Raw genomic sequence first — 72,089 nt, forward strand, 5'->3', positions numbered from 1 at the left:
CCCGCTCATCTAATTAGAATTAATATTCATTGATATTTTGAAATTTATAGTATATTCTCTTCTTTTTATCCTAATTGATTTTTAGTTGCTTGGGGACAAGCAACAATTTAAGTTTGGTGTTGTGATGAGCGGATAATTTATACGCTTTTTGGCATTGTTTTTAGGTAGTTTTTAGTAAGTTCAAGCTACTTTTAGGGATGTTTTCATTAGTTTTTATGTTAAATTCACATTTTTGGACTTTACTATGAGTTTGTGTGTTTTTCTGTGATTTCAGGTAATTTCTGGTTGAAATTGAGGGACTTGAGCAAAACTCTGAAAAAAGGCTGACAAAAGGACTGCTGATGCTGTTGGAATCTGACCTCCCTGCACTCGAAATGGATTTTCTGGAGCTACAGAACTTCGATTGGTACGCTCTCAACGGCGTTGGAAAGTAGACATCCAGAGCTTTCCCGCAATATATAATAGTTCATACTTTATTCGGAAATTGACGACGTAACTAGGTGCTAAACGCCAAGTACATGCTGCTGTCTGGAGTTAAACGCCAGAAACACGTCATGATCCGGAGTTGAACGCCCAAAACATGCTATAACTTGGAGTTCAACTCCAATAAAAGCCTCAGCTCGTGGATAGATCAAGCTCAGCCCAAACATACACCAAGTGGGCCCCGGAAGTGGATTTATGCATCAATTACTTACTCATGTAAACCCTAGTAGCTAGTTTAGTATAAATAAGACTTTTTACTAGTGTATTAGTCGTCTTTTGAACATGTTTCATCTCTGGTCTCAGTTTTGTTTTATTCTTCATCTTAAGAGGCCATTGAGCACGTTTTAGGGGGCTGGCCATTCGGCCATGCCTGAACCTTTCACTTATGTATTTTCAACAGTGGAGTTTCTGCACACCATAGATTAAGGGTGTGGAGCTCTGCTGTACCTCAAGTTTCAATACAATTACTATTACTTTTTATTCAATTCTCTTTTATTCTTATTCCAAGATATACATTGCACTTCAACTTGATGAATGTGATGATCCGTGACACTCATCATCATTCTCACCTATGAACGCGCGTGACTGACAACCACTTCCGTTCTACTTTAGGCCGGGCGCATATCTCTTAGATTCCCCAACAGAATCTTCGTGGTATAAGCTAGATAGATGGCGGCATTCATGAGGATCCAGAAAGTCTAACCTTGTCTGTGGTATTTCGAGTAGGATCCTGGAAATCTGGAAAGTCTAACCTTGTCTGTGGTATTCCGAGTAGGATTCCGGTATTGAATGATTGTGACGAGCTTCAAACTCCTGAAGGCTGGGCGTGATGACAAACGCAAAAGAATAAATGGATTCTACTCCAACCTGATTGAGAACCGACAGATGATTAGTCGTGCTGTGACAGAGCATTTGGACCATTTTCACTGAGAGGATGGGATGTAGCTATCAACAAGGGTGATGCCTCCAGACGATTAGCCGTGCAGTGACAGCGCATAGGACCATTTTCCCGAGAGGATTAAAAGTAGCCATTGATGATGGTGATGCCCTACATACAGCTTGCCATGGAAAGGAGTAAGAAGAATTGGATGAAAGCAATAAGAAAGTAGAGATTCAAGAGGAGCACAGCACCTCCACATGCCTATCTGAAATTCCCACTATTGATCTACATAAGTATTTCTATCCCTTTTTATTTTCTATTTATTATTAATTTTTGAAACCCAAAACCATTTAATCTGCCTAACTGAGATTTACAAGGTGACCATAGCTTGCTTCATACCAACAATCTCTGTGGGATCGACCCTTACTCACGTAACTTATTACTTGGATGACCCAGTACACTTGCTGGTTAAGTTGAACGGAGTTGTGTTCACACATGGTTGAAAAAGCAATGAATTTTACAAAATGCAATAACAAAGGAATCACAATTTCGTCCACCAAGGGGAGTTCTTGAAATTGATGCTCTGAATGCCATATTGGCTCAGAACAAAATATTGACTCAACAAGTCAACATGATTTCTCAAAGTCTGAATGGATGGCAAAATGCATCCAACAGTACTAAAGAGGCATCTTCTGAAGAAGAAGCTTATGATCCTGAGAACCCTGCAATGGCAGAGGTAAATTACATGGGTGAACCTTATAGAAACACCTATAATTCCTCATGGAGAAATCATCCAAATTTCTCATGGAAGGATCAACAAAAGCCTCAACAAGGCTTTAATAATGGTGGAAGAAACAGGCTTAGCAATAGCAAGCCTTTTCCATCATCTTCTCAACAACAGACAGAGAATTCTAAGCAGCGCCCCTCTCGCTTAGCAAACATAGTCTCTGATCTATCTAAGGCCACTTTAAGTTTCATGAGTGAAACAAGGTCATCCATCAGAAATTTGGAGGCACAAGTGGGCCAGCTGAGTAAGAAATCACTGAAACTCCTCCTAGTACTCTCCCAAGCAATACTGAAGAGAATCCAAAAAGAGAGTGCAAGGCCATTGACATAATCAAAATGGCCGAACCTAGAGAGGAAGGGGAGGACATGAATCCCAATGAGGAAGACCTTATGGGACGTCTCCCAGTCAAGAAGGAGTTCCCTATTGAGTACCTAAAGGAATCTGAGGCTCATATAGAGACCATAGAGATTCCATTAAACCTCCTTCTACCATTCATGAGCTCTGAGATCTATTCTTCCTCTGAAGAGGATGAAGATGTAACTGGAGAGCAAGTTGCTCAATATCTAGGAGCCATCATGAAGCTGAATGCCAAGTTGTTTGGTAATGAGACTTAGGAAGGTGAACCTCCCTTGCTCATTAGTGAACTAGATACATGTGTTTAGCAAACTCTACCTCAAAAGAAACAAGATCTTGGTAAATTCTTAAAACCCTATACCGTAGGCACCATGACCTTTGAGAAGGCTCTGTGTGACCTGGGGTCAGGTATAAATCTTATGCCACTCTCTGTAATGGAAAAACTGGGGATCTTTGAGGTACAAGCGGCCACATTCTCATTAGAGATGGCAGACAAGTCAATAAGACAAGCTTATGGATTGGTAGAAGACGTGTTAGTAAAGGTTATACATCCCTGCTGATTTCATAATCCTAGACACTAGTAATGAGGAGGATGAATGCATCATCCTTGGAATACCCTTTCTAGCCACAGCAGGAGCTGTGATTGATGTTAACAGAGGAGAATTAGTCCTTCAATTGAATGGGGACTACCTTGTGTTTAAGGCCCAAGGGTATTCCTCTGTAAACATGAAAAAGAGGCACGATAAGCTTCTCTCAATACAGAGTCAAACAAAGCCTCCACAATCAAACTCTAAGTTTGGTGTTGGGAGGCCACAACCAAACTCTAAGTTTGGTGTTGAACCCCCACATTCAAACTCTAAGTTTGGTGTTGGGAGGTCCCAACAATGCTCTGATGATTTGTGAGGCTCCATGAGAGCTCACTATCAAGCTATTGACATTAAAGAAGCACTTATTGGGAGGCAACTCAATTTTTATTTATCTATATTTTATTGTTCTTTTATGTTTTATTAGGTTCATGATCATGTGGAGTCACAAAACAATTACTAAAATTAAAAACAGAATAAAAAACAGCAGAAAAAATAGCACACCCATGAGGAAGAGCTTACTGGCATTTAAACGCCAGTAAGGAGCATCTGGCTAGCGTTCAACGCCAGAACAGAGCATGAATCTGGCGTTGAATGCCAGAAACAAGCAGCAGTCTGGCGTTCAAACGCCAAGATTGCACCCTGAGGAAAGCTGGCGTTAAACACCAGAAACAAGCATGAAACTGGCGTTTAACGCCAGAAACATACTGCAGATTGGCGTTGAACACCAGAAACAAGCATCAATCTAGCGTTGAATGCCAAGATTGCATGCAAAAGGGCATTTTACACACCCCATTAGTGCAGGGATGAAAAATCCTTGACACCTCAGGATTTGTGGATCCCACAGGATCATCTCAGGATCTGTGGACCCCACAGGATCCCTACCTACCTCAACTCACCTTCTCTCTTCTTCACACAATCCAATAACACTCTTCCCCAAAAACCCTTCACCAATCACCTCAATCTCTCTTCCCCATCACCTCTTCACTATTCACATCCATCCACTCTTCCCCATAAACCCCACCTACCTTCAAATTCAAAATCCCTTTCCCACATAAACCCTCCCTAATGACCGAACCTACTATCCTCTCCCTTCACTATATAAACCCCTCTATCCTTCTTCATTTTCACACAACACAACCCTCTCTTCCTCCCTTGGCCGAATACACATCCATCTCCCTCTCCTTCATATCTTCTTCTTCTCCTTCTATTATTTCTCTTCTTTTGCTCGAGGACGAGCAACATTCTAAGTTTGGTGTGGTAAAAGCATAGCTTTTTTTGTTTTTTCATAACCATCTATGGCACCTAAGGTCGGAGAAACCTCTAGAAAGAGGAAAGGGAAGACAAAAGCTTCCACCTCCGAGCCATGGGAGATGGAGAGATTCATCTCAAAAGCCCATCAAGACCACTTCTATGAAGTTGTGGCTAAGAAGAAGTGATCCCTGAGGTCCCTTTCATGCTCAAGAAAAATGAGTATCCGGAGATCCGACATGAGATCCAAAGAAGAGGTTGGAAAGTTCTTACCAACCCCATTCAACAAGTTGGAATCTTAATGGTTTAAGAGTTCTATGCCAATGCATGGATCACTAGGAACCATGATCAAAGTATGAACCCGAATCCAAAGAATTATCTTACAATGGTTCGGGGGAAATGCTTAGATTTCAGTCCGAAAAATATAAGGTTGGCATTCAACTTGCCTATGATGCAAGAAGATGCACGCCCCTACACTAGAAGGGTCAACTTTGATCAAAGGTTAGACCAAGTCCTTATGGACATATGTGTGGAAGAAGCGCAATGGAAAAGAGACTCAAAAGGCAAGCCGGTTCAATTGAGAAGACTGGACCTTAATCCTGTGGCTAGAGGATGGTTGGAATTCATCCAACGCTCCATCATCCCCACTAGCAACCGATCCGAAGTTACTGGGGATCGGGCCATCATGATCCATAGCATCATGAGTGGAGAGAAAGTAGAAGTTCATGAAGTCATCTCTCTAGAACTCTACAAAGTAGCCGAAAAGCCCTCCACCTTGGCAAGGCTAGCTTTTTCTCATCTTATTTGCCATCTATGCTACTCAGCTGGAGTTGTCATAGAAGGAGACATCCTCATTGAAGAGAACAAGCCCATCACCAAGAAGAGGATAGAGCAAACAAGAGAGGCCATCCATGGATCTCAAGAGACGCATGAGGAAGCTCATCATCAAGAAATCCCTGAGATGCCTCAAGGGATGCATTTTCCTCCAAACAACTATTGGGAACAACTCAATACTTCTCTAGAAGAATTGAGTCATGATATGAATTAATTAAGGGTGGAACACCAAGAGCACTCCATCATTCTCCATGAAATTAGAGAAGATCAAAGAGCAATGAGGGAGGAGCAACAAAGGCAAGGAAGAGACATAGAAGAGCTTAAGGACATCATTGGTCCTTCAAGAAGAAGACTCCACTATCACTAAGGTGGACTCATTCCTTGTTCCTATTTCTCTGTTTTTCGGTTTTTAAGGTTCATGTTTATCTATGTTTGTGTCTTTACTACATAATCATTAGTATTTAGTAACTATGTCTTAAGGCTATGAATAATTCCATGAATCCATCACCTTTCTTAAATGAAAAAATGTTTAATTTAAAAGAACAAGAAGTACATGAGTTTTGAATTTACCCTTGAAATTAGTTTAATTATATTGATGTGGTAACAATACTTTTTGTTCTCTGAATGAATGCTTGAACAGTGCATATTTTTTATCTTGTTGTTTATGAATGTTAAAATTGTTGGCTTTTGAAAGAATGATGAACAAGAGAAATGTTATTGATGATCTGAAAAATCATAAAATTGTTTCTTGATGCAAGAAAAAGCAGTGAAGAACAAAGCTTGCGAAAAAAAAGTGGCAAAAAAAAATATAAAAGAAAAAGAAAAAGCAAGCAGAAAAAACCAATAGCCCTTAAAACCAAAAGGCAAGGGTAAAAAGGATCCAAGGCTTTAAGCATCAATGGATAGGAGGGCCCAAGGAAATAAATCCCGGCCTAAGCGGCTAAATCAAGCTGTCCCTAACCATGTGCTTGTGGCATGCAGTTCCAAGTGAAAAGCTTGAGATTGAGTGGTTAAAGTCGTGATCCAAAGCAAAAAGAGTGTGCTTAAGAGCTTTGGACACCTCTAACTGAGGACTTCAGCAAAGCTGAGTCACAATCTGAAAAGGTTCACCAATCATGTGTCCGTGGCATTTATGTATCCGGTGGTAATACTGGAAACCAAAGTGCTTAGGGCCACGGCCAAGACTCATAAAAGTAGCTGTATTCAAGAATCAACATACTTAACTAGGAGAATCAATAACACTATCTGAACTCTGAGTTCCTATAGATGCCAATCATTCTAAACTTCAAAGGAAAAAGTGATATGCCAAAACTGTTCAGAAGCAAAAAGCTACTAGTTCCGCTCATCTAATTAGAACTAATATTCATTGGTGTTTTGAAATTTATAGTATATTCTCTTCTTTTTATCCTAATTGATTTTCAGTTGCTTGGGGACAAGCAACAATTTAAGTTTGGTGTTGTGATGAGCGGATAATTTATACGCTTTTTGGCATTGTTTTTAGGTAGTTTCTAGTAGGATATAGCTACTTTTAGGAATGTTTTCATTAGTTTTTATGCAAAATTCACATTTCTGGACTTTACTATGAGTTTGTGTGTTTTCTGTGATTTCAGGTATTTTCTGGCTGAAATTGAGGAACCTGAGCAAAAATCTGATACAGGCTGAAAAAGGACTGCTGATGCTGTTGGATTCTGACCTCCCTGCACTCGAAATGAATTTTCTGGAGCTACAGAACTTCAAATGACGTGCTCTCAACAGCGTTGGAAAGTAGACATCCAGAGCTTTCCAGCAATATATAATAGTTCAAACTTTATTCGAATCAAGATGATGCAAACTGGCGTTCAATGCCAGTTCCATGTTGCATTCTGGAGTAAAACGCCAGAAACACGTTACAAACCAGAGTTAAACGCCAAAATCACATTACAACTTGGCGTTTAACTCCAAAAGAAGCCTCTGCATGTGTAAAGCTCAAGCTCAGCCCATGAACACACCAAAGTGGGCCCCAGAAGTGGATTTCTGCATTTAGACTTATTTCTGTAAACCCTAGTAACTAGTCTAGTATAAATAGGACATTTTATTATTGTATTAGACATCTTTGGATTATTTTTGGATTACCTTATCATCCTTTGATCACGTTTATGGGGGCTGGCCATTCGGCCATGCCTGGACCATCACTTATGTATTTTCAACGGTAGAGTTTCTACACACCATAGATTAAGGGTGTGGAGCTCTGATGTACCTCGAGTTTTAATGCAATTACAACTATTTTCTATTCAATTCAGCTTATTCTTGTTCTAAGATATTTGTTGCACTTCAACATGATGAATGTGATGATTCGTGACACTCATCATCATTCTCACCTATGAACGCGTGACTGACAACCACTTCTGTTCTACCTTAGAACGAGCGAGTATCTCTTGGATTCCTTGATCAGAATCTTCGTGGTATAAGCTAGAACCTTTTGGCGGCCATTCTTGAGAATCCGGAAAGTCTAAACCTTGTCTGTGGTATTCCGAGTAGGATTCAGGAATTGAATGAATGTGACGAGCTTCAAACTCACGATTGTTGGGCATGGTGACAAATGCAAAAGAGTCAATGGATTCTATTCCGACATGATCAAGAACCGACAGATGATTAACCGTGCTGTGATAGAGCATTTGGACCATTTTCACTGAGAGGATGGGATATAGCCATTGACAAAAATGATGCCCTACATATAGCTTGCCATGGAAAGGAGTATGAAGGATTGAAGAACGGTAGTAGGAAAGCAGAGATTCAACAGGGACAAAGCATCTCCATACACTTATCTGAAATTCCCACCAATGATTTACATAAGTATCTCTATCTTTATCTTATGTTTTATTTATTATTATTTTTGAAAACCATTTATAACCATTATAATCTGCCTAACTGAGACTTACAAGATGACCATAGCTTGCTTCATACCAACAATCTCCGTGGGATCGACCCTTACTCACATAAGGTTTATTACTTGGATGACCCAGTGCACTTGCTGGTTAGTTGTGCGAAGTTGTGAAGAATGTGAGTGAACCATAGTAGTGTGCACCAAGTTCTTGGAGCCATTGCTAAAAATTGTTCAAGTTATGAAAAGAGTAAATCACAATTTTGCACTATCAAGTTTTTGGTGCCGTTGCCGGGGATTATTCGAGTTTGGGCAACTGACGGTTCATCTTGTTGCTCACATTTGAGCGACTAGAACGGATACACATCCGGTGAGGGTTCGATTGCTCAATTACATGTTTTCACCGATAATAATCTCTTTTCTTGCAAGTTTGTAAAATCTTTTCAATAACTCAATTCAATCGTAGATTTGATTTGATTGCTATTGCCTTAGCCCTTATGTTCATATATGTTTTCTTGGTAATTGATTTATTTTGACCAAGTAGTGCATTCATTTAGATAGATTTCATTTAGATAGAGTGCATATAGATAGTTTACATTGAAAAAATGTTGATACCCTTTATCTCTTTCTTGAGTTTAGCATGAGGACATGCTTAGTTTAAGTGTGGAGAGATTTGATAAATCCCAATTTTTTGGTTTATCTTCTGCTGAATTTAGTGGATTTTATCAACTTATCTCACATTTATTCAATGAAATAGTATGTTTTTGTAATTCTCCTTAATTTTGTTCTTAAGAGTGAAAATATGCTTTTTAGGCCTTAAAATAGCTAAATTTAATTCACTTTAATTCCATTCGAGGCCTTGATATGTTTTTTGAGTGATTTCAGGTTCATAAGGCAAGGATTGGATGGAAGAAGTGAAGAGAAAAGCATGAAAAGTGGAGAATTCATGAAGAAATGAGCATTTGGAGGATCCATGGCCACGTGCACGCGTCATCCACGTGAATGCGTGAGGAGGAAATCTGTCAGCCACGTGCACGTGTCACCCATGCGTACGCGTGAGAAGAAAATTTTCCAGCGACGCGCACGCGTCATCCACGCGCACGCGTGACGCTGGTCAAGTGACCTCATTAAAGTGAAAATACTGGGGCAATTTCTGAGACTATTTGATGCAGAATTCAAGATTGGACAAAGGGAGGAGCAATTAGGTAGTGTAGGAAGCATGCCTTAGGTTAGTTCTTGAGAGAGAAGCTCCTTCTTCTCTCTAGAAATTAGGGTTCTTAGTTTATTTTTATCTTAGATTTAGGTTTAATTACTTGTTTTGATTTAGTTTCTGGTGGACGAAATTGTGATCACTATTCTTTGTGCTTGTATGGATTTATTCAATAATTGTCTTTATTTGAATGCACAACTCCGTTCAACTAACCAGCAAGTGTACTGGGTCGTCCAAGTAATAAACCTTACGTGAGTAAGGGTCGATCCCACAGAGATTGTTGGTATGAAGCAAGCTATGGTCACCTTGCAAATCTCAGTTAGGCAGATTAAATTGGTTTATGGGTTTCGAAAATAGAAATAAGAAAATAAATAATAAAAGGGATAGAATACTTATGCAGACTCATTGGTGGGAATTTCAGATAAGCGAATGGAGATGCTACATGGCTCAAGGACGCCTGCTCTCCTACTGCTTCTACTCAATCCTTCTTACTCCTTTCCATGGCAAGCTTTGTATAGGGGTTCACCATCAGCGGTGGCTACTTTCAATCCTCTCGGGAAAATGATCCTATGCGGCTGTCACTCGCACGGCTAATCGTCTGGAGGCATCACCCATGGTTGATGGCTACATCCCATCCTCGCAGTGAAAACTAATGCTCACGCACTCTGTCACAGTACGGCTAATCACTGGTTGGTTCCCGCTCCTACTGGAATAGAATCCCTTGATTCTTTTGCGTCTGTCACTAACGCCCAGCACTTGCAAGTTTGAAGCACGTCACAGTCATTCATTACCGGAATCCTACTCGGAATACCACAGACAAGGTTAGACTTTCCAGATTCCCAGGATCCTACTCGGAATACCACAGACAAGGTGAGACTTTTCGGATCCTCATAAATGCCGCCATCTATCTAGCTTATACCACGAAGATTCTGTTGGAGAATCTAAGAGATACGCATTCAAGCTCTGTTGCATGTAGAACGGAAGTGGTTGTCAATCACGCGCGTTCGTAAGTGAGAATGATAATGATCGTCACTTTCATCATTACATTCATCATGTTCTTAGGTACGAATGAATATCTTGGAATAAGAATAAGAGAGATTTGAATAAAAGATAATAGAATTGCATTAATACTTGAGGTACAGCAGAGCTCCACACCCTTAATCTATGGTGTGCAGAAACTCCACCGTTGAAAATACATAAGCAAAGGGTTCAGGCATGGCCGAATGGCCAGCCCCCCTGAAACGTGATCAATAGCCTCTTAGGATGAAGAATAAAACAAAACTGAGACCAAAGATGTCTAATACAATAGTAAATTATCCTATTTATACTAGACTAGCTACTAGGGTTTACATGAGTAAGTAATTGATGCATAAATCCACTTCCGGGGCCCACTTGGTGTATGCTTGGGCTGAGCTTGATCAATCCACGAGCTGAGGCTTCTCTTGGAGTTGAACTCCGAGTTATGACGTGTTTTGGGCGTTCAACTCCGGATCATGACGTTTTTCTGGCGTTTAACTCCAGACAGCAGCATGAACTTGGCGTTCAACGCCAAGTTACGTCGTCATTCTTCGAATAAAGTATGAACTATTATATATTGCTGGAAAGCTCTGGATGTCTACTTTCCAACGCCGTTGATAGCGCGCCAATTGGAGTTCTGTAGCTCCAAAAAATCCATTTCGAGTGCAGGGAGGTCAGATTCCAACAGCATCAGCAGTCCTTTTGTCAGCCTTCTTCAGAGTTTTGCTCAAGTCCCTCAATTTCAGCCAGAATTTACCTGAAATCACAGAAAAACACACAAACTCATAGTAAAGTCCAGAAATGTAAATTTAACATAAAAACTAATGAAAACATCCCTAAAAGTAGCTCAAACTTACTAAAAACTACCTAAAAATAATGCCAAAAAGCGTATAAATTATCCGCTCATCAGTTTCCTTTACTTTTCCTTGTTGTTTTGCTTTAATTCCCTTAGTTCCTCTTGTTAATTTCTCTTTTATGCCTATTTTTATGTTATGAACACTTTTGTCAATTTCAATTTCCTTTAATGCAATTTGAGGTATTTCATGTTAATGTTGCTTTCCTTAGTTGTTATTGTTGATTTTTTGCATTGGGTAGTAGTAGATTTTATTATTATTGCAATTTTATGATGCTTTCCTTTATGCCTTCCAAGTGTTTGATAAAATGCTTGGTTGGATGTTAGAGTAGTTTTTTAGTATTCTTGTCTTGGAAAGAGAAATTGAGCAAGTTTGAGTCATTAATACCCAATTTATGTTGGTGATATAGAGTGATTAGTTAGTCTTGTGTCCATTAACATCACTTATGGATTGGGATTAACTAGTTCTATTTGACTTTCTCTCAATATAAAGATAACATTATACCTTCTTCCTATGTTGGAGATGACGAAATAAGATTAGCTCTTGTTAACTATTGTATGATAATTAACAATTAGGATAGAAAGCCTTGATTCTCAATCCTTGCCATGAATATCTCTTTTTAGTATTTGTTATCTTTACTTGTTTGATTTTTTTCTTGTCATTTAATTTCTTGTTTTATCAACCCAACCCCTTGAAACTCATAACCAATAATTGAGCACTCGATTGTGATTCCTAGGGAGAACGACTTGGGACTAATACTCTCGGTTACTTTTATTGGGTTGGACTTGTGACAACCAAAAATTAAAGTTTGATGAAGGATTATTTGTTGGTTGGGAACGATACTATCAACGAGATTATTTGTGTGAAATTCCTAAGTTTGTTGATGTGAGGATTATTGTTGGTTAGGAATTTCACACAAATAATCTCGTTAATAGTACAGTTCCCAACCAACAAACAATCCTTCCTCTATAGTAAGGTATCTTAAGATACAAACTGGAGATGTATTTAAATCCCGGTTTGCGGATTGTCATTTTGATTAATCAAAATTTTCAACATTAAGGGGAGATAATAAGCTTCCTGAAAAGGAACTTAATTGGAATGCATCATTCTTGATGCATTTAGATCATCGATTAGGACATTGTGAACTAGAAGTTTAAAAGATTATACATTTGCAAAGAATAGCAAATGAATTACCTGATGCATTTTTCGATACAAAGAGGATAACCAAATCTTATATATCAGCGAAAAATGTTCCAATTCAAATTGATGTCCCAGTCGAACAAATAGCCACTGAAACAAATTCACGCCAGAAGCATGGCAGGCCTATCGATTCCAAAGAAAATAATCCTCGAAAAAAAAGAAGTAAATACTATTCCTGTTGAAAAAGGCATAGTAAAGACACCTACAGTTGTCCAAAATTCTGATATAGTTTTAACACCAGAAGATGTTCAGGTACCTAAAAATTGTAAAAATGATGAGATCTCGATAAATTATGTCTTTACAGGAGAGAAATGGGACAGAAACAAGACAATTGCCAATGAAATATTTGCATATAATGTGGCATTAAATATCATGCATGAAAGTAAGGATCTTGAGCCAAGATTAGTCGAAGAATATCGACAAAGAAATGATTGGCCAAAATGGGAAGAAGCCATGAAGGCTGAGTTGGACTCACTTGCAAAACGTGAAACCTTTGGACCTGTAGTCTGTACACCAGAAGATATAAAACCTGTTGGATACCGATGGGTATTTGTGAGAAAACGAAATGAGAAAAAAGAAGTTGTACACTACAAAGCTCGACTTATAGCACAAGGTTTTTCACAGAGGTCCGATATATATTATGAATAAACGTATTCCCCTATAGTGGATGCGATAATATTGCGTTATTTGGTCAGTTTATCTGCATATCATAAACTGCATATGCATTTAATGGATGTGGTAACAACCTACTTATACGGCTCATTAGATCGTGATATCTATATGAAAGTCCCTAAAGGATTAAAGATATCTAAACCATCCAATGAATATTCACAAGGATTATACTCAGTCAAGTTGCAAAGATCTTTATATGGTCTAAAGCAATCTGGACGAATGTGGTATAATCGTCTTACTGAGTATCTTGCCAAAAATGAATTCAAGAATGATGATATCTGCCCGTGTGTTTTCATAAAGAAATCTGCATCTGGATTCATTATAATTGCTGTGTACGTTGATGATTTAAATATCATTGGAACTCCTGAAGAGATTCCAAAAAATATAAAAACTCTAAAAGAAGAGTTTGAGATGAAAGATCTTGAAAAGACTAAATTTTGTCTCGGCCTGCAGATCAAGCATACAAAAAATAGGATCTTTATTCATCAAACAATATACACAAAAAAGATCTTGAAGAGATTTTATATGGATAAGTCACATCCATTAAGTACCCCAATGATCGTAAGATTTTTAGATGTGAAAAATGAACAATTCTGTCCTAAAGAAGAGAATGAAGAAATCCTTGGTCCTGAAGTACTATATCTTTATGCCATTGGAGCGCTAATGTATCTTGCTAATAATACACGACCTGACATATCATTCGCGGTGAATTTACTAGCAAGGTATAGTTCTTCTCCAACCAGAAGACATTGAAGTGGAATCAAGCAAATCTTTTGATATCTTCATGGAACAGTTGATATCGGATTGTTTTATCCCTATGGATCCAAGTCACAACTAGTTGGCTATGCAGATGCAGGATATTTGTCTGATCCACATAAAGGGATATCTCAAACAGGATACCTATTCACATATGGTGGAACAGCTATATCATGGAGTTCCACAAAATAGACAATTACAGCAACATCCTCTAATCATGCTGAAATACTATCGATTCATGAAGCAAGTCATGAGTGTTTTTGGCTCAGGAGTTTGATTCAATATATTCTGTCATCATGTGGACTAATTGATCTAAGATAGCTCCAACTGTCCTGTTTGAAGATAATACCGCATGTATTGCTCAACTTAAAGGCAGATACATCAAAGGTGATAGAACAAAGTATATTTTTCGCAAATTCTTCTTCACTCATGATCTTCAAAATCATTGGATAATTGATGTCCAACAGATCCTCTCAAGTGACAATCTGAAAGATTTTTTTTATAAAGTCACTCCTAAAATCCTCCTTTGAAAGATTGGTACATGAGATTAGGATGCGCCGATTTCGAGACATTAAATGATGTCGACAAGAGGGGGATACTGTACTCTTTTTTCTTTGGTCAGGTTTCTTCCCGTTGGGTTTTTCTTGACAAGGTTTTTAATGAGGCAGTCTCCGTCACAAGGATATTGTACTCTTTTTCCTTCACTAAAGTTTTTTTTTCATTGGATTTTTCTTTAGTAAAGTTTTAACGAGACATATTTCTAAATGGACATCCAAGGGGAGTGTTGCAATAAGAATGGGATGTGGATGTCCATTTCCTATGTGTGGCTCATATTCTCAAGGATGAAGTACATTAAAAGAGCATTAAAGAAAGTTGAAAATGTAAAACATGTTATACATATATAAATAGGAGGCTACAACCTCAGGAGAGAAATAGCAATAATAAAAACAAGGGTAAATACCCTTTCCGGCCTCTGAACATTTTAAAGTGGGACATATCGCACCTTTATCATCCAGAAAACTCAACCGGATCCTCAACCAATGACATAAGTGTACGAATCAACCCCTGTGACCGGTTGCTAACAGGTTGCCTGGATGACGTGTCAGGTGGAGGTTGAGTTGTCAACTGCATTTGCCACGTGTGAGTAGAAGTTGTTGCAGGGACTCAAAGCCCCCTCCCTGCAACTGAAACGGCGTTGCATTGGGTTAATATTCCCCTTCACTTTCGAAGTACATTTACTGTAATCTCCCTCTTCTTTTCATTCATTCACTAAAAAGCCATAACACTTCATTTTCCACCATTGTTTCCCTCCAGAACCTTTGCACGACGCTAGAACAGAAGTCTGGTATATTTGAATCTGCGACGAACGTGTGCAGGGCATAGACGTTGACTGTGTGAGACGGCAGTGAAAGGTTAGTTCAGTTTTTCAATTTTCACATTGTCTTAGTTGAGAATGTAATTGTTTTCCATGCTATGTCTATGCAGGGTAGGATGTGAGGAACTTTACGTTCGACATGATTAGTATGATTAATGGATAAAGCGTTTAAGAATAAACACTATTTTTAATTAGGGTTTGATAATGCTAGGGGTTGATAAACGGAGTGAGTATTTCGGGTAATGAAATTTGTATGTAGTGGTATTAGTGATGATAATGTTGGTGGCATTGTTGTGCATTACAGTGAAATTGTTTTTAAATGTTGCAGATGTCTGTATTTGTGATCCCTGTATTTAACCATGGCGGAAAGCTAGTTAGAGCTAATGGTATGCTACATTACTTAGACGGGAAGGTAGAGAAGTTTCCTCCTATGGATATTGAATTCGTAAACAAGAAGGACTTGGAGGAACTTTTCAAGGGTTTGGGGTATGATGAGCGGATAATTTGTACGCTTTTTGGCATTGTTTTTAGTATGTTTTTAGTATGATCTAGTTAGTTTTTAGTATATTTTTATTAGTTTTTAGTTAAAATTCACTTTTTTGGACTTTACTATGAGTTTGTGTGTTTTTCTGTGATTTCAGGTACTTTCTGGCTGAAATTGAGGGACCTGAGCAAAAATCTGATTCAGAGACTAAAAAGGACTGCAGATGCTGTTGGATTCTGACCTCCCTGCACTCGAAGTGGATTTTCTGGAGCTACAGAAGCCCAATTGGTGCGCTCTCAACGGCGTTGGAAAGTAGACATCCTGGGCTTTCCAGCAATATATGATAGTCCATACTTTGCCCAAGATTTGATGGCCCAAACCGGCGTTCAAAGTCACCCTCAGAATTCCCAGCGTTAAACGCCGGAACTGGCACCAAAATGGGAGTTAAACGCCCAAACTGGCACTAAAGCTGGCGTTTAACTCCAGAAGGAGTCTCCACACGAAAATGCTTCATTGCTCAGCCCAAGCACACACCAAGTGGGCCCGGAAGTGGATTTTTATGTCATTTACTCATCTCTGTAAACCTTAGGCTACTAGTTCTCTATAAGTAGGACCTTTTACTATTGTATTGAGATATCGGGGGTAGTTATCTTTGTTCTGATGCTATCTTAGATCATTGGGAGGCTGGCCATTCGGCCATGCCTAGACCTTGTTCTTATGTATTTTCAACGGTGGAGTTTCTACACACCATAGATTAAGGTGTGGAGCTCTGCTGTACCTCGAGTATTAATGCAATTACTATTGTTCTTCTATTCAATTCCGCTTGTTCTTGTTCTAAGATATCACTTGTTCTTCAACTTGATGAATGTGATGATCCGTGACACTCATCATCATTCTCACCTATGAACGTGTGACTGACAACCACCTCCGTTCTACCTTCGATTGGGTGAATATCTCTTGGATTCCTGATACACGATGCATGGTTGATCGCCTGACAACCGAGTGCTCGCCTGACAACCGAGCCAGCCATTCCGTGAGATCAGAGTCTTCGTGGTATAGGCTAGAACTGATGGCGGCATTCAAGAGAATCCGGAAGGTCTAACCTTGTCTGTGGTATTCTGAGTAGGATTCAATGATTGAATGACTGTGACGTGCTTCAAACTCCTGAGGGCGGGGCGTTAGTGACAGACGCAAAAGAATCACTGGATTCTATTCCGGCCTGATCGAGAATCGACAGATGGATAGCCGTGCCGTGACAGGGTGCGTTGAACATTTCCACTGAGAGGATGGGAGGTAGCCACTGACAACGGTGAAACCCTTGCTTAAGCTTGCCATGGAAAGGAGTAAGAAGGATTGGATGAAAACAGTAGGAAAGCAGAGAGACGGAAGGGAAGGCATCTTCATATGCTTATCTGAAATTCCTACCAATGAATTACATAAGTATCTCTATCTTTATCTTTATGTTTTATTCGCATATCACCATACCCATTTGAGTTTGCCTGACTAAGATTTACAAGGTGACCATAGCTTGCTTCACACCAACAATCTCTGTGGGATTGACCCTTACTCGCGTAAGGTTTATTACTTGGACGACCCAGTACACTTGCTGGTTAGTTGTGCGAAATTGTGTTTATGCCATGGTATTGAACACCAAGTTTTTGGATTCATTACCGGGGATTATTTGATTTGTGAAAAGTATTGATCACAATTTCGTGCACCAAGTTTTTGGCGCCGTTGCCGGGGATTGTTCGAGTATGGACAACTGACGGTTCATCTTGTTACTTAGATTAGGTATTTTTTTTTCGGAGTTCTTAAAGATGAATTCTAGAGTTTCATGATGATTTGTTGAAATCTGGCTGGCTGTGAAGCCATGTCTAATTCCATTGGACCGAGGTTTCAACTTATCATCACAAGAGCTTGTTGATTTCTATCAATCTTGCTTTTGGAGCAGTGATCTGCTAAGGCTTGGCTGGCCATTGGCCATGTCTAGTGTTTTGGACCGAAGCTTTCCTTGAAAGCTTGGCTGGCTGTGAAGCCATGTCTAATTCCTGGACCGGAGTCTTAGACTAGCATTGCACTGATTCCTAGAATTCTCATTAAGAACTTTGATATCTTTTTCCACTTAATTTTCGAAAAGCACAAAAAAATTTACAAAATCATAAAAACAAAAAAAAAACATATTCTATGTTTCTTGTTGAGACACTAGTTTCATGTTAAGTTTGGTGTCAATTGCATGCATTCATTCATGTGTCTTAGTGATCTTCAAGAGGTTCTTGATGATTTCTTACTCTAATCTTTAAATTCTCTTGACTTGAGTGTTTTGTGTGTCTCATATGCAGTCTCATTAGTGTTAGTAGTATACAAACTGTTAAGTTTGGTGTCTTGCATGCATTGTTATTTGATTCTTGTTGCATTTTGATTTTTCCTTATTATTAAAAATCCAAAAATATTTTTAATTTGTGTCTTCTCAAGTCAATAATACAGAGAATTGAAGATTCAGAACATACAGCAGAGGAATTACACAGAAAAAGCTGGGAGTTCAAAACTCCCAGTGAAGAAGGACAGACTGGCGTTTAAACGCCAGCCAGGGTACCTGGTTGGGCGTTTAACGCCCAAAAGGGTATAGTTTTGGGCGTTAAACGCTAGAATGTGCACCATTCTGGGCGTTTAACGCCAGGATGGCACAAGGGGGAAGATTTTGTTTTCAATGCAAATTTTTTTCAAGTTTTCAAAATCTTTTCAAAATCAAATCTTTTTCAAATCATATCTTTTCAATCATATGTTTTCAAAATCAATTTCTTTCTATTTTTAAAAATACTTGCTATCAATCAATGATTTGATTCAACATTTCAAGTATGTTGCCTTTTCTGTTGAGAAAGGTTTAATGTTTGAATCATATCTTCTCTTGTTAGCCAAGTTTTTAATTTTCAAAATCAAATCTTTTTAAAATGTTTTTCAAATCATATCTTCTCAATCACACCTTTTTAAAACTAATCATATCTTCTTAACCGCATCTTTTTCAAAATAGTTTTCAATCAAATCTTTTTGATTTCTAATTTCAAAATCTTTTTCAAAAATCACTTAATTTCTTTTCCACTTTCATTTTCGAAAATCAATTAGTATTTTTCAAAAATGTTTTCAAAATCTTTTACTTAATTTTCGAAAATTACTTCCCTTCTTCTCACATCCTTCTATTTATGGACTAACACTATTCTTTAATGCAAAATTCGAACTCCATCTCCTTTGATAAGTTCGAATTTTCTACTTCTGTCTTCTACTTTTCTTTTCCTCTGACACCTAAAGGAATCTATATACTGTGACATAGAGGATTCCACATTTTCTTGTTCCCTTCTCTTTCTTATGAGTAGGAGCAAAGACAAAAGCATTCTTGTTGAGGCTTATCCTGAACCTGAAAGGACCTTGAAGAGAAAGCTAAGAGAAGCCAAAGCACAACTCTCTGTAGAGGACCTAACAGAAATCTTCAAAGAAGAAGAACCCGTGGCAGCCGAAAACAACAACAATGCCAACAATGCAAGGAAGGTGCTGGGTGACTTTACTGCACCTACTCCCGACTTTTATGGGAGAAGCATCTCTATCCCTGCCATTGGAGCAAACAACTTTGAGCTTAAGCCTCAATTAGTTTCTCTAATGCAACAGAATTGCAAGTTCCATGGACTTCCATTGGAAGATCCTCATCAGTTTTTAGCTGAGTTCTTGCAAATCTGTGACACTGTCAAGACTAATGGGGTTGACCCTGAGGTCTACAGACTGATGCTATTCCCTTTTGCTGTAAGAGACAGAGCTAGGACATGGTTGGACTCTCAACCTAAAGAAAGCCTGGACTCTTGGGAAAAGCTAGTCAATGCCTTCTTGGCAAGGTTCTTTCCACCTCAAAAATTGAGTAAGCTTAGAGTGGAAGTCCAAACCTTCAGACAGAAGGAAGGAGAATCCCTCTATGAAGCTTGGGAAAGATACAAACAATTAATCAGAAAGTGTCCTTCTGATATGCTTTCTGAATGGAGCATCATAGGTATTTTCTATGATGGTCTCTCTGAACTGTCCAAAATGTCTTTGGATAGCTCTGTTGGAGGATCTCTTCATCTGAAGAAGACGCCTACAGAAGCTCAAGAGCTGATTGAAATGGTTGCAAATAACCAATTCATGTACACTTCTGAAAGAAATCCTGTGAACAATGGGACTAGTCAGAAGAAAGGAGTTCTTGAGATTGACACTCTGAATGCCATATTGGCTCAGAACAAAATATTGACTCAACAAGTCAATATGATTTCTCAAAGTCTGTATGGAATGCAAAATGCACCAAGCAGTACTAAGGAAGCTTCATCTGAGGAAGAAGCTTATGATCCTGAGAACCCTTCAATGGAAGAGGTGAATTACATGGGAGAACCCTATGGAAACACCTATAATCCTTCATGGAGAAATCATCCAAATTTCTCATGGAAGGATCAACAGAGACCTCAACAAGGTTTCAACAATAATAATGGTGGAAGAAACAGGTTTAGCAATGGAAAGCCTTTTCCATCATCCTCTCAGCAACAGACAGAGAGTTCTAAGCAGAATACCTCTGACTTAGCAACCATGGTCTCTGATCTAATCAAAACCACTCAAAGTTTCATGACTGAGACAAGGTCCTCCATTAGAAACTTGGAGGCACAAGTGGGTCAGCTGAGCAAGAAAATTACTGAACTCCCTCCTAGTACTCTTCCAAGCAACACAGAAGAAAATCCAAAAGGAGAGTGCAAGGCCATCAACATGGCCGAATTTTGGGAGGAAGGAGAGGCAGTGAACGCCACTGAGGAAGACCTCAATGGACGTCCACTGGCCTCCACTGAGTTCCCCAATGAGGAACCATGGGAATCTGAGGCTCAAAATGAGACCATAGAGATTCCATTGGACTTACTTCTGCCATTCATGAGATCTGATGAGTATTCTTCCTCTGAAGAGGATGAGTATGTCACTGAAGAGCAAGTTGCTAAATACCTTGGAGCAATCATGAAGCTAAATGACAAGTTATTTGGAAATGAGACTTGGGAGGATGAATCCCCTTTGCTCACCAAAGAACTGGATGACTTCTCTAGGCAGAAACTGCCTCAAAAGAGACAGGATCCTGGGAAGTTTTCAATACCTTGTACCATAGGCACCATGACCTTCAAGAAGGCCTTGTGTGACTTAGGGTCAAGTGTAAACCTCATGCCTCTCTCTGTAATGGAGAAGTTAGGAATCTTTGAGGTGCAAGCTGCAAAAATCTCACTAGAGATGGCAGACAATTCAAGAAAATAAGCCTCTGGACTTGTAGAGGATGTTCTGGTAAAAGTTGAAGACCATTACATCCCTACTGATTTCATAATCCTAGAGACTGGGAAGTGCATGGATGAATCCATCATCCTTGGCAGACCCTTCCTAGCCACAGCAAAGGCTGTGATTGATGTTGATAGAGGAGAGTTGATCATTCAAGTGAATGAAGAATCCTTTGTGTTTGAGGCTCAAGGATATCCCTCTGTCACCATGGAGAGGAAGCATGAAGAGCTTCTCTCAAAACAGAGCCAAACAGAGCCCCTACAGTCAAACTCTAAGTTTGGTGTTGGGAGGCCACAACCAAACTCTAAGTTTGGTGTTGAACCCCCACATTCAAACTCTAAGTTTGGTGTTGGGAGGTTCTAACATGGCTCTGAGCATTTCTGAGGCTCCATGAGAGTCCTCTGTCAAGCTACTGACATTAAAGAAGCGCTTGTTGGGAGACAACCCAATGTTATATTTTATCTATTTTCTTTTGTTATTTTATATTTTTTGTAGGTTGATGATCATGAGAAGTCACAAAATCAATGAAAAAAGCAAAAACAGAATGAAAAACAGAAAGAAAAACAGCACACCCTGGAGGAAGAGCGTGCTGGCGTTTAAACGCCAGTGAGGCTAGCTGTTGGGCGTTTAACGCCCAGTCTGGCACCATTCTGGGCGTTTAACGCCAGAAAGGGGCACCAGACTGGCGTTAAACGCCAAAAAAGGGCAAGAAGCTGGCGTTAAACGCCAAAAATGGGCACCAGCCTGGCGTTTAACGCCAGAATTGGCAAAAAAACGCAATTTTGCTTGCCATTTGGTGCAGGGATGACTTTTCCTTGACACCTCAGGATCTGTGGACCCCACAGGATCCCCACCTACCCTACCACTCTCTCTCTCTTCTTCACCCATTCACCAATCACCTCAACACCTCTTCCCCAAAAACCCTTCACCTATCCAATCCCATCTTTCTCTTCACCACTCACATCCATCCTTCATAAAACCCCACCTACCTAACCATTCAAATTCAAAACACTTTCCCTCCCAAACCCACCCTCACATAGCCGAACCATCACCACCCCCCACTCCTATATAAACCCATCTTCACTCCTTCATTTTCACACAACCTAAACACCACTTCTCCCCCTTTTGGCCGAACACAAAGCCATTCCCTTCTTCCTCATTTCTTCTTCTTCTACTCTCTTCTTTCTTCTTTTGCTCGAGGACGAGCAAACCTTTTAAGTTTGGTGTGGTAAAAGCATTGCTTTTTGTTTTTTCATAACCATTTATGGCATCCAAGGCCGAAGAAACCTCTAGAAAGAGGAAAGGGAAGGCAAAAGCTTCCAACTCCGAGTCATGGGAGATGAAAAGATTCATCAAAAGGGTGCATCAAGACCACTTCTATGAAGTTGTGGCCTTGAAGAAGGTGATCCCCGAGGTCCCTTTCTCACTCAAAAAGAGTGAATATCCGGAGATCCGACATGAGATCCGAAGAAGAGGTTGGGAAGTTCTTACCAACCCCATTCAACAAGTCGGAATCTTAATGGTTCAAAAGTTCTATGCCAATGCATGGATCACCAAGAACCATGATCAAAGTATGAACCCGGATCCAAAGAATTATCTTACTATGGTTCGGGGGAAATACTTGGATTTTAGTCCGGAAAGTGTAAGGTTGGCATTCAATTTGCCCATGATGCAAGGAGATGAACATCCTTACACTAGAAGGGTCAACTTTGATCAAAGGTTGGACCAAGTCCTCACAGTCATATATGAAGAGGGCACCCAATGGAAGAAAGATTCAAGAGGGAAGCCAGTTCAATTGAGAAGGCATGACCTCAAACCCATGGCTAGAGGATGGTTGGAGTTTATCCAACGCTCAATCATTCCCACTAGCAACCGGTCCGAAGTTACTATAGACCGGGCTATCATGATTCATAGCATCATGATGGGAGAAGAAATAGAAGTTCATGAGGTTATATCTCAAGAACTTTATAAGGTGGCGGACAAGTCTTCTACCTTGGCAAGGTTAGCCTTCCCTCATCTCATTTGTCACCTCTGTTATTCGGTTGGAGTTGACATAGAGGGAGACATCCCTATTGATGAGGACAAGCCCATCACTAAGAAGAGGATGGAGCACACAAGAGACCCCACTCATCATGAGATCCCTGAGATACCTCAAAGGATGCACTTTCCTCCACAAAACTATTGGGAGCAACTAAACACCTCCCTAGGAGAATTGAGTTCCAACATGGGACAACTAAGGGTGGAGCATCAAGAACACTCCATCATCCTCCATGAAATTAGAGAAGATCAAAGAATCATGAGAGAGGAGCAACAAAGACAAGGAAGAGACATTGAGGAGCTCAAGCACTCCATAGGATCTTCAAGAGGAAGAAAGAGCCGCCATCACTAAGGTGGACCCGTTCCTTAATTTCCTTGTTCTTTATTTTCCTGTTTTTCGAAATTTTAGTGCTTATGTTTGTCTATGTTTGTGTCTTGTGATCATTAGTGTCTTAGTGTCTATGCCTTAAAGTTATGAATGTCCTATGAATCCATCACCTTTCTTGAATGAAAAATGTTCTTAATTGAAAAAGAAAAGAATTGCATGAATTTTGAATTTTATAACAGTTTAATTATTTTGATGTGGTGGCAATACTTTTGTTTTCTGAATGTATGCTTAAACAGTGCATATGTCTTTTGAATTTGTGGTTCATGAATGTTGGCTCTTGAAAGAATGATGAAAAAGGAGACATGTTACTGAGGATCTGAAAAATCATTAAAATGATTCTTGAAGCAAGAAAAAGTAGTGATTCAAAAAAAAAAGAAGAAAAAAAAGAAAAAATTCGAAAAAAAAAGAAAAAAAGAAAAAGAAAGAAATAAAGTTGTGATCCAAGGCAAAAAGAGTGTGCTTAAGAACCCTGGACACCTCTAATTGGGAACTCTAGCAAAGCTGAGTCACAATCTGAAAAGGTTCACCCAATTATGTGTCTGTGGCATGTATGTATCTGGTGGTAATACTGGAAGACAGAGTGCTTTGGGCCACGGCCAAGACTCAATAAGTAGCTGTGTTCAAGAATCATCATACTTAACTAGGAGAATCAATGACACTATCTGGATTATGAGTTCCTAAAGAAGCCAATCATTCTGAATTTCAAAGGATAGAGTGAGATGCCAAAACTGTTCAGAGGCAAAGAGCTAAAAGCCCCGCTCATCTAATTGATACTGATCTTCATAGATATTTTTGGAATTCATTGCATATTCTCTTCTTTTTATCTTATTTGATTTTTAGTTGCTTGAGGACAAGCAACAATTTAAGTTTGGTGTTGTGATGAGCGGATAATTTGTACGCTTTTTGGCATTGTTTTTAGTATGTTTTTAGTATGATCTAGTTAGTTTTTAGTATATTTTTATTAGTTTTTAGTTAAAATTCACTTTTCTGGACTTTACTATGAGTTTGTGTGTTTTTCTGTGATTTCAGGTACTTTCTGGCTGAAATTGAGGGACCTGAGCAAAAATCTGATTCAGAGACTAAAAAGGACTGCAGATGCTGTTGGATTCTGACCTCCCTGCACTCGAAGTGGATTTTCTGGAGCTACAGAAGCCCAATTGGCGCGCTCTCAACGGAGTTGGAAAGTAGACATCCTGGGCTTTCCAGCAATATTTGATAGTTCATACTTTGCCCAATATTTGATGGCCCAAACCGGCGTTCAAAGTCACCCTCAGAATTCCCAGCGTTAAACGCCGGAACTGGCACCAAAATGGGAGTTAAACGCCCAAACTGGCACTAAAGCTGGCGTTTAATTCCAGAAGGAGTCTCCACACGAAAATGCTTCATTGCTCAGTCCAAGCACACACCAAGTGGGCCCGGAAGTGGATTTTTATGTCATTTACTCATCTCTGTAAACCTTAGGCTACTAGTTCTCTATAAGTAGGACCTTTTACTATTGTATTGAGATATCGGGGGTAGTTATCTTTGTTCTATGCTATCTTAGATCATTGGGAGGCTGGCCATTCGGCCATGCCTAGATCTTGTTCTTATGTATTTTCAACGGTGGAGTTTCTACACACCATAGATTAAGGTGTGGAGCTCTGCTGTACCTCGAGTATAATGCAATTACTATTGTTCTTCTATTCAATTCCGCTTGTTCTTGTTCTAAGATATCACTTGTTCTTCAACTTGATGAATGTGATGATCCATGACACTCATCATCATTCTCACCTATGAACGTGTGACTGACAACCACCTCCGTTCTACCTTCGATTGGGTGAATATCTCTTGGATTCCTAATACACGATGCATGGTTGATCGCCTGACAACCGAGTGCTCGCCTGACAACCGAGCCAGCCATTCCGTGAGATCAGAGTCTTCGTGGTATAGGCTAGAACTGATGGCGGCATTCAAGAGAATCCGGAAGGTCTAACCTTGTCTGTGGTATTCTGAGTAGGATTTAATGATTGAATGACTGTGACGTGCTTCAAACTCCTGAGGGCGGGGCGTTAGTGACAGACGCAAAAGAATCACTGGATTCTATTCCGGCCTGATCGAGAACCGACAGATGGATAGCCGTGCCGTGACAGGGTGCGTTGAACATTTCCACTGAGAGGATGGGAGGTAGCCACTGACAACGGTGAAACCCTTGCTTAAGCTTGCCATGGAAAGGAGTAAGAAGGATTGGATGAAGACAGTAGGAAAGCAGAGAGACGGAAGGGAAGGCATCTTCATACGCTTATCTGAAATTCCTACCAATGAATTACATAAGTATCTCTATCTTTATCTTTATGTTTTATTCGCATATCACCATACCCATTTGAGTTTGCCTGACTAAGATTTACAAGGTGACCATAGCTTGCTTCACACCAACAATCTCTGTGGGATCGACCCTTACTCGCGTAAGGTTTATTACTTGGACGACCCAGTACACTTGCTGGTTAGTTGTGCGAAATTGTGTTTATGCCATGGTATTGAACACCAAGTTTTTGGATTCATTACCGGGGATTATTTGATTTGTGAAAAGTATTGATCACAATTTCGTGCACCAGGGTACTTGACATACAAACAAATCTACTGGCACGACCCAACTGTTATTGAGTTCGAGGATGGTCTGCATGTGCTCTATGGTGATTAGGAGATCAACAACATGTGCGACTTCACTATGAGGAATAATCTGAAGGAGTTCCACCTTTACTTTGAGCATGGAGTGGATATCCCTGATGTAACTTACGATGAGTGAAGAACTGAAGATTGACGGTTTAGAAGTTATAGTAAACTCTCGTTGTAAGTATAGTTACTAAACCAAGAATTCAACCTTTCTTACAAACGTTTTGGTTGTCACAAGTAACAAACCCTTTTAAAATTGATAACCGAGTATTCAAACCTCGGGTCATCTTCTCAAGGAATTGCAGGGAGGTATGTTCTTATTATTGGTTATGGATTTTGTAAATTGGGGTTTTGAAAATGAGGAACAAGTAAATTAAATGACAAATAAAATAAATAATTAATTATAAAATAAACTCTTGGCAAGATATGAAAATTCGGAAGTCCTATCCTAGTTACTCCTATGAGAATGGAAGTTAATCCCACTTAGTTAACCTTTACGTAAGCAAGGGAACAAGTGAACTAATTGGTTAGATTTCCCAAGTCCTAGCCAAATCCTAAGGAAATACTAGAGTTAGTGGAATTCCAGTTAATTAGCCGACATAACAATCAATCATGAATAGTTGATAACTTAAGAGCTTCCAATTAATCAATTAAAGCCAATAATGGGGAAAGCTAAATTGAAATCATAAATATCTGGAATAACTCAAGTAACATTCATTCAAAGCAGTCAAATCTAACATGGAAAATATTCATAAGCCAATTGGGTAACATAAATCAAACATAAATAAAAGCATTAAGTATCTCAAGGTAGAAGTGAAATATAAAGTAAAAGAAATATTGAACCTGATGAAGAGTTGAAATCCTAAATCCTTTAAGAGGAATCCTAATCCTAAAACCTAAGAGAGAGGAGAGAACCTCTCTCACTAAGACTACATCTAAACTATGAAAAGTAACTAATTGGCTAGCTCCCCTCTTTCGGATGCATTCCTTCACTTCATAACCTCTGGTCTATGCTTTCTAGACTTAGATTTGGGCCAAAAAGGGCTTCAAAGATCGCTGGGATCGCTTTCTGTAATTTCTGGTGCATGGCTTCTGTCACGTGTCCGCGTGGGTCATGCGGTCGCGATATCTGGCGTTTTCCGTGTCACGCGGTCGCTTCAGTCATGCGTCCGCGTCATATGCGTTTTGCTTGTGGTGCGCGATCGCGTCAATCATGCGATCGCGTCATTGCCATTTCGCGCTGGCACACGGCCGCGTCATCCATGCGGTCGCGTCGATCCCTTTTTGTGCAAACCACGCGTCCGCGTCGCCCATGCGGACGCGTCACTGTCCATTTTTTCAATGTAAAATATATTGGATGGCTTTAAAGTTTTAGTGTTCCTCCTTGATGAAATGTTATTAACTAACTAACATGTAATGCTATATATACAGGGTGGGGCTTGTTGGTAGGTACAAGGCAGTCCACCGAATCTATCAGTTGGGTATGCATTGTAGAATGGTCTTTGTCCATGATATCTAGGATGATGTTGTTGCCTAAAGGGTTGATCGGATCCTTGTGGCTCCATCCATCTTTGATTGCTTAGACCTTGATGCATAGTCCTGTTATAGCTTCCATTCCTTGCAACAAAATTAGAACCAAACTCAAAGCGAGAGGGGTGAGAATTCATAATAGATATCAGAAATAAGCGGGAAGAGAGAAAACAAATAAACAAGTAAAAGAAAAATGTTTTTTTTTGAAAAATATTTACAATAACCAATAATAAGGCATACGTTTGCAATTCCCCGGCAACGGCGCCATTTTGAAGAACTGAAGATTGACGGTTTAGAAGTTATAGTAAACTCTCGTTGTAAGTATAGTTACTAAACCAAGCAATCAACCTTTCTTACAAATGTTTTGGTTGTCACAAGTAACAAACCCTTTTAAAATTGATAACCGAGTATTCAAATCTCGGGTCGTCTTCTCAAAGAATTGAACCTGATGAAGAGTTGAAATCCTAAATCCTTTAAGAGGAATTCTAATCCTAAAACCTAAGAGAGAGGAGAGAACCTCTCTCACTAAAACTACATCTAAACTATGAAAAGTAACTAATTGGCTAGCTCCCCTCTTTCGGATGCATTCCTTCACTTCATAACCTCTGGTCTATGCTTTCTGGACTTGGATTTGGGGCAAAAAGGGCTTCAGAGATCGCTGGGATCGCTTTCTGTAATTTTTGGTGTGTGGCCTCTGTCATGCGTCCGCGTGGGTCACGCAGTCGCGTCGTCTGGAGTTTTTCGTGTCACGCGGTCGCTTCAGTCATGCGTCCGCGTCATTTGCGTTTCGCTTGTGGTGTGCGATCGCGTCAATCATGCGATCGCGTCATTGCCATTTCGTGCTGGCACGCGGCTGCTTCGTCCATGCAGTCGCGTCGATCCCTTTTTGTGCAAACCACGCGTCCGCATCGCCCATGCAGACGCGTCACTGTCCGTTTCTTCAAAAACTTCGTTTTATGTTTTCCTTCCATTTTTGTATGTTTCCTCTTCATCCTTTAAGTCATTCCTGCCTTAGAAGATATGAAATTACTCAACACACGAATTACGGCATCGAATGGCAATAAAAGATAATTAAAATTAATACTTTTAAAGCCTAGAAAACATGTTTTTTACATACATCTCATAATAAGGAAGGAAAGGTAAAACCATGCAATTTCACATGCATAAGTGGGTGAAGGATTGAATAAAACACTTAAATTCAGCACAAATTATATCATAAAATATGGGTTTATCAACGAGCCTGTGGAGGAGGAAATGGTATCTGAAGATGAAGATGTCTTTGCGGTGATAGATTCTTCAAAATCTTCTTCCTCCTCCTATGATTCATACGAAAGTGTTGAAGATGAAGCTTACAAACCCCTTCCTCCTAGTTATAAAACTGAGAGTTCTGAGGAGTCTGTTGATGTACAAAGTAAAAAGAAGAGAAATGGAAAGTCTTGTCCACCTAACACCATGGCAAAGAGAAGGGCCTCCAGGAGATATACTGGTAAGAGGAGGAGGAAACATGTTCTGAATAGAGAAATGGAAAATGGGCCTAGCAGTGGAGATTCATGGTTGGGCCAAGGCCCAAGTAGTGGAGGCTGTGTTGGGTCAGATCTGGGTAATATGGAAGGCCCAGCTAGTGAGGAAAATGTGGGGCAGAAGAAGGTTGCAACTCAGGCTGGTGAGGAATTCGTTGATGGTGATAATATTATTTATGAGTATGAGTCTGAGGGTTTTGTGACTCCAGTTTCATCTGATGATGAGAGGGGCCCTTCTGGTCCAGATTTTAATGAGGGCAAAACATTTGGAGAGGTGCAGTTTAGGCTAGGGATGCAGTTTGTAACTATGGAGCAATTTAAAAGAGCACTTAAGGATGTGTTTGTGCAAGATGGAAGGCATTGCATGTACCTAAAAAATGAGCCAGGGAGAGTTAGAGCAGCTTGTGCTGAGGAAGATTGTCCTTGGCTGATTTTTGTATTGAAGAACTCGATTACCAAGTCTTTTAAGGTCAAGACATTTCACAGTGAGCACACATGTGGCCGGGACTATGGAAGCAATCTTGCTGATAAAAAATGGGTGGTTGAGAAATTGGGGCTGCGACTAAAAACGCAACCAAAGTTGACACCTAGGGAGGCAATGCAATATATGAAAGAAGACTATAATGTTCAACTGAATCGGAAGATGATTACACGAGCAATAAAGCAAGCTAGGGAGACTGTGTTGGGCAGTAAAGGGGCTCAATTTGGGAAGCTGAGGGACGATCTGAATGAGATACACAAGAGCAATCCCAGGAGCATAGCACATATGAATACCTTACCCAGTCATAAGGGCCAAAATTATTTCAGAGATTGTATATTAGTTTTAATACTTGCAAGAGAAGCTTCAAGAACGGGTGCAGGCCACTCATCGGGTTGGATGGATGAACCAAAAAGCAGGAGAAATAACAAGGTATGCAAGAATTTTCTCCATAATTTGGTTTTCTTTCTGCAGCCATGGAATACTACCAAAGTTAATTGAAATCTTAACTCATTGTTCAGGGTGGAACTTCTGGCCACATTTAGAACAAACCCATACATCAGAGGCCGAACCCTACTTTAGAGGAAATTAGGGTTAGATATATGAATCTTACTTTGCTATGCTTTTTGTTCTTTAGGTTTACTGGTGTCATTGTCTGGTTAGAACTGAATGGTTTGCCATATTATTGTTTTACTCCTGGAATAGGCTAAGCTTAAGAAGCATAAGAAAAAGATGCCCAAGAGGCCACATACTCCACAAGAGAAAATCCCAATATCTCAATCTGCCCCTCCAGTAGTAAATGTTATAGTATACTATGCAGTCTAACTTGTTTACTCATTTCTTTTTTCTTAGTAACTGGCTTATTTTGGATGTTGTTACATAGCAGTCTCAAGGTGAACCAGCCCAGCCAAGTCCTGCACCACTAGCCCAGACAAGACCTGCACCAATAGCCCAACCAACTCCTGCACCACCAACCCAGCCCAGTCCTGCACCACCAGCCCAGCTAAGTGCCAGATTCAGGCCCAAGCTGAAGACCTTTAGGCCACCAGGTCCTCTGTCTCCACAAACAGGCCACCAACCAGCATCTACACCAGAAAATCTTGAGGCCATCACCAAGGAAACAGTTGTTGCATCAAGTGGAGGAACCTCTTCAGACTTATTGAAGTTGATTCCAACACCAAATTTCAGGCCACCAAAGCATACTTAGTTAACTAGGAATTTTAGACTATAAGACTTATCTGTTTGTTTTGTTGTTTATGTTTTTTGGCTGCTAGTCCAAAATTCTGAAAACTGCATATATTTAAGGACATGTTTTTTTGGAAAACTACTTGGACTCACATAGTGTGTGAGTTTTATTTTGTAAACTTTGTCTTGGTGTTCCTTGTGTGTTACCTTATGAAAACTTTGCCTCACATGGCTTGTGAAGTGCATATTCCAAATCTTGGATTTGTGAAATGACAATGTATAATCCTTGTGTAAATATGCATTGTTACTATGTTTTCAGTTTGGTTTAACCATGAATCTGTCAATCAATTACACACAAATCATGAAATGCAGAAAATACTCATAACTTACTAAACAAACTCTATTAATCCAGAAACATAGTTTATTATAATTTCATATTCTTTTCTTTCACTACATCCAGACATTGCCCCCATTACAGAACACTGAATTTACAATGTCAAAGGCATATTAACATTATGCAGCTGTTACTATACTACATCCCTTTCCTATTACAATGCCCAGCAAAATCAACACAAACACTTTCCATCTGCTAAGAGCACCACTGTTCTTCTCATTGCTTTTGACCTCATCCATCTTCTTCCCTATCTCTGTAATTCTTTCTTCCATCTTTTTCGTTGGGTACGATACTCCATCTTGTACCACCTCATCAATACAAAAAGAGGCAACATACTCATCTAGCCAGGCAAAGTATTTGCAATGTCCTGTGTTGTTCTACATCAAACATGTCTACTGTTCAACTCCAACAAGTTACCAAAATAACGCAACAACCCAAACAAAAACGATTTCCAAAAAATTTACCTTAAAATAAAAACAACCAAAGAAAAGCCTCCTAGGGTTTTTTGAAGTTCCAGATTCGAACAAAATGGCGTATGATCCGCAATTGCACACTGAAGGAACAAATTTCTTCTTCATCCTTCTCGACGCTCCTTCCAGAATGCTTCCATCAGTACTCATTCCACTGGCCCAACTCTCCTCACCCCCACCGCATCTTTTCTCGCGACTGAATGAAGCACCAGAATTTACAGTTGCCATGCCCACCGTTGCAGGTCCTCTCACATAGCCAGAAGATGCGAACCCTAAACCTTTTCAATCATTTAAGAATGGGGGAATATTAACCCAATGCAACGACGCCGTTTCAGTTGCAGGGAGGGGACTTTGAGTCCCTGCAACAACTTCTACTCACGCGTGGCAAATGCAGTTGATAACTCAGCCTCCACCTGACACGTCATCCAGGCAACCTGTTAGCAACCGGTCACAGGGATCGATTCGTACACTTATGTCGTTGGTTGAGAATCCGGTTGAGTTTTCTGGATGATAAAGGTGCGATATGTCCCACTTTAAAATGTTCAGGGGCCGAAAAGGGTATTTATCCTAAAAACAAATATTCTCTCTCTTATATACACTACAATATAAAACACTTCTTTACTTTCTTTTTCATATGCTACTAATATAATATTAATATATTATCTTTATGATAATATAATAGTATTGGTAAATACTGATAGTAGTATTTTTTATTTATACTTCATTTTATTACTCCTTTCTTAATTATTTTACAACAATTTTGTATTTATTTTTTTTAATTAATAATGATATTTAAGTAAATTTATTGATTTCATTATTTATATTTATCTTAAATCAAATAGGATATTAAAACAAAATTTAATTTCGTATACTTTATACCAAATATATATATATATATATATATATATATATATATATATATATATATATATATATTAATATCAAATACGATTAAAATAGGGCAATTTACCAAATTAAAATGATTGGTTGAAAGCTTTACCAAATTATAACATTTGGAATTTGGTTACCATTTTGCGTTGAATCCGTTTATATAGAAACCGTGGGAGCCAACCACGGATTCCAAATGCACATAAACCGTGGGAGGTAGGGAGGTTTTATGATCAAATCTTGTTGTATGTAAACCGTGGTAGGCAGCCACGGTTTACGTGAAGAGAATGTGAAGCATAAACCGTGGTAGGCAGCCACGGTTTATGAGTAAATGCTTTCAAACATAAACCCCTAGAGGCAGCCACGGTTTATGAGTGAATAGTATAAATAGCAAAGCCGTGGCTGGTGAGGGCGGATCATTTGTGAGTTTTGTGAGTGAGGGGAAGGTTGGTGGGTGAGAGAGGAAAAAAGAAATTTTTTTGTTAAGTTGCGGGTTTGAGAAGTTGAACCGGTTTAGTGGAGAACCGATGGAAGAAGAAGACCGGTTGTACCGGTTAAACCGCGTTGCGCATGTGGCTGGATTTATCGACCAAGAGGTTGGTTAAACCGGCTTTTTATTATTATTTTTTGTTTAATGTTCTTATCATTAATGGTAAATGTTAAATTAATATTTTAACAGTTATAATAGAATTTTTTGCTGTTATCATGATAGTGAGTATTTTATATTTATTGAATTTGTAATTTATATTGTTGGCAGAAATAATTTTTTAGGTTTACGTGTTAGTAATATTGTTAGTGTTATTTTGTCTATTGTTGTTATGCCTAGGGGTTTATATTGATATTACTGTAAATTGTTGCTGTTGTTGTCTGTTGAGAGTTCGCTATCTTTCTCATTACAGCCTGCTAGGGTTATTAGTGGTGTGAGAAGACAACAGAATATGCCTTTACACGAGCGTATCATACCGTATCTAGAGACGGCGGGCTTATATCACTTGGCTAGGCTGAACAGTCAGTGGTTCTGGGTTGATGAGCCTCTACTTAGCGCATTCATTGAGAGGTGGCGTCCTGAGACCCACACATTTCACATGCCCTTTGGGGAGTGTACGGTCACCTTGGAGGACGTGGCCTATCAGCTGGGTTTACCGATTGATGGTGAGCCTGTGAGTGGGTGCCTTAGTGAGTTTGAGAATTTCATGGAAAATGGAAGACCGGCATGGGTGTGGTTCCGTGAGCTGTTTGGGGAGTTACCTCCGCAGAATAAAGTGAAGCAGATGACAGTGTGCTACACATGGTTCCATGAGCGGTTTCGGGTTTTGCCAGCAGATGCTACTGAGGACATCGTGCGTATATACGCGAGGGCCTATATTATGATGCTGTTGTCATCTCAGCTGTTTGCGGACAAGAACGCCAACCGTGTCCACCTTCGCTGGTTTCCATATGTGGCATCGTTGGATGACTTGGGTAGATATAGCTGGGGCTCGGCCGCGCTGGCGTGGTTGTACAGATGTCTTTGTCGTGGAACAAACAGAAATGTTGTCAACTTGGCTAGGCCACTTCAGCTTCTACAGTCTTGGATCTTCTGGAGATTTCCTTGTCTGAGGCCAAGTGATTTCAACAGATTCGGGTTTCCACTTGCATCCAGGTAAAGAAATATGATGCTAGAGTTTGAAATTGTTCATTTACATGTCCCATTAGATGTTATGACATTCTTTTATTTGAACTTGTAGGTGGGCTCAGTATCTACCGAGGAACGATGCAGTAGATCAGAGAGTGGTGGCTGCACGCCTTTCTTTGGATAGATTGCGTGTGCATGATGTGAGTAATTTACTTTTAGTTCATTCAGTTATGTTTTGCCTGTTATAGAATTTGTTTTACGTAAAGTTTCATTACGTGATGTAGATCGTGTGGGAGCCCTATTCCACTCCGGATGTCGCAGCTATTGTTCATCCAGAGATACTACTAGACCAGCACCGCAGGCTATGGACGGCAGTTACCAGTCTCATTTATTTTGCTGCGATTGAGTGGCACCAGGTGGATAGGGTTATGCCTCAGTTCGGCGGGGTTCAGCATCTCCCTCGTTTGGCTCTTAACATAGACTGGCTTCATGCGAAGGACGGCAGGGGTGGAGATAGGTGGTTCCCCTCATATTATCGGGAGTGGCATGAGCATTGGCAGGATCGGCATGCCTCAGTTTTACCCGTTGACCGAGTTGATGATCCTGGGCCATCAGCTGAGTACCTGGACTGGTGGTATCGTCTGGCGCACCGATTTCTATCCCCAGAGGTTGCATTTCATGATCCCAGGCCTATTGTGTTGACTGAGGAGGCTCGCCATAGAGGGTCATCGCAGGCACCTCCTATGGTGCAGGTTGTCGACAGACCGGACAACCGCCGCGTGGACAGGCGTAGGCGTATCGGCACACGTACTACGGATCGAGAGTGGCGATGGCTGGCCGACCAGTTAGATGAGGGGCAGGGTGTTGGTGGTCAGGGAGGTGATGTTGATCATCGTGTTCCGAGACGTAGGGCCAGACGACATGGTCAGCGGGATGGTGGTGGACGTGCCCGTGGTAGAGGACCATCTGGAGAGTATCACAGTGGTCAGGATGCTGTTGGTGAGGACATTGGTGGTGTGGGCACAGGGATGGATCAGGGTACGTACGAGGTGGGGGGTTCTTCTCAGATGTTCGCCGACTTTACTACGGCGGCCGTCGGTATGGACATCGATGATCCTGTGAGTCAGTTAGAGTTCTTCAGAGATATAGCAGACATCTTGGGAGAGGATGATGGCACTCATTATAGGCCACAGATGGATGAGGGACATTCACAGTTTGCCGAGCACCAGCCACATGTTCAGGATGTACAGCCAGGTTTGCCGGTTGACCTGAACGAGCCTGCGCCTTCACCATTGGACCCATGGTTCGCGTTGGGAGGTACCCCAGCTTCGGCTTTCAGCGTAGTTCCGCCACAGGCACAGGTGCCACTGGTGGATGAGAGACCACGGAGGGCTCGTCGTGCTCCTTTATGTGGCACTGGAGGTCACCTTATTGGTCAGTTGCAGGATGACGACAGTGACACGATCGAGGACTCTGATTAGTTAGCTATGTATTTCCCTTTTGTCTATGTCCTTTCTTTCGTTATGTACTTGGATTAATGTTTAAACATTTGTTATGCTTTCTGGTGTTGTATCTTAAGTTGATGTATTTAGCTATTAAGTATGATTAATGATCTAGTCGTTTCTAATTTATTTGTCCAAACAAATACAACGACATTAACACTAAATTAGGCTTTCTTAATATACCAAGTCAAGAAACAAATATTCTTACAGGACGATACATAAACATATGAATAACAACAATGCTACTTATAAGACTGAAATTAAACATACATTGATAACCCAGCATCAACCTAAATAATACAACCTAATGATCCCCGCCAGCAGTATCTCTTCGCTGGCCACAGTTCCTCCGCATGTGACCTGGCTGTCGACAGAGCCCACAACGCTTGGGCTGGTTCTCAGCAGATCGATCCATGGGACCACGGATCCTAGTTGCCTTCGGCCGACCTTCCCTGGCTCGCCTCATGTTAGCATCAGGAATGATAGTAGGCCCGGCATATGGTGGCCATAGCCCTTCTGGTATGGGCGGAACAAACCCGTTACTGTAAACTTTGAACACCTCACTCATACGATACACCTCATGCACATATGCTGCCCAATTAAGCCGGGAGTGGGCGCAACAAGCAATGGCGTGACAGCATGGATAATGGAGGGCCTGAAAGTACCCACAATCACATGTGTGATCCTTCAGCGAGACCCTGTAGCTACCCAAGGAGAAGTTTCCAGTCGGTGTAGTCTCAGCAACCGTGTACTCCGACTGGTGCCTGTCGTACAACGTGACGGTGAAGCACCTTGACTCCCTCATGTTCCTTTCAATACCCTTGACCAATGCCTGACAAAACTCTTGTCCAGCTCCAAGCTGCGCCTCTGCTGTTTGTCCCCGGATAACGAATAGCTCAGCAAGCCTTCCGTATGTGGACTTAACCAACGACGTGACCGGGAGGTTGCGAGTTCCCTTCAAGACGGAGTTCACACATTCACTGATGTTTGTTGTCATGTGCCCGAACCGTCTACCGCTATCCTGGTGTTGCGTCCACTTCTCATACTCCATCCGGTTCGCCCAATCACACATTGCCGGATTCTCAGTACGCATGATGTCGAACCAGTAATAGAACTCCGCCTCAGTTTTTGCGTACGCAGCATTAACCAGCATTCTTCTCGCATCTTTACCTTTGAAAGAAAGGCTGAAATTTGCTGCCACATGACGTCTGCAACACAGTAACTGTCCCGGGCATCGCCAACTCCACGCCTAGCATCCAACGTGGCAATTCGGCATAAGACTCTTCCCAGTCTCCATATATTTGTGCAACTGCCTTCTGTTTTGCTTTCCAAACCTTCCGGTAACTGGGCTTGAAGCCATAATCAGCTTCAGTCGCTTGTTGCAAGACCTTGATCGGTACTGCAGCATCCGCACTAACCAACGGAAAAATCCTCGCAGAGATAACGTGGTAATCAAGCTGACGGTGATCACTGGAAACAGATATTGCTAAGCAAGTGTGCGGACCGTTGTACCTCCTAACCTCCCAAGTTCCCTTCCGTGCACGGAGCGAAATCCGAATCATCCAACTACAACTTTTGCCGAAATCCTTGCACCTTCCATGATACTTCAAATGGTCCGATTCCATCACTCGGTACTCAACACCTTGACGGATGCTGTAGTCCTTCACACTAAGAACAGCTTCTTCTTTACTCTGGAAGGATTGTCCAATCTGAAATTCGGTTGACGAACCACCTACTGTAGCAACTCCGGCCGTATGTTCACCCAGAGCCTCCAAGTTTAACGTCGAGAAATGTGGAGGGTAATGCTGTGTGCCGGAACTTGAAGGACCTTGTTGTGCTTGTGGATTGGCACCGGTGTCATCGTCGCTGTCCCCAAATATATTTACAGGCTCCTCATCAGAGTCATCGTCCCGCATTGCATTCTCTACTCGATCAGGTACCCCGAATTCTTGATGTTCATCATCTGTGGCACGACCTGATTCCCCCAGAAATGCCTGTTGCAGGACCCCTTCATTAGGGGAACGTGCAGTTAGAACTGCAACCGCTGGTACCAGATCAGCCGCAAAAGAAGGAGAGGCAACCTGCGGAACAGAAAACCGGTTTGCTGGCGCCGAGCAAGACGCACCGCCAGCGGCAGTCGAGCTATGAACAGGAGCCGATGCCCCAGAACTATCCAGAGTTACCTCCAACTTCGCATACAACTCGTGTATTCTGACCTCAGGAAAACTCCTCACGCAATGAAATAGAACCCTAATATCTTCGTCAGCCCCTAACACGAATGTATCATACATCACACCGCTGGAAACTACAGCAATGGGAATCTTGTAGAAGATCTTCTTCACAACCTTGCTCCCAAAAACTCCAAGCTTCTGCAAGATGGTGCTCTTCAAATCTGACAAACTGTTTGACGAACTAACAAATACACTCAACGGTTCTCTATCAGTGAACTTCACACCATATTTTTTGCTCTTTTTAATTTTTCCAGAGCAGTGCACTAACACAAGAACACTCTCTCCCTCACTTGACATTGTGAAAATGATCTCCTCATCAACTACATTCTCACTCGAATATATATAGATTTTCATTATACATAAACCGTGTTAGGTTACAGGGTTTTATGATCATTTGAATGCCCTTCATAAACCGTGGTTGCCAGTCACGGTTTATGCTTTTTCTTCTTCATAAACCGTGGCTACCACCAGCGGTTTCTGCTTTTCATTTATAAAGTGTAAACCGTGGCTGCCTACCACGGTTTACATTGTGCATTTCCAACCCATAAAACCCTGCTGCCTCCCACGGTTTATGTGCATTTGGAATCCGTGGTTGGCTCCCACGGTTTCTATATAAATGGATTCAACGCAAAATGGTAACCAAATTCCAAATGTTGTAATTTGGTAAAGCTTTCTTCCAATCATTTTATTTTGGAAAATTGCCCATTAAAATAAATGCAAATATAGTCTAACGGTAAAATTTTTGTTTGCAAAAGAAAAGACGCGGGTTAAGATTTAAAATTAAACGAAATTTTAGAAAGGAAAAGTATGGGGAGTCAACGAAATTTTTGTACAATGCGTACAATGAAGGTTTAGGGAGTATTAGAGATACAAGCGTTACCTTTTTCCATTAGAGCTCTAGATCCAAAAGGTTAAGAGTTCGATCTTTGGTGAACCAAAATCAGCTTAACTTTTTGGGATGAGTGATTTTATAACATGAGATGTTTATTATCATTATGGGTGATGTTTATTTTGTAACTCATATATCCATTATACACATTGTACAAATTAGGGGTGGCAAAGCGGGCCGGCCCGCCCCAACCCACCCCGCCCCGCCTAGGCCCGCCTCATAAACGGGGCAGACCGGCCCGCCCCGCCAACTAAAATGAGTTCAAAATGCTAGCCCGCCTCGCTTTATGGCGGATTGGCGGGCTAGCCCGCTTGACTCTTTTTTTTTTTGAAAAATAAAATTCATTAAAATTAACCAAAAAATAATAATTAAAAAATAAAATACAAATAAAAAATAGTCAAATTATAATATAATTTTTTTACTATTTTTTTAATTTTTAACTTCAATAAAATTGTTCAAAATAATATTTGTCAATAAAATTATCTTTATTTTAAAAAAATAAGTCACATAATTTGAACATATATACGAAATTGTAAAATAAAATAAATAAAGTTAATAACTAAAAGTAGAATAAAAATAAAAAATGAAAAAAAGTGTTTAAAAATTCTATAATTATTAATTTATTATAGTAACCACTCTTTTATTTAATAAAAAAAAGAAAAATAAAAAGCTTCGACCCGACGGACCGGTCCGCCCCGCTCCGCCAAAATCCGCCAATTTGGCGGTGCGGGTTTGGCGGGTTTTTTAAATTTGGCGGGCTCCAAATTCTAGCTCAACCCGCCTTTTTTAGCAAGTTTAGTGGATTGACCCAGCAAGCTCGACCCGTTTTGCCACCCCTAATACAAATAAGCCATTGGCTCCCTAGCAGGATTCTTTTAAAAAATGTATTTGCCAATATACAAAAATCTTTCTCATCTATTTATATTTTATATATAAAAATTAATACCAATCATTTTACATTTAGCTTATGAGACATAAATTACTTATAATATTGCATGTAAAATACATTATGGTAGATATTATTCTATTATAAAACTAAGCATATATATCTTCTTTTTAATCTTAATGTTAGTTCTTGTTATGATTTTTACAATAATTAACAAGGTGGTTCGTACTAAAAAATTAATTTATATTTAAAAAAACATTAAAAATAATAATTGCTAACTTAAAACTTTTAAATTGAATCAAATAGTCAATCAATATTATTTAATATTTATATTTTATTATTATAAAGGATCCTAAAAAAAGTTTTGATTTAGAATTTTAAGAAAAATTATTATACTAATCTTTAATTTTTTGAGGAATTAAGAGAATAAGGATAAGTGAATTCAATCAAGTAAAAATAAACTAAATTCTAATTGTGTCTTAGCCAGCCCTCCAAGTACAACCTAATAAAAGAGTTGAGACTTTGAGACGAAAATAGATTCTTTTCATTTTTTCTAATACTTGAGAGAATAAAGTGTGATCTCTCACTTTTAATTTTATAAGTAAGATCAAAATTAAATAAGAGAGAGAAAATAATAAAGGATGAAATCTTCCACTAAATATCATTCAATTTTTTTCCACTAGAGGATCCACTCCCGACTTGAGACACATATACGACCCCCTAAATCCAGTTCATATAATGTCTTTCTCAGGCGCTAGAGGAAATGCATCTCAAGTACACCAATTAGTGGGTATGAGAGGATTAATGTCAGATCCACAAGGACAAATGATTGATTTACCCATTTAAAGCAATTTACGCGAAGGACTCTCTTTAACAGAATATATAATTTCTTGTTACGGGAGCCCGTAAAAGGGTTGTGGATACTGCTGTACGAACATCAGATGCTGGATATCTTACTCGCAGACTTGTTGAAGTAGTTCAGCACATTGTTGAAGGTATTATATATTTTGAAAAGGTTAAAAACGCCCTTGTAGAATTAGATATGCCAAAAATAATGATTTTGAAAAATTATTATACTTAAAAGTAAAATGACACTGCCTTATTGGAAAATCCTTCCTCGCGTGTGGATCTTTGCTCTTCAGTCTTCGTTCTTGCTGTTGCTGTTCTACGCGTCCTTCTGCTGCAGCTGCCGTGAGTTTTCTCATCCCTAGTTATTTGCTCTCAATTTGTTGCTAATTGGTTGAATTCCAAAGTTAATTGAGGTCGTAATTTTTTGCTGCGTTAAAATTGTAAATTTGTTTTGGCGTCTATTTGTTTTAGCATTGTTAAGATAAGATAGTCACAAAATTCGTTTCTACTCGTGTTTGATTATTCAGGTTTGATGTCCAGGTTCGTAAGGAGGTTATTTTTTCTTTATATAATTTAATTATTTTTCATTGTTGTTTTGTGTTTCTATTTAAAAGAAAAAATAATGATAATGATAGAACAAAGCGGTTGGACTGGACTAGAGTCGCTAAAGTGATGTTTGAGCTCTTCAAATGTTATTGACACCTCTATTATTCTAGATTTCATATATAATAATGCTTGCTCTAATGCGTTATTGTGCTCTGGAATGTTTATTTTGCTGCTCAATTTCGTTAAACTTGATAAATAATCTTTGAAGAAAGCTTTCGTATTCGGAAGTCATCCTTTATTTACCATATGTTAAATCTTTCTGGTTGATTTTGTGTTGCATACATTTTCTTCAGACTTCAGCTATGGAGATAGTCAGATAGGCATTTAAAATTTGATGTTCTATTTTTAAAAGGGTAAAGTTTTATCAAAATATAGGATTTAATTCATTTCCATATTTATTCCAAATTGAATTCCAAGCATCATTTCCAAACACTTTGTCAGAGACAAACCTCGTGTAAACGAGTCAAAAAGAAAGAGGAAGAATAAATCTTGAATGTCGTTGTTTCAGGAAGACGATAGTGTTGTTTATGACAACTTGACGAGTATTAAATGGGCTTAGTGGCAGTTACATGGCATAATTTTCTAAGAAAATGTCATCCACAAAAGATAAGGTCTCTACATACCTTGAAAGTTGATCATCAATTGGATCAAATTTTGTTGTCTCCACCGCTTGCTTCTCTGGACATACGTGATATCTGGACTCCCAAGTCTTATTGTCAGAATATTCCAGAAGTACATAAAAGCTGTAAGTATCTTATTCACTTGGTTCACATTGAATTTATCATTATTTCTTTGGATGTTAAATTCTAGCATTTAGATGATTTGGTAGATGCCATGTCTTTCGTAGGCCTAATTTTTATCTATTCATTAATCTCTTGCACTTTTTACTTCAATGAGAAAAATATAGGTGTTTTGGAGTAAAATTTAGCTTAAACATTTCAGCTTAAACATCACCACACATCTCTTCTTACATTGTTTTGCTTGCGTTTTTTTCACGCACTCCTCATTTTTGCTGAAATTGGATTTTTCCTAGCTCATTGAACCATTTTTTTATGACTAGTTTACATAACTGTGGGATAAGAAATGAAACAAAACTTTGAATGCAATTTGCTGTGTATTTTGTAATAGGAGTAACATGAACAATCTAGTCTTTATAGGATGGTAATATTCTGTAAATATGAATAGATTGAAAATTTGTGATTCTTTACTTCTTCTTGTGGCTCACATTGCTTCTTCTGCCCTTTATTTATCAATTTTCCCATTGTAATTGATGTCTGCCTCAGTTAATGAACAGAATGCTGTGGTGCTTGATGGAAAGTTGATATCAATGGAAATCAAGTCAAAAATAGCTGATGAGGTAAGAAGAATGAAGAAATGCCTCGGAAAAGTTCCTGGATTAGCTGTAGTTTTGGTGGGCGAGAGAAGGGAATCTCAAATTTATGTTCGCAATAAGGTAACGGCTTGTGAAGAAGTTGGAATCAGCTCTATGGTGACTGAATTATCCACTGATTGTGCAGAAGCAGAAGTTCATAATGCTGTCATGCAATATAACAAGGATCCATCAATTCATGGCATTCTTGTGCAGCTTCCTCTACCTAAAGTAATTTCTGAATCTTTGACTTCTACAATAAGTTAGCTACACTTTGATCTTCTTGTACATTTCTTTGTTGATGTCAAAAGAATTTATCTTCTGTGCTGAAGCAGTATTCATAGAATAAGAATTCTCAGAATTTGGTTTGTTTTGGGTGGTTGGAAATAAGAATTGCCAAAATGACCCATAGTTTTCAGTGTCCGACCATTTAGGAGGGCGAAGGGATCCTATATTCCCAAGCGTCCTATTTCTGTATATTAGTGCACATGGTTAATACCATAAAGTACATATTTCAGGCTTGGGCTTGATATTGAAACCTCAGGCATTACGGATTAATTTCCCGTTATTCTAACTTCCTTCTTCGCTGGCACCAGTTCTAACAATCACCATAGATATGCCTTAACCCAACTTCAGTTCTAGTTCTCAAACTTGAGGTGTCCACTATCCACTACCACATATCATTATCCACCCAAATTGCATTAATAAATCACAACCCACCCAACCCGCTGATACTTCCTCACATATATCATACAAGCCCAAATTTCTTAAAAACAAAACATCCTTAATGGTATGCGCGTACAGAAACAGAATTTGATGCTATTGTCAAAATTGATCATGGGAAATGAAGTAGGAACTTTAGTTTATTTGATGCCACTTTTATGTAAAATATTGCAAATTTTAATTAACATTATGAAAATTTGATTCTGACCATATAATAATTAATAATTCAATGGTTACATTCATCTGGTTAAGTATAATTCTAATCATACAATAATTAATAATTCAATGGTAACCTTCATCTGGTTGTTTGGGAGTCATTTACAGGTGAAATATTGTTTTATTGTTTGTCTTTTCTGTACATTCAAAGTAGATAGTTAACACAATTGAGGATTAGAAGAGATGTCTAGAATTTTCTAGAGTTTCTGTTGTTAACTTGTTGCAATAATGTTTAGTACAGCATTTAGATGAGGAAAAAGTTTTGGATGCTGTATGCCTTGCGAAAGATGTCGATGGCTTTCATCCCCTTAATATTGGGAATCTCGCAATAGCAGGAAGGGAGCCACTATTTACTCCATGTACTCCAAAAGGCTGCATTGAATTATTGCTTAGAGCTGGTGTGGAGATTACGGGGAAGAAAGCTGTAGTAATCGGAAGAAGTAATATTGTTGGTTTGCCGACATCCTTGTTATTGCAGGTAAGAATCTATTTCAGTTGAATGTGTGAATCGATCATGGTGGCTTCTTTAGTTCATCTCCTTGTAGATAATGTGATATCATCTTCTTTGCTGGCAGAGACACCATGCAACAGTCACCGTTGTACATGCATTTACAGAAAACTCAAAACAGGTCACTTGTGAAGCTGACATTGTAGTTTCAGCTGCTGGACTGCCGAATTTGGTGCGTGGCGACTGGATAAAACCTGGTGCAGTTGTGATTGATGTCGGGACGACTCCTGTTGAGGTGAGTTAGTAATCCCCATCAAATAACTTCTCATATTTCAGTTGCTGCATTCAAAAGTTTCAATTAACCAACTTGTCATGAAAACTTCAACAATCTTTTCTAAAAAAGTAACAAGTTGTTAGGTGAAGACATTTTAAATTTTTAATTGTTTCCATGGCTTAATGCACAATGTTATCTTTGTTATGGTACAAGGACACTGGTATCCTTTATATAATCAGTAGTTGAGATTTTATCACAAATTTTGTAAATCTTAAAAATTAATAACTTTGGTTAACATTACAAATGGCAGATTTTACCACAAATAACACAAACGTATCATTATTCTATAATTTTAACGAGATACAGGAAAAACCCAACAGATTAATGATCATGCAGTGACGGATGTATATATAATGTTGTGGGGGCAAGTGCCCCCACTAGAATTCAAAAAATTTGTGAGTAGTATATAGTAATAATATTTATTTACCCCGTTATGTTATTAAATTTGCCCCTATTATATTAATTTACTATGAAAATTATTTTGTTATGCGATATATATTTGTTTCCCACTGACAAAATTTTTTGGATCCGTCATTGATGACAATCGTATCTTACAAAGCTAAAGTGTTGCAGGATCCTAGCTATGAGGACGGTTACCGTCTTGTTGGTGATGTATGCTTTGAAGAAGCTGTTAGGGTTGCTTCCATTATTACCCCTGTCCCCGGAGGAGTTGGACCTATGACTGTTGCTATGCTACTACTTAACACACTGGATTCTGCAAAACGCATTCTTAATTTTACTTGATCTACTGTTTAGTTGACTCATACTTCTCATTAAACTTTTTACTTAGAACAGAAGAGGACTAGTTTATAAAGTTTTGAATGATCTTTTAATGTATCTTTGTACTTGAACAAGGACTAACTTAGAAAATATTAATGTTAGAAAATTTCATGAGATTAGTTAATCAAAATGCGTTGTATTTATCTAATGTTGTCTTTATTGTGAACTTAGTTCACGAGTTCAAGTGGTTTAGTGCCATGAAATTTTTTATTTTATATCGAAAGTGGATACTTGCTGTTGGTTCTTTTCACAATTCAAGGACACATCAAGCTGAAGCAGCATATACTATGGCTTAGACGAGAAAGAAGCGAGTTTTGCTTCTAAATTGAGAATCAGTTATTGTTATAGCGAGTATATTACTATAAAGAGTGTGTTTATACATTATAAATATTTGTATTGAGAAATACCTATAAGAAAGTTTTAATAATAGAATCATCTTATTTTCTCTTTTATTCTGTTTTTACCATCATTATTTTACAACAAATTGTTAATGTTGGTCCACTATCCAATATGCATAATGTGTTTTATGGTTTTAAAAAATAGTGTTTTTGGAGAGGGACCTCTTCATAAATATACCAATGAGACGATAGCAATAAAGCATATTAGTTGGAATCCATTGAGTTCTAGATAATATTAATTTATTTTGAAAATAAAATGGAAGTATATCCCAAACTATAAATTGCCAGAGCTTGGGCCCTATATAATTATTGTATTGATTAAAGCAACTTGGATGTCGGATATATCTCTCTGGATAGGTGATGATGATGATAATAACTAACACATTGTTGTATATTTATTTTGTTTCGTACACCAATTTAATATATCTTTTTTTTAAATTTAGATGGGATGTGTGCCACACTGCCACTCATCTTAATTCTTAAGTGCATTCTACATTTCTACATACAACCGAAAAAAATAAGAGTGAAATCATTTTGACTTCCGAAAAATTATTATTTTGATAAAATAAACCTCAGAAAATGTAAATGATAAAATGACCCTAAAAATATGTTTCATTTGACAAACCAAATAAAATGTTTAGTCAATTTATCTATATACTTATATATGTCTTCATTTTGTCAAATAGATCATATCTTTAGAATGTCATTTTATCATTTGTGTCTTTTGTCTAAATTGTAATCTTTTAAAAGTGTAAAATAGTTATTCGCTCATGAAAGTATATGTAACAATTATATTAAATAAAATGAAAACAAATATTTGCTCAGAGCCTCAGACAGTATATGTAACTCCAATATATTAAACAAAATGAATACAAATAACATATAGCTATTTTTATAATCGAGACCAGTACAAAACATGTCATTTTTTTTTTGTAAAGAAAAGAAAAAGTGATAAGAAAATTATAGTGTGTGATGAACTTTGTATCATGTGCAAAAGGATTTGTAACAATATCATTAACACTGCAAAGGCTTCTTGATGAAATAATACAAGTTTGGAAAGAGATAAATGAAGATACAATTCATATTTTAAATTTATTATTAAAAAGCCATGAAAATGATCTTACAAATTTTACACTCATGAAAAAACACAGAAATCAGCATAACACCTCAATTCATACATGCAATGCAAGAACACAACGGAGACACCCTCCTTCATGCAAAAGGTCAAATGCTTTGTTAATCTCAGCAAGGTTCAAACTGTGTGTAATGTACTCATCAACCTTGATTTCCTGCAAACATGTGTAGACCAATCAATATAGTAAGGTATGAAATGTAATTTATTTACTAATATCTATAGTATAAACTAAAAACACATTGCTACATTTTCAAGTATATTGGTTTAAATGATTTTGATGCATAAAATAGGACACTGGTTAAAAAAAAACCTTTTACCTTCTTCATGTACTTGTCAACAAGCCAAGGTACTTGTGACCTGCTCTTGAAGCCTCCGAAAGCTGTTCCTTTCCAGACTCGCCCGGTCACCAACTGGAAGGGCCGAGTCGATATTTCTTGACCTGATGCTGCAACACCTACAATTACTGATGTACCCCAGCCCTGAAATTTTCAACAAGAAAAATATGTTTTATTATGGCTTAAATGTAAACATAATTTATAATGGAATACTATGGTATCATTCAATCCATATAGTATGATTGACATACAATGAAACATGTAAAACTTTCTTCTCTCTTTCGAAATCACTTCTAGAGGAACTATCAAACACAAATCACTTTACATCAAAATCAGTTCCGCCGGAATTCATTCACCTAGAACCAATTCTACAAATGCAGAACCAAACATTAACAGTTATTATTTTTTTTTTTTGTTTACAGTAGCCATAAGGTGATTATATGAACAATGCAACTAACAATAGGTATTAGCAGCACTCACTTTATGGCAGCATTCCAAAGCAGCTCTCATCACCGAGACATTTCCAATGCACTCAAAGCTGTAATCAACTCCACCATCTGTGAGATCAGCTATGACCTGCTGAATTGGCTTTTCATGCTCCTTTGGATTGATAAACTCTGTGACTCCGAAATTCTTTGCTGCAAAGTAAAAACTATAACAAGTTCAATAACAGTAAGAAACTTATAAGATGAACACTATCTTCATCGTGTCCTTCCTCAAATAGAAACTGAATAGAACCAGAACTCAGAGCAAGCAAAAGAATTTGAAGTTTTATTAATACATTACTAGACTTTTGTTGTATTTATTGAACATAACTTATACTTCTTAATTGTTTTCTTTATGATCTGCATATGTCATTTTACTATTTCTATATTTTATTAATTTGTTTCTGAATCATACGATACGAAATGGTTGATTCACGACTCAAAAAATTATCAAATGATTTAAAATTTGAAAAGTATGATTGTTATACTATGAGTCTACAACAATTACAAAAGAAGGAATAAACCAATAAAATATAATACAAACCAATAGAGAAATTATATCACTCATATAACGGCCATAGTTTCCAATTTGGAAATGAAATTCTTTTGCGTAGACTCGTGTGCGAAGGGGGGATGCAGGGGAAGGGGGGGATGGAATTATTTACTTTTCTTCCTGTCAGATGGCCTAAAATTTTGTTTCGATTGTACTGTCAGACACCAGGTTATATGTGAAGACACAAAAGTTGGAAACATATTTGTCAAACAATATGGAGATATCAAAACCAGATCACTCTACAACAACAGGCAGATTTTGTGAAAATCATGTCAAGCAATTTTTTATTATGTAGTATGTACCTCTTTCAAACTTATTGCGATCGATATCTATGCCAATAATCCGTGATGCACCGGCAGCTTTTGCACCCTCCGCAACCTATCAAGTATAATTGTGAGTCATAATATATAGAAGCTTGATGGAGACATTGCAAAATCTAATATTGTCTTTTTGGAGCTTACAGCAAGACCAACAGTTCCAAGGCCAAAAACAGCAACAATTGAACCTGCTTCCACCTTTGCTGTGTTCCAAACAGCTCCAAGGCCTAAATTTACCAAATTAATCAAATTCAAAATGTGAATTAAGCATAAACTATAAAAATCCAACATAAGTTTAATAAGAAAAGCCATCACACTGCATCGAATTCCACAAATTATTGTCAACCAAACATAATTTCAAAGCAGAATGCTCGATAGGGGACATTGACAAGATAATAGGAACCGAAATATTTGCTTAACAAAGGATATGACGAAAAATCAATCCCAAATATGATCTTCAAAGCCTTCTTGGTTCGTATACAATTTCAAAAGAGAGTGAGATAAAGGATATGACTGAAAACATTGTTTTAAGATATCAAACAAAATATTCATATTGTGTTGAATAATAGTTATATAAGGATAATTAAGTGAAGAATATGGAGCAAGTCTTCTATAGCATTTCACCGTTTAATATTTACAACCAAGGTTATGCTAGGGACGAAATGTATTTGTATCGCAACAAAAGAGGAATTTGTTATAATTATCTACAAGAGGGTTGGTAGAATTTTAGGTTCTAAGATCTGTCCTTCACTCTTTTAAGAGCAGAATACTAATAAAGGCCTTTATTGCAGCAGCAGCCTCTTTAAAAAGGATCCAAAGGGATCAAAGGTGTTAATAGCCTCTAAAGCCACTTGTGCTATCACTCTAAAGAGCTTCTCAAGATATATTTCGAAGTGTTTTATTCTTTGGGACAATCTAGATTTTATTCTGCAACCATTATGATCAGGAATCTGTGTAGTTCAACATGCATTAAGATGTAACTAGTTGCAGCTTATACTACTCACAGATAATGCACTTTAAGGATATGCTAAAAGTTGCAAGATCTCAATACAAATTCCATAGAGGATATAACTAACTTACCAGTTGGAACCCCACATCCAAGAAGACAAACTTTGTCCAAAGGTGCATTGGGATCAATCTTAGCCACACTAACATCATGAACAACAGTGTATTGACTAAATGTGGAAGTTCCCATGAAATGATAGATAGGCTTTCCATTGACGGAGAAACGACTCTTGCGATCGCTCAGCATGACGCCAACTCCGGTGGCCGAACGAACCTTGCCGCAGAGGTTTGTTTTGCCGGATTTGCAGAACTTGCAGTCTCCACATTCAGCTTGGTAGCAGGGTATGACATGATCTCCAGGCTGAACTGAAGTAACACCTTCGCCAACACTTTCCACAATCCTATACCAAAACGTAGAACTTCTATTAACAACAATTAAGCATTCCAATGTTTATGCTTTTAATTCTAATCATGTAGCTTAAAATGTATTCTAATCCAAATAAATCTTTGCATACCCAGCAGCCTCATGACCAAGTATACAGGGGAATAGACCTTCTGGATCCTGCAAAAGCAATTAATTGATTTAGGTAAAATAGATTTTAGAGTGAAAGTGATTTAGTTTGGTAGTTCCTGTAAAAGTGATTCTGATAGAGTAAAAAAGTTTCATTTCTCCTAGAATTTTGGATACAAATAATAGAAGATCACCAAAATCAATATTCCTCCCCGAAAATTGATTCTGGAACCTCTCAACAAGTTTCAAAACATACACATGAACCAATCATACTATAACATTCTATCAGAGCAAATACAACAAACACCACCAATGCCCTTACCCACTAAATGAGTTCACCTACTTGAATCAAAGGGCACCATTATGTTCAGTCAACACGGTAGGTTAACTTTCATGCATCATAGATATTATAAACTTGTTGCAATGCATAGTAAAGTCACAACTCATATCAATCATTGTAATATATTAACAATACATCAAAATTAATCTAAACAAAATAGAGATAAAGAGAAACTTTTTTCCTAATTTGTTCACCATTGACTGTACATACATCAGATCCCATAAAAAAAAAAAAGGGGAAAACAAAAAAGCAACTAGTTCCTCCTTCTCAAATTAACTGTCCCTTTTAACTTTTTGATCCGTTAAAAAGTTAATGTATCTAGACACAGCATCGAATTTTCGATGAATCGAAAGAGTGAAAGATACACTTAATTCGAGAATGAGTGAGTAAATTAGATACCAAAGTAACAGGAATTTGAGATAAAATGAAAAGATAGTGATACCTTGCCACTCCAAGTATAAGCATCTGTGTGACAGAGAGCAGAGTAGAGAATTTTGATTCTGACCTCTCCAGCCTGCGGTGGTGCCACGTCAACATCCTCAACACTCAATGGCTTGTTTGGTTCCCAAGCCACAGCAGCTTCACAAACAACAACAACAATTAAATCATGCTTCGCTCATTCATTTCAATTCATTCATATATAAACAACAGAAAAATGAATCACAATTCACGTGAAAAAGAGAAAAGGTATATATAGATATACCTTTGCAGGTGATTACTTTTCCCTGTGTAGCCATGGAAATGTAAGACACGGAAGAAAAGTGATATGAGAAGAGAGAAAGAGAGAGTGAGGGAAATGAAATGAAAGTGAGATTCACGTGAAAGAATTAGGAATTAGGAGAGGCTTGAGGAGCAAGTTGAAGAGTGAGAGTCTAAAAGGGAAAAAGCATGAACATGTGAATATGTCAAAATCAAGAATGAACAAACAAATCAATTACAGACTTCTCTTTTTCGGAGATAAGAGCTTGTTATCTTCACGTCATCTTGATGTTCCCTCTGAACCGATAAAACAATCCAAATGATAATAATTGATCTATTCACTAATTCACGTGTTATGTTTATGTATGTTTTTTAGTGATAAAAATATTTGGCACATGTGATATAGAATAAATCGCTTCAGAGTTTAATTTTAATGCAAAGTGTAAAAATTTTATAAAGTAATTGAATCATGTTTATGTGTTTGGATTATATTTTTAAATAATAAATTTAAAAATTAGTTACTTTTATTTAGGATTAATAATGGATAGGAAGATATAGGATTTAAGCTCTATTATGCTAACTCTTTTACAAGTAAATACTCATATTTGCTCCTATAGAATTTTTGATGGAACACTTTAGTCTCTGACAAATTTGTATTCTTTAAAATTCTTTGAGAATTACTTTTATTAGACAAATTGATTCTTAAGTCGTTTTGAATCAATTTTTTTTATATATTTTAGACGGTGAAAATTCAGGTGAAGTGACTTCATATAAAGTTGATACTTGAGAATCGTTAAATAATTTGACTGATTTGACTAAATTTTCATCTAACAGTTTTCAGATATCAACTTCGCATGAAGTCGACTGCACCTGAGGTTCCACTATTTTAGACAAATAAATCCCTAAAATAAATTATATTATAAAACAATTAGATCTTCAAAGAATATATTCTAAGACAAATTAGTTCTCCTTCAAAATATTGTAAGGATCAACCTATCCAATAAAAATAATTCTTGAAGAGTTTTTTAGAATATTTATACCTCTTTTACACTACTAAAATAATAATAGACAAAAATTAAATTCTTAAAATTAATATATCTAAATTACAGTGGACCATAGCAACATTAATATTTGAATTAGAAAATAGAAATACAATAAGCACCATATAATTTCTTTAGAAAAAAAAAAGAAACAGGGATTTAAAATGTGAGACTTGCTATACATACAAGTTTTTTTGGTATACAAGTCTATATAAGTTAGTCTAAATCCAACAAAAACAACTCTCAATTTAAAGAGCATGTAACCGCGCACTTCCTCAACTTTGAATAACGCCAAATGAAAAACGGTTCTACTTCAACGTTTGCATTCCAAGTTCTTCCTCCTGCTCCTTCTCCTTCTTTTTCTTCTCCTTCTTCTTTGCATTATTCCTCATTTTTATTCGCGTTTTCATCATCATCGTGGTTCTTTTTATTGTTGTTATTGTTGCTGCATTTTTTTCTTCCTCTTTCTATTGATTTTGCAACATTATGTAATTTTTTGTTTGATTTTTTCTCCCAAAAAAAATTATAAGAAAACAAAATAAAAAGATGAGGAAGAAGTAGCAGTAGAAGATGAGAAGGAAGAAAATGAAGAGTTTTGAATTATGCAGAACTTATAAGAATAAAAATACGCCTAAATATCTTCGTGTTACACCCAAATACATTTTTTTCTTCTTTTTCTCCTTATTTTTTTCTTTCTTTGAGTTAAATGAATATAAGTTCATTTTATTCCAAGTAATTTTGCAGTATTATGTGTTTCTTCTTCTTCTTTGTTTAATTTTTTTGTTTTTATTCTTATTAAAATAATAAAACAAGAAAAAATTTAAAAAGGTAAAATAAAAGAAAAGATGAATAAGAAAAAAAGATGATGATGATGATAAAAAAAATAAGCAATAAAAGATGAGGAAGAAGAGTTTTGAATTATGCAGAACTTATCAAAATAAAAATACACCTAAATTTCTTAAAATATACTCAAATATCTTCGTATTACCCCCAAATATTTCCGTGTTACACCTAAATTTGCTGCAAATACAAAAAAATATTTTCTCTAATGCTACATTTTTTTCTTTTAAAATTAAACCACACTTCAATCTATTGGATTCAAAATAATAAAAGAAAGAAAAAAATTCCAATAAAAAAAATAAGGAAAAAGAGAAAAAAAGTAGTGTTGATGATTATAATAACAAAAAAAAAACGAATGTACAATAACAACATAAAACATATAAATATAAATAACTTATAAAAATTTGTATAAAAAAATCGTTTATACGTTGAAAATAATTCTTAAAATGTTTTTCATGACTGCGGCACAGTATATTATTATATAGTCTGTTGACTTTAATGTTACTTTTTTCAAAAGATGCTATCATGAATTTGAGTGGTTTGAACTTTGACGAGTAAATAAATAGTTTTTAATAGTTTTATTATGTGAAAGACTCGGGCCTTGGGCTTCAATAAGTTGCATTTCTAATTTAAATTACACTCTGCATTTCTTAAGTTAACACATGTATTTTGAGGTACCTAGAATTAAAGACTCGGGCCTTGGACTTCAACAAGTTGCATTTCTAATTTTAAATTGCACTGTGCATTTCTTAAGTCAACACATGTATTTTGAGGAACTTAGAATTGGAGATTGTCCAATCTATTTAAGATATGTAAGATTAGAAGTTGTCCAATCCACCTAACCAAAAAAAAAAAAAAAGTCAACACATGTATTTTGCAGTTTATGTTGCACTACACACCTTGAATAATCTTCAACGTAAATGGGTTTGCTCATAGCTGTTTCTGCAACCGTTGGATCAAGAGCACCCAAAAATCCTCAAAGTTTATCACATTTTCAGACTTCTAAGCAAAATTGAATATGCAAGTGCATCTGTGCTATGTGCCTATAATATACGTGACGTCTTTTAAGCCAAAACTTAAATGGGGAAGAAATTTTACATTACACTAAATCATAAACTACTAGGTTAAAGAAGGGCAATCTACACCAAATTAAAGAACCTAAAATAAATTCAGAAACCTAGCTTTTTCATGTATGAACAGCACTGTTACTGGATCCTTTGCAACAGCTTCTCAACCATTATTCTCTGCTGAGCCCCACTCAACGACTCTGAGTTCATAATTGCATTAGATACAATGATAGTTGTAGAAGGAGATGCTGAATTCACCTAAATGCAACAATTATATGAAAAAGGAAATCTGAAATTAGAATAGAATGTCTCTTCACAAGAGTAGCCTAACATGGTGGGAAAAAAAACAACAGATAGCATCAAATGGGAACATAGGGCACAATGAGAGTAGAGGAGTATGCATACCCAAACACGTCCATTTAAACCAACTGCTATTTCAAAAGACAGCTTCTTCCCTAAAGCTTCTAGTACTGGACATGTTGGCGAGCTGAGAAGCCTGCAAATGAACCTTCACGTCAAGATATGTGAAAATAATGGACAAAATGGCAGCGACAATGAGACTTACGTTCTTGAGAGGCCAGTTGAACATTCGAACATAAAACCCTCTTTCAAGGCACCATATTCTGCTGCTCTCCCGGTTGCTAAACAAACACCAAAATGAAATTTTTAAAAAAAAAGAACACTATAGATAAATAAGCATAAACAAAAAACTTAAACCAACTCCCAAAAAATTTGACAAAAGGTCTCAACCAAAAAAGTCTGAGGATATATTACAAACCATCAGTACATGACAGCTCTGGATTCATTCCAGGGTTTGCTTTCACAACTCGCACATAAATCAATGTACCTGCCTGCAAAAGGAAGCATTAGGCACAAGAAAGACACAATATGCAAAGTACAACTGGCTAGCCAATATGTACGCCTTTTATCACTAATAGGAAAAATGACAGTTCAAGTGTGAGTTTACTAGCACAATAAGAAAAAGAGGGCAGCAGGAAAATGAACAGCATTTAATATATGTTACTAGCTGATTGAATCTAACATATTAGGTAGAACACATTTTCCGATTTGAATGAATTATTAAATTTGTTCAAACTTCAAACTATCACAACACTGGTAATTTGTGCAAAATACTAGCACAATATGTACAGCTAATAAAGTACTCTTTGTTCATAGTTCATATTGCACCCTGACATGTCTTTCAAACATGAATGAAATTGAAATGCTGATTCATTCTTGTATTTATATAAATATGACAGAGGCAATGTATACGATGCTGCAAGGTGCAAGAGTAGAAGCAATCCTATATTCCATTAGAAGAAATCCTGTATCTAAGTATCCGCGAAAGGAATTATTCTACAAACTACAAAGAAATACATAACACACTGCATATCACCCACTAGTAATGGTCTCCCATCATCTACAAAAATGATGATAATGATGGCTTGAAAGCTCCATACTACATAAGATTCTTGCTATTCCTTTGGTTGTTCCATCTTTCTTTGGTACTAGTGCTAAAATCACTCTGAAGAAAAGAAAAGAATTGTGACAAAGCTACCAAACTTATGACCAAGCTATCATGGTTGCTGATCAAATCTTAGGAGTTAGACTCATGAATAATTAACTCAGTCAAATATTCAATTTTCTCTTTCAGCCACAACTAATCACAGTTGCTTGTGCCCAAAAGTTAGTATAGAGAAATTCAATTTTGTCCTTATCCTTCCTACATTGAGTAATTCTGATCTCTAAATGTGTATGTAATCTTTTACATAAATAATCTAGGAGCATATATTGATATTCAATATAATAAATCATACTTAGTGTGCTGTACCAATTGTTCATAAATATTTTAATTATTTCGTAAATTTGTTAATAATTATAAGGAAAGTAGTAATATAATAGACTGAGGATCAAGTTTAAATATGTTATGCTTTACATAATCACATGAAACAGGTCCTCAATTGCAAAGGAAAGTAAAATTAAATTGCACAAACCGATTAAGTTTACAACAGTTCAATGAGAAGATGACTTCTCGTAATAAAATCACAGGCATTTTTACACATACCTCAAATTTGGGTATATTTCTTCTGGTTCCTCCTTCAAATGCAAGCACTGGCAGAAATGCTAATGAAGGCCCCTTTATGTCTACAAGAAAATTCTGCAAGAGTATTCACATTTTTATAACATCATACAAAAATCATTCCTAAAATGAGAAACAAGAGTAAATTGACAAAAAAAATCGAGCAAGTCATAATTGTATATGACAGGAAATATAAATCACAGAAAACCAATAATGTTGCAAACAACCTGTACCTGATAATATCCAGAAACTAATTCCAATGAAAGGGGACCACCACCATGATGTTGTTAATTTTCTTTTCTTATGAGTTATTCAAGAATAATGGATTAAGACTTGCAATCAGAAACAAATGCTCAAGAATTGACTCACATTAAACTTTGAAGCATGGAAAATGATGGTGGGAGGACATATGCAATCATAAAAGATGCAGTTTGACTAGCAAACTAAAATACCTAAAAGCTTGAAGATAACAGCAGAAAGTCAACTTACATCTGATCTAGAGTCTACAACAATTCCAAGGACAGAATCTTCTGCATGGGGCACATACTGCAGAAACAACATGATCAGAAATCTAGCATCTTAAACAAGAAAATATATTATTTCATTATTTGCAGATAGAAATTTTTATTACTCTGTGCACGACAGAAAAAGAAGATAACTTATATAAAATTTTACTGACATGAGATAACTAAAAAGAAAATCCAAATGCAGTAGGAGATAGTCTACTGGCTGAATGCAAACAAGTACTAACTTTATTACATACTAAATTCATTCTTGAGACTTTAGCTTACAGCTTAAACCAATAAACCTTTTCAAGAGATGACTCATGACATAGTATCAAAGTCTCTATGACCAATTAATCTTGAACTCAATTATTGTTGCCTACCATTCTTGAAAAAAGATTAAATATATAGATTAAACTTCAAAGAAGGTAACGTGAACATATGCATTGCTTAAGCTTCAACTCATAGACTCTTTGTGAAACAGCATGTTAGTTATAAAATCACTAAAATGCCTCTATTCAACTATTAAGCTTTGAGAACAACATGCATGCGATATATGAGTATCAAAAAGACACCATGTGGAAAATGTAAAATGAAGCAATGCTTTTAAGCATAACCAAATTTTCTGGGTGGCAGCAAATCGTGATAAAAGCATGATAAAGGATATCCAAAGCAAGCAAGACAGAAAGTTGTACACAAATTTCATACAAATAATGAACTTCAAACACAACAAAAATAAAATTTAACACTGATAAATGGAATTACAACCACAATAGATGAACCCTCTTAATACTCTTTCTGCAAATCAGATTTACCTAGCTATTAAAAGAAGCAAGATAAACAGATCGCTGTAACTAAAGAAACACATGCTTGATTTTCTGCCATAAAGTATAGCAAAAATAGAAACAGTATACAAAATAAAAATCCCAAAACGAAGTGAACCGATAATACTGGGAAATCATCATTCTACAGATTAAACATGAAAATCAAAAGGCATGCCTTTACAGATACATATATAACATCAAACAACAAGATCACACTCACCCTTTTCTGAGAACTTTCAACCCAATATTTATTAGGTTTCGAGAACCTTAGCTTGCCAGCTTTCATTACTGAAATTGCATCACAGTCCTAGAAGAATTGTTACAGGAAAAGAAGGTAAGAACAAAAACTGCCTAAGTACACACATTATTACAGTGACATTTACATCATTTACTATGCATAGTGAAGCTCTAATGGATCAAATAAAAAGGTAGAAATCCCACCAATTTCACTGTTGTCAAATATTAGAGAACCAAAGTTTAGGTCCCTAATCTTGATATCCACTATCAGAAGAAGAGAAGCCACTTCCAAATAGAGAAATTTTACACTTCAATCATCAAAATTAACCCCCCCCCCGGCCCCCAAAAAAAAAAAAAAACATAATAAGTGAGAGTGTGCATTGGAGGCATGTAGCGTGCTAATTTTCTAACAAGCTTATAACAGATACATGGTGGCTGATTTTTGAAGTGCATTTTTGTTTTTTAAAAGCTATAGCATACCTGATATAGACCTCCTCCAAGCTTAATTGTCTGATTTGTCAAGTTAGAGAGGTCAAGAACCACATCTCCAGGACACTACACAAATATGGGAAAAAAATTTCCCAATTTACATAAGAAAGAAATGTTAGCTATGATCAACTTAACAATTTTCTGCAAACAGAAAAAGAATGACCACTCACCACTAACTTGTCAACTAAGCTTGTAGACGAACTGGATTGCGTACTTTCCATTTGGTAAAAATTACGCAGAATGGTGGTGGTGACTGGTGCGAGGCTGCGAGTGCGAGAGGAAGAAGGGGAAGAAGTCTGGCTGGGTTGTGGTTGGAGATGGCTGACTGGCTGAAGAAGGGACGAAGTGAGAAATACAGGGGACGCTGGGAACTCTCTCTCTCTGTCTCTGTCCCTGCCTCCTTGGTGTGGCGTGCCCTAACTCCCGAGCCCAAATCCATACTTTTCAACCGGGTTGAGCGGTTGAGCCAACCCTTGCTATAACCCGGTTGAATCACTTAGTCGGATTAATTTTTGGTTTTCGGTTTTCAGTGCATCCAAATGAAATTGGGCCAGATTCGGCCTAAATCCATCGAGTCTAAGCTGGATCGGACTATGAATACTCCTACTAAATGAAAAAGTGAATTTTGACGCGCAACTTATTTCAATTTTTGAAATTTTAGTTATTCCTACGACCATCCAAATGGATCTGCCATTTTTTTTATTTTAATAAATAAAATAAATATAATATTAATCAAAATAAATATTTTTACGAAAATTTACTGATTTAAATTTTTTTACTATATCTCGTTTATAGTGTAAACGAGATGATAATGCGCATATTTCGTTTACAGCGTAAATAAGATATGGCACGTCAGATCTCGTTTACAGTGTAAACGAACTGTAAACGAGATATGTGCAATGTCATCTCGTTTACACTGTAAACAAGATATGACCCATTCGCGCCTATATATAATTGTTTACAGCTTAGTTCTGGCCCCAGTTTGATTTTGTCAACATCTTTCTCCCATCTTTTAACCCTTTCTGACTATACCTTTGACCAAAGCGATGATGGCGCGCCAAACGGGGAATGACGGAGACATCAACATGCTGAACGAGACAACACATTACGCGGGGCGTCCGACTTCGAGGTTAGTTTCGTTATGGTTGTTAAATTTAAGGATGTGGCCATTGTTAGAGTAGTCATGAAGATCTGGAACGTAGTTATATGAGTTAGGAGTTAGGTCTGTAGGCACTCTATTCGCTTGTGCTAGGTTGGTATGACATAAGTATTAGTTTAGAACTTTGTAATATTTGTGCTATGTTGTTAGTATTTATAACGCTGTAGTTAAGATTTGCCCATTTTTGAATATATAATGTAGAGACATGCGTAGGCTAGAAAGTTGAAATATTGTATTCGTAAGGCTAAATTTTTTTTTTCATGCTTCAGAGGCCTCGCCTCCTACTGTCCTAGCGAGTGAGCCATACTTTATCTCTACCGGATGCCATCGTCTCGTATCTGGCTGAGGCCGGATTCGGTGACACGGTGCCCCTCAGGGATTTTACTTTTGACAATTCCCTGATTTTGGCACTGGTGGAGCGATGGCATACAAAGACGCACACGTTTCATCTCCCGTGGGGTGAGGTCACTATCACCTTGGAGAACGTGGCGTACCACCTAGGCCTACACGCATACGGTAATCCCGTCGGGGGCTGCCACCGTGACTATGGTATGCACGGAGACGTGGGCTTTGGTGGAGCAGCTCCTCGGCGCCAGGCCTCCCGTGGCAGCACAGCAGGCAGCGCAGACGAAGGAGTCCTTCACGTTGAAGCTTGTGTGGCTGCGGGATCGTGTCCGCCAGATGCCCTCGACGGACGATTCCGAAACCCTCCAACAGTACGCCAGGTGTTATATCATGTTACTGATTGGAGGGTATCTGATGACCGACAAGTCCAACAATTTGGTGCAGCTTCATTGACTACCGTTGCTCTGGAACTTTGAGGAGTGTAGGGCATTTTCTTAAAGTTCGGCCAAGACGGATTTACTTATAAGGATGTGGGGCAATTGCCCCCATCAAATTTTCATAAATAAATAATAAATATATAGATAAGTATAAAATGCCTCCTTAAAATAATAAGTTTGCCCTTATATTTATTTTTTTTAAATATATGTGTGAAAATTCTAGGTTTTTAAATAACAACAAAATGATAAAAATTATCGAATTATATAAATTTATATTAGAAAAATAAATATGCTTATTAAATAATAATAATTTAATTAGTTAATTATCCAAAATTAAATTTAGTTTCTCAAATAAAAATGAGTCGGTTAATATTTAATAATTTTTTAATTTAATTGAGATAATATATATTATATATCGTTTATTTATTTTTACTATTTATTTAATTTAGTTTTGGTATTATGTATAATAATTATTTTCATCAAAAAAAATTTTACTATGAATATTATAGAGTGTCAAGTGTCAACTGTGCAATTAAATGAAAAAAAAATTAATTAATTACTTGATAGAAAAAAAAGACATTATTTAAATTTATATATAAAAAATGTGATTATTTGAGTTTAATTTTTATTTTTTTTTGTAATTATTTTTGTGTTTCTTTTTTAAATTTTATATATTTTTTATAGATTCTTTAATTATTGAGCTATAATTTTTTTTGTATTATATAAAAAAAATCAATAAAATGTGAGTTGATGGATATAGAAGATATTTGATAAAAAAAACTTTTAAATTAATATATATTTTTATGTGTTAATTAAATTATTTAAATTTTGACTAATATATTTTGAATTTTTAATATCTAAATATATTATGTTAAAATTTTTTATTATTTTTATATATTATTTTTGCTTCCACTACTAAAATTTTCTGCATCCGTTACTGGGTTCGGCTGTGCTGGCATGGATGTATCAGTCACTTTGTTCGATAGCACATCGGAACGTCACAGATATCGTTGGCTGCACTCCACTGGTGATGTCGTGGATCTATAAGAGATTTTCTCTGTGGTGTCCACCAGATAGGGGCGTCTACCAGTATTCTCCAGCACAAACTCATCCCCATCGCCACCATCGGAAGACTCACTATCCACACTGTTCGCCACGTAATCTTCGTCCGACTCCTCCTCACCCTCCTCTGCCTCGTGCTCCGGAATCGCCACATGAATAGGCGGTGGTGCGAATGGTCGGTCGTCCTGCACATAGATTTCGTGTACGGAACCCCCACTACCATCGTGACCCACCTCGGCGGATAGCTCCATTACCTGTTCATACATGATCCTCCCATGAATGTCAAACATCAGTCGCACATGCTCGTCCCCGTGAAGTCGAAATAGTCGAAACTAGAAGACTCCATTTCCCATGGGTGCCAGCAACCTATACCCCACCCTACCTATCTCCCTCGCTTGTGTACCACCTAACTTGCTCAATATCAAACTCTTCAAATCTGACAACGTCTCCACACGCTGAGTGCGAAACACTATCAGATCCTGACACTCAAATGTCACCCCGTTGTCGCCATTTCTCATACGACAATTGGGATAAACAAGCACAACTATGAATAGATTATTACTGGCCATTCAGCTTTGTTTTTTAGAGAAAAATGAGAAAGAGAAAGGATATGAAATATGTGTGAAGAATACCAAGGGTTACACATCCTTTTATAGATGCTGAATATTTGTCTTTTATTATCTCGTTTACAGTGTAAATGAGATGACGTTATCACGCATCTTGTTTATAATGTAAACGAGATATATACGTGTCACCTTGACTTGTCATATCTCATATACACTGTAAATGAGATACGTTAAAAATCATCTCGTTTACAGTGTAAACGAGATATGACAAGAGAATTTAAATCAATAAATACTCTTAAAAATATTTATTTTGGTAAATATTATATTTATTTTATTTATTAAATAAAAAATCCAATGAATCTGGTTGATATGGCTTATTTCATGAAATTTTTTTTTCCAAAAATAAGTTGGCGAAAAAAAAAGTTTAACAAACTCAATCCAATTTTTCCGTAAATTAAACGAGTGGGATCACAGAATAAATAGGTGGAGTCGTTTAACCCATTTAAATTTGTTATTGGTGTAAAATAAATAAATAAGGAAGAGAAAATAAATATAAAATAAAGAAGTATAAATAGATCATTCTAATGTTAATATTTTCCACAATTAATATCTTAATATAATAGAAATGATTCATATATATATATATATATATATATATATATATTGTTGGGAATAAGCAGTATGACCACAATCTAATTAATCATGTGTCAAAGAATTTGTTATTATTATTATATTAAAATGTTAATATAATAAGGTCCTTGATTAAATTTAGAAGTTTATCATTGTGATAGTGATCAAAATATTGAGAGATGAATCTTTTATAATTTAATCTATTATTCTTGGTTATAGGATTATTAAAAAGGACATTATAATCCGAAAAGATATATATATATATATATATATATATATATATATATATATATATAATGGTCTTCATTGGATGAAGACTAATAGATCTCATTTATTAAATTATATATATAGATGGTGCATATAAAGATATGACCATTGAATTGACTCACTTTGAGAATTCCTAATGGTTATAATTACCGCATATGTGTCAATAGAATATTCTCAAGATGAACATGGTAATAGAGTTTCCTTTGACCTACGACTATCATAGTAATTAACAATGTATTTCTTATACTTTGATTCCGGACACTTAATACCCTAGGGTGCTAGTTGAATGGATATCGGGTATAATTTAAATACTTGTAGAATTAATTATTAATCAATAAAGAATCCGTCAACTCTCGGTAAAGAGTTTGAACTCTATGATTATAATGATTGATATGAATAAAACCTTGGTCAAGGGGATTGAATAAAGAAAAGAGTTTCTTAGGTCATTCACAGTTCATTATATTAATGGTAACAAGTTAGAGTTTAACAATTAAACCATACTCTTAGGGTTAACCAAGAGCTGAAAAGATGGAAAGAATTATACTTTGTTCTTCTGAGGTTCTTAGTAAAAATAGATTACTTCATACTATCGGGTCGTTAAGGAGTGTTGCTAGACGCCAACCTTGATTAGTAAATTTAGCATGACTAATTTACTACCTGCTTAGTATTGAACCAATAGGGTCACACACTAACAAGTGTTTTAATCTTTGTTGTAGAATTATTTAATTATCATTTTGATTTGATCAAATAAATAATTATATTAATTCAAATGGAATATTATTGTATTCTTTGCTAGCACCAAGAATATGATAATAGTATGATAATTGAGAATATTAAATGAAATTTGAGAATAATTAGTTATTCTATTTCTAAATTTGAATTCTAAATTTAGATGAGATCCTAACTGATTCTGTTTCAAATTGAGTTATGATATGATTAATAAATTTAAAAGATTCAAGTTTAAAATAGTAAGATATGATTCAAATTTAAATTGAGATTCAAATTTATAATCAGTAATAAATCTCATGATATATATATATATATATATATATATATATATATATATATATATATATATATATACATATATGCCAAGAGTAGAGAAAAGAACAGATGAGAATAAAACAAAAGGGTTTTATTCCTTTATCTCTACACACATAAACATATGTGAACCTGATTCTTAGAGAAGAATTTTATGGCGTGCAAAGAGTTGCAAGAGGTTTCTCAATTTAGATCAAATGTCCATTGGTTAAGAAGTTAACAGCAAAGGTTGGCCTCGGTGTGGATATGCATAGCGCCTTCGTACTATCAAAGGAGAAAGTGATTTTTACTGGAATAACGTTTAAGCACAAAATAGGTCTTTATGATTACTTTATTTTCTTTCGCTGTGTGTAACGTATATATAAAAGAGACAAGAGTGCTTGACAGTATCAAGAAGGGATAGAGAATTTTATTATTGATCGTGTGTAGGGGTGAAAAAAGGTCAGACGGCCTACCACTGGCCTGCAGTCTGGCCTGTGTTTAGTCTGGGCTGTTATAAAATTGGTATAGGCTCATGCTCTTATAAAGACCTTAATATGTTAATAGGTCAGACCCAACCTCACTAATTAGCCATATTGGCTGTCAGACCTACTTGAGCCTATTAACATATAATTTCATATATAAATAATTTTTTATTATTAACAAAATTATAAGATATTTTAAATTTATTATATTTAATTAAAAATTCTTTTGTATATTTTAAATACTTTAAAAATTTAAATTTTTTTATAAATATTAAATATAACATATTACATATAAATATTTTTATTAAAAAATAATTTTTTAAATAATATTTTTTTGTAAAAAAAATATCAGACCTTTTAACAGGCTTTAGGCCAGGCTAGACTGAATAACAGGCCAGATTTAGTACTTTAAAAAAAGCCTATAGCAGGCTGCAAGCCAGACTCAAGCCAATTAACTACATGACAGGCCTAGCCTGTTTTCACCCCTAATCGTGTGTCTCAATTGCCTCGGCCTATGTTTCTATTTATACATGTGTAAGGTTTAACTTTTTCAAATATTGAAAATCTTGCACCATTTATCCTTTAATGTTTGTACCGCCAAAAGTACTTGATTGGAGGAATAAAACATGTTGAGTAGACACTGAGTGGACATCTATATTGTAGCACTCCTCCTTGGATATCCATTTAGGATTATACCTCATTAAAATCTTACTAAAGAAAAATCCAGTGGAAAAAAAACTTTAGTGAAGGAAAAAGAGTACAATATCCTTTGTGATGGGGATTGCCTCATTAAAAACTTTGTCAAGAAAAACCCAATAGGGAGAAAAACCTGACCAAGGAAAAAAGAGTACAGTCTTTCCCTCTTATTGAAATTATTTTATATCTCGAAATCAGTGCATCCCAATTTGATGTACCAATCTTTCAAAGGAGGATTTTGGAAGTGACTTTGTAAATAAGTATGCCAGATTATCGTTTGAACGGTTCTGTTGGACATTAATCGTTCTTTGATTTTGAAGATCATGAGTGAAGAAGAATTTGAGAGAAATATGCTTTGTTCTGTCACATTTGATGTATCCACCCTTAAGTTGAGCAATGTATGCTGTATTATTTTCAAACAAAACAGTTGGAGCTATCTTATGATCAATCAGTCCACATGATGACTGTAGCACCCCGTTACCCTAAGCCTTACCTCTAGCCGTAAAGCGAAGGATAACAAGGTGTCATGACAGTTCTGAAGCTCATACATCAATAAATATAGAAGGAGATAATAATACTAGGATCCCGATGAAGGAATAAAGTTCAAAATTGCATAAAGCAGGTTTACAAGCGCGAGGCATCCACACACAATAACTAAAATATAAAAGCACAGGGTACAACATGAGACTTAATATAATAATAGTCAAGATAGATATACATAAGTGTAATAAACAAAAGAACTCTAGTCGTAACCCGCGGAGTTTAAGCCAACTAGTTACAACAGAAAAATACATAGTCTTTGAGTTAAAACAGCTCATACAACTTATTTCTCAAGTAAGTCTCTAAGGCCATAGAGTCTAAAACAAAAAGGGTGAGAGAAAGTACTACAACAAAATAAAACTGAAATAAACCAGGAAAAACCCATACTCCGCTCTGTCACCATGTTCGCAATTTCACCGAGGTGAATTCCGACCTGCATCTGAAAAACAACAACAAAGTATGGAATGAGAATCGGAGGTTCTCAGTATGGTGACAGTGCCCAATATGTAAGATGTAAGGCTCTGGGACGCCGAAGGCAATCCTAGAACTTCACATCGAATACGAATATTCAAGCTAAGAATAAAATAAATAAATAAAGAACTTATACCATAAACAGGGTTATCTAAACTTAGGGGAATTCTAACTAATACCAATCACACCGCTACATCCCACAGCTGTTACCAACCTACCTTCCACGCGATCCCATTGCCTCCACCTACCTAACCTCCTCAGCACCAGACAATCACAAATAATGCAAGCAACTAAAACACAGATAGTAATCATATATAACAAGTAATTCAAGAAGCAAGTAGGCATGTTATACAATTAGGCAAACTCAAGTAATCAAAGCAAGAAAGCATATAGAAGATGTATATGATGAATGTCTGTCCTATTGGCTGTGATATCACATGTCGGTTATAGTGTCAAACCCGACACAAAATCTGGATGGCAACTGTCGGATTAGTCTCTGGTGCACGAAATTGCAATCACACTTTTGCAATCCCGCACAACTAACCAGCAAGTGCACTGGGTCGTCCAAGTAATACCTTACGTGAGTAAGGGTCGATCCCACGGAGATTGTCGGCTTGAAGCAAGCTATGGTTATCTTGTAACTCTTAGTCAGGATATCAATAATTATCAGGATTGATTGTGAAAAGTAAAAGAACATGAAATAAGTACTTGTTTTGCAGTAATGGAGAACAGGTTGAGGTTTTGGAGATGCTCTATCTTCTGAATCTCTGCTTTCCTATTGTCTTCTTCTTCAAGCACGCTAGGCTCCTTCCATGGCAAGCTGTATGTAGGGTTTCACTGTTGTCAATGGCTACCTCCCATCCTCTCAGTGAAAATGTTCAACGCACCCTGTCACGGCACGACTATTCATCTGTCGGTTCTCAATCGGGTTGGAATAGAATCCAGTGATTCTTTTGCGTCTGTAACTAACGCCCAGCCCTCAGGAGTTTGAAGCTCGTCAGAGTCATTCAATCCTTGAATCCTACTCAGAATACCACAGACAAGGTTTAGACCTTCCAGATTCTCTTGAACGCCGCCATCAATTCTAGCTTATACCACAAAGATTCTGATTAAGGAATCCAAGAGATATCTACTCAATCTAAGGTAGAACGGAGGTGGTTGTCAGGCACACGTTCATATGTGAGAATGATGATGAGTGTCACGGATCATCACATTCATCAAGTTGAAGAACAAGTGATATCTTAGAATGGAAGCAAGCATGATTGAATGAAAAACAGTAGTAATTGCATTAATCCATCAAGACACAGCAGAGCTCCTCACCCCCAACCATGGGGTTTAGAGACTCATGCCGTAGAAAATACAATGAGAAACGTGTAATGTGTCATGAGGTATAGATACAATGTCAAAAGATCCTATTAATAGTGAACTAGTAACCTAGGGTATACAGAAATGAGTAAATGACGTAAAAATCCACTTCTGGGTCCACTTAGTGTGTGCTTGGACTGAGCATTGAAGCTTTCATGTGTAGAGACTTTTTCTGGAGTTAAATGCCAGCTTTTATGCCAGTTTGGGCGTTTAACTCCAATTTTTATGCCAGTTCCAGCGTTAAACGCTGGGAATTCTAAAGCTGATTTGCAACGCCGGTTTGGGCCATCCAATCTCGGGCAAAGTATGGACTATTATATATTGCTGGAAAGCCCAGGATGTCTACTTTCCAACGCCGTTGAGAGCGTGCCAATTGGGCTTCTGTAGCTCCAGAAAATCCACTTCGAGTGCAGGGAGGTCAGAATCCAACAGCATCTGCAGTCCTTTTCAGCCTCTGAATCATATTTTTGCTCAGGACCCTCAATTTCAGCCGGAAAATACCTGAAATCACAGAAAAATACACAAAATCATAGTAAAGTCCAAAAAGTGAATTTTAACTAAAAACTAATAAAAATATAATAAAAACTAATTAAAACATACTGAAAACAATGCCAAAAAGCGTATAAATTATCCGCTCGTCACAACACCAAACTTAAATTGTTGCTTGTCCCTAAGCAACTGAAAATAAAAATAGAATAAAAAGAAGAGAATATACTATAGACTCCAAAATATCAAAGAAACTCAGCTCCAATTAGATGAGCGGGACTATTAGCTTTTTGCTTCCGAACAGTTTTGGCATCTCGCTTTATCCTTTGAAGTTCAGAATGATTGGCATCCATAGGAACTCAGAATTCAGATAGTGTTATTGATTCTCCTAGTAAGTATAATGATTCTTGAACATAGCTATTTTATGAGTCTTGGCTGTGGCCCAAAGCACTTTGTCTTCCAGTATTACCACCGGATACATACATGCCACAGACACATACTTGGGTGAACCTTTTCAGATTGTGACTCAGCTTTGCTAGAGTCCCCAATTAGAGGTGTCCAGGGTTCTTAAGCACACTCTTTTTTTTTTTTTTGCCTTGGATCACAACTTTATTTCTTCTCTCTTTTTTTTCTTTCTTTTCTATTTTTTCGTTTTTTTTTGTTTTTTTTTAGATTTTTGAATCACTGCTTTTTCTTGCTTCAAGAATCAATTTGATGATTTTTCAGATCCTCAATAACAGTTCTCCTTTTCCCTCATTCTTTCAAGAGCCAACAATTTTAACATTCTTAAAACAACAAATTCAAAAGACATATGCACTGTTCAAGCATTTATTCAGAAAACAAAAAGTATTGTCACCACATCAAACTAATTCAACTAGTTTCAAAGATGAATTCGAAATCCTGTACTTCTTGTTCTTTTGTAATAAAAACATTTTTCATTTAAGAGAGGTGATGGATTCATAGGACATTCATAGCTTTAAGGCATAGACACTAAGATACTAATGATCATGTAATAAGACACAAACATAGATAAACATAAGCATAAAAATTCGAAAAATAGAAAATAAAGAACAAGGAGATTAAAGAACGGTCCACCTTAGTGATGGCGGCTTGTTCTTCCTCTTGAAGATCTTATGGAGTGCTTGAGCTCCTCAATGTCTCTTCCTTGCCTTTGTTGCTCCTCTCTCATGATTCTATGATCTTCTTTAATTTCATGGAGGAGGATGGAATGTTCTTGGTGCTCCACCCTTAGTTGTCCCATGTTGGAACTCAATTCTCCTAGGGAGGTGTTGATTTGCTCCTAATAGTTTTGTGGAGGAAAGTGCATCCCTTGAGATGAATCTCTCCATCTCCCATGGCTCGGAGGTGGAAGTTTTTGCCTTCTCTTTCCTCTTTCTAGAGGTTTCTCCAGCCTTAGGTGCCATAAATGGTTATGGAGAAACAAAAAGCAACGCTTTTACCACACCAAACTTAGAAGGTTTGCTCGTCCTCGAGCAAAAGAAGAAAGAAGAGAGAGTGTGGTAGGGTAGGTGGGGATCTTGTGGGATCCACAGATCCTGAGGTGTCAAGGATAATTCATCCCTGCACCAAGTGGCGAGCAAAATTGCTCCTTCTGCTAATCCTGGCGTTAAACGCCGGGCTGGTGCCCATTTCTGGCGTTTAACGCCAGCTTGGTGCACATTCCTGGCGTTTAACGCCAGTCTGGTGCCCCTTTCTGGCGTTAAACGCCCAGATTGGTGCCAGACTGGGCGTTAAACGCCCATTTGCTGCCCTTACTGGCGTTTAAACGCCAGCAAGGTTTTCCTCCAGGGTGTGCTGTTTTTCTTTCTGTTTTTGCTTTTTCAATTGATTTTGTGACTTTCCATGATCATCAACCTACAGAAAACATAAAATAACAAAGGAAAATAGATAAATATAACATTGGGTTGCCTCCCAACAAGCGCTTCTTTAATGTCAGTAGCTTGACAGTGGGCTCTCATGGAGCCTCACAGATGTTCAGAGCAATGTTGGAACCTCTCCATGGTTACAGAAGGAGAACCTTGAGTCTTATAGTTTGCATTGTCTGCAAGCCACGGAGCTTCCTGAATAGCAAACAATTGCTCATCCAGAAAGGTTTCAGAGATCTCAGTAGGAGGGAGAGATGCTCCTGCTACTGGTTCTATCCGGGACAGGTGATCAGCTACTTGATTCTCTGTCCCTTTTCTGTCTCTTATTTCTATATCAAACTCTTGCAGAAGCAACACCCATCTTACGAGCCTGGGTTTTGAATCTTGCTTTGTGAGTAGATATTTAAGAGCAGCATGGTCAGTGTACACAATCACTTTTGATCCTACTAAATAAGATCTGAACTTGTCAATGGCATAAACCACTGCAAGTAACTCCTTTTCTGTGGTTGTGTAGTTCTTCTGTGCATCATTTAGAATACGGCTGCCATAATAAATGACGTGCAAAAGCTTACCATGCCTTTGTCCCAATACTGCACCAATGGCATGGTCACTGGCATCACACATTAGTTCAAATGGTAATGTCCAGTCTGGTGCAGAGATGACTGGTGCTGTGACCAGCTTAGCTTTCAGAGTCTCAAACGCCTGCAGACACTCATTATCAAAATTAAATGGAGTGTCAGCAGCTAGCAGATTACTCAGAGGTTTGGCAATTTTTGAAAAATCCTTTATAAACCTTCTGTAGAATCCTGCATGCCCCAGAAAGCTTCTGATTGCCTTAACATTGGTAGGTGGTGGTAATTTTTCAATTACTTCAACTTTAGCTTGATCCACCTCTATTCCTTTGTTTGAAATTTTATGCCCAAGGACAATTCCTTCAGTCACCATAAAGTGACATTTTTCCCAGTTTAAAACTAGGTTGGTCTCTTGGCATCTTTTCAGAACAAGTGCTAGATGGTTAAGGCAGGAGCTGAATGAGTCTCCAAATACTGAAAAGTCATCCATGAAGACTTCCAGAAATTTCTCTACCATATCTGAGAAGATAGAGAGCATGCACCTCTGAAAGGTTGCAGGTGCATTGCACAGACCAAAAGGCATCCTTCTGTAGGCAAATACTCCAGAAGGACATGTAAATGCTGTTTTCTCTTGGTCCTGAGGATCTACTGCAATTTGGTTATAACCTGAGTAGCCGTCCAAAAAGCAGTAGTATTCATGACCTGCTAGTCTCTCTAGCATCTGGTCTATGAATGGTAAAGGAAAATGATCCTTTCTGGTGACTGTATTGAGCCTTCTGTAGTCAATACACATGCGCCACCCTGTAACTGTTCTTGTAGGAACTAGTTCATTCTTTTCATTATGAACCACTGTCATGCCTCCCTTCTTAGGGACAACATGGACAGGGCTCACCCAGGGGCTATCAGAAATAGGATAAATAATCACAGCCTCTAGTAACTTAGTGACCTCCTTTTGCACCACCTCCTTCATGGCTGGATTTAGCCGCCTTTGTGGTTGAACCACTGGCTTAGCATCATCCTCCATTAGGATCTTGTGCATGCATCTTGCTGGGCTAATGCCCTTAAGATCACTTATGGACCATCCAAGAGCTGTCTTGTGTGTCCTTAGCACTTGAATTAGTGCTTCCTCTTCCTGTGGATTTAGAGCAGAGCTTATGATCACTGGAAAAGTGTCACCTTCTCCCAGAAATGCATATTTCAGGGATGGTGGTAGTGCCTTGAGCTCGGGTTTAGGAGGCTTATCTTCTTCCTGAGGAATTTTCAGAATTTCTTTTATTTCCTTTAGTTCCTCCAGATCAGGCTGAACATCTTTAAAGATGTCATCTAGCTCTGATTCAAGACTTTCAATCATATTGACCTCCTCCACCAAGGAGTCAATAATATCAGTGTTCATGCAGTCATTTGATGTGTCTGGATGCTGCATAGCTTTGACAACATTCAACTTGAACTCATCCTCATTGACTCTCAGGGTTAATTCCCCTTTTTGGACATCAATGAGGGTCCGTCCAGTTGCTAGGAAAGGTCTTCCTAGAATGAGAGTTGCACTCTTGTGCTCCTCCATTTCCAGCACTACAAAGTCAGTGGGAAAGGCAAATGGCCCAACCTTGACAATCATGTCCTCAATTATGCCTGATGGGTATTTAATGGAGCCATCAGCAAGTTGGAGACATATCCTGGTTGGTTTGACTTCTTCAGTCAAGCCAAGCTTTCTGATAGTGGATGCAGGTATTAGGTTGATACTTGCCCCAAGATCACATAGAGCTTTCTTGGTACAAGTACCCTCTAATGTGCATGGTATCATAAAGCTTCCAGGATCTTTAAGCTTCTCTGATAAGCTCTTTAATATGACTGCACTGCATTCTTCAGTGAGAAAAACTCTTTCAGTTTCTCTCCAATCCTTCTTATGACTTAAGATCTCTTTCATGAACTTAGCATAAGAAGGTATTTGCTCAAGTGCCTCTGCAAACGGAATCTTTATTTCAAGAGTCCTTAGATAGTCTGCAAAGCGGGCAAATTGCTTATCCTGTTCCACTTGGCGGAGTTTCTGAGGATAAGGCATCTTGGCTTTATATTCTTCAACCTTAGTTGCTGCAGGTTTATTTCCTACAGAAGTGGTTGAAGAAGCCTGCTTAAGGGGGTTGTTATCAGCACTTGCAGGTGTCTGACCCCTTTGTGGCGTTTGAACGCCAGGATTGGGTGCTTTTTGGGCGTTTAACACCAAATTGCAACCCTTTTCTGGCGTTTGAACGCCAGAAGTGGCTACCCATTGGGCGTTTAACGCCACTTTCTTACCCTTTTCTGGCGTTTGAACGCCAAAATCATTCCTCTCTGGGCTCTTAC

The 72,089-nt window shown here is 37.6% G+C and overlaps 4 protein-coding genes and 1 non-coding gene across 6 annotated transcripts; 1 reads left to right on the forward strand and 4 right to left on the reverse strand.

Annotated features, from left to right (window-relative positions):
* Positions 1-19,504: 19,504 nt before the first annotated feature.
* LOC112766540 (small nucleolar RNA R71) lies at positions 19,505-19,612 on the reverse strand. The gene has a single exon (XR_003184425.1). It is a non-coding gene; the product is annotated as a small nucleolar RNA R71 (small nucleolar RNA).
* Positions 19,613-35,877: 16,265 nt separating this feature from the next.
* On the reverse strand, positions 35,878-36,726 carry LOC114924691 (uncharacterized). The gene has a single exon (XM_029289965.1). The coding sequence runs from the start codon at positions 36,724-36,726 to the stop codon at positions 35,878-35,880; it is 849 nt and encodes a 282-aa protein (XP_029145798.1).
* Positions 36,727-40,289: 3,563 nt separating this feature from the next.
* Positions 40,290-45,356, forward strand: LOC112741298 (bifunctional protein FolD 1, mitochondrial). The gene is made up of 7 exons (XM_025790225.3): positions 40,290-40,574; positions 40,722-40,770; positions 41,543-41,779; positions 42,318-42,634; positions 43,584-43,820; positions 43,918-44,085; positions 44,698-45,356. Exons 3-7 carry the CDS (start codon positions 41,584-41,586, stop codon positions 44,866-44,868), a joined length of 1,089 nt encoding a protein of 362 aa, XP_025646010.1. The 5' UTR covers positions 40,290-40,574; positions 40,722-40,770; positions 41,543-41,583; the 3' UTR covers positions 44,869-45,356.
* Positions 45,357-46,289: 933 nt separating this feature from the next.
* On the reverse strand, positions 46,290-51,032 carry LOC112741294 (alcohol dehydrogenase class-3). The gene is made up of 9 exons (XM_025790213.3): positions 50,687-51,032; positions 50,426-50,562; positions 49,648-49,694; positions 49,208-49,533; positions 48,272-48,354; positions 48,113-48,188; positions 47,253-47,410; positions 46,755-46,916; positions 46,290-46,591 (listed from the first exon to the last, which is right to left on the reverse strand). The coding sequence occupies exons 1-9, from the start codon at positions 50,718-50,720 to the stop codon at positions 46,475-46,477; spliced, it is 1,140 nt and encodes a 379-aa protein (XP_025645998.1). The 5' UTR covers positions 50,721-51,032; the 3' UTR covers positions 46,290-46,474.
* A 2,402-nt stretch (positions 51,033-53,434) lies between these two features.
* LOC112741307 (uncharacterized) lies at positions 53,435-58,396 on the reverse strand. 2 transcript variants are annotated; one of them, XM_025790234.3, is made up of 9 exons: positions 57,933-58,396; positions 57,754-57,828; positions 57,257-57,343; positions 56,199-56,255; positions 55,695-55,787; positions 54,408-54,480; positions 54,195-54,270; positions 54,035-54,125; positions 53,435-53,887 (listed from the first exon to the last, which is right to left on the reverse strand). In XM_025790234.3, exons 1-9 carry the CDS (start codon positions 57,981-57,983, stop codon positions 53,768-53,770), a joined length of 723 nt encoding a protein of 240 aa, XP_025646019.1. In that variant the 5' UTR covers positions 57,984-58,396; the 3' UTR covers positions 53,435-53,767. The 2 variants fall into 2 exon arrangements, with proteins under 2 accessions (XP_025646019.1, XP_072072252.1); XM_072216151.1 differs by having other exon boundaries at positions 53,435-53,829; positions 57,933-58,212.
* Positions 58,397-72,089: the final 13,693 nt, after the last annotated feature.

The sequence above is a fragment of the Arachis hypogaea genome, chromosome 2 (assembly GCF_003086295.3).
Source record: "Arachis hypogaea cultivar Tifrunner chromosome 2, arahy.Tifrunner.gnm2.J5K5, whole genome shotgun sequence".
In the NCBI taxonomy this organism is placed as follows: domain Eukaryota; kingdom Viridiplantae; phylum Streptophyta; class Magnoliopsida; order Fabales; family Fabaceae; genus Arachis; species Arachis hypogaea.

Coding starts and splice junctions, on each gene's coding strand:
- LOC114924691 (XM_029289965.1), bottom strand. CDS start 36,726: ATGCTGGTTAATGCTGCGTACGCAAAAACTGAGGCGGAGTTCTATTAC.
- LOC112741307 (XM_025790234.3), bottom strand. CDS start 57,983: ATGGAAAGTACGCAATCCAGTTCGTCTACAAGCTTAGTTGACAAGTTA. Junction 55,788..56,198: donor TTGTAGACTCTAGATCAGAT/GTAAGTTGACTT, acceptor ATACTCTTGCAG/AATTTTCTTGTAGACATAAA. Junction 53,888..54,034: donor GTTTAAATGGACGTGTTTGG/GTATGCATACTC, acceptor TGTTGCATTTAG/GTGAATTCAGCATCTCCTTC.
- LOC112741298 (XM_025790225.3), top strand. CDS start 41,584: ATGGGCTTAGTGGCAGTTACATGGCATAATTTTCTAAGAAAATGTCAT. Junction 41,780..42,317: donor TCCAGAAGTACATAAAAGCT/GTAAGTATCTTA, acceptor TGTCTGCCTCAG/TTAATGAACAGAATGCTGTG. Junction 44,086..44,697: donor TCGGGACGACTCCTGTTGAG/GTGAGTTAGTAA, acceptor AAAGTGTTGCAG/GATCCTAGCTATGAGGACGG.
- LOC112741294 (XM_025790213.3), bottom strand. CDS start 50,720: ATGGCTACACAGGGAAAAGTAATCACCTGCAAAG. Junction 49,534..49,647: donor CTTGGTCATGAGGCTGCTGG/GTATGCAAAGAT, acceptor GTTTTGGTATAG/GATTGTGGAAAGTGTTGGCG. Junction 47,411..48,112: donor TCGCAATAAGTTTGAAAGAG/GTACATACTACA, acceptor TTTACTTTGCAG/CAAAGAATTTCGGAGTCACA.